This window comes from Rhinolophus ferrumequinum, chromosome 28, assembly GCF_004115265.2.
Source record: "Rhinolophus ferrumequinum isolate MPI-CBG mRhiFer1 chromosome 28, mRhiFer1_v1.p, whole genome shotgun sequence".
NCBI lineage: Eukaryota > Metazoa > Chordata > Mammalia > Chiroptera > Rhinolophidae > Rhinolophus > Rhinolophus ferrumequinum.
Window position 1 is genome coordinate 2,654,101 of NC_046311.1, and position 50,796 is coordinate 2,704,896.

A 50,796-nucleotide genomic window follows, 5' to 3' on the forward strand; every position below is an offset into this window, starting at 1 on the left:
GAAGTTAAAGGACAAGAAAGCAAATACTAAATAACGTGGTACAGAATCCAGAAAGGGAATGATCTCTGAGGAGTGGAAGGAGCCCTTCCTTCCTTCCTTCCTTCCTCCCTCCCTCCCTCCCTCCCTCCCTCCCTTCCTTCCTTCCTTCGCCAGGGACCAGGACATGGAGAAAAGGCAGGGTGTTCCTGACAGGAGAAATGACACAAGCAAAGGTGCTGAGGCAGGAACTAATAAGCCAAGTTCAGAGAACAACGATAGAGGGACATGGCTGGTGCCAGAGTTCACAGGAGTAACAGAAGAGTGAGGCTGGAGAGCCAGGTGGGGCCAGGTGAAGAGGGCCTTGAGTGCGAGGCAGAGGGCTTGTTCAGCAGGCCAAAGAAAAAAGTTCGGGAAGGATTAACTAAGAAGGTAGGAGGGTGACACGATCCAGGTGGTGTTCTAGAAAAATTAATCTGGCATCGGTATGTGGGTGGAAAGAAACTGAAAGCAGGAAGCCAGTTGACTGTAGTAACCCACACATGACTTGATAAGGGCTACGTGAGTCCTCTTCAGCCCCTACCCTCCACACCCTTTCATGGTTAACTTCATTCATTCTTTGGGTTTGGCTTAAAGGCCACTTCCTCCAGGGAGACCTCCCTGACTGATTAGGCAGGGTCTTCCTACTATATGTTCCCATAGAAGCCGACTTGCTTCGTCATAATTACCTTATTGTGGGTTTTTTGGGCGGCAGGAGCTTTAAAATAATATAAAATTTCTAAGTATACAGATCAGTAGTGGTAAGTATATTCACATTTTGGGGCAGCCATCACCACCATCCATCTCCAGAATTCTTTCATCTGACAAAACTGAAACTCTATAGTCATTGAACAATAACTCTCCATTTCCCCCTACCCTATACCCTGGCAACCACCAGTCTACTTTCTGTCTCTATAAATCTGACCACTCTTAGGTACCTCATACAAAAAGTAGAATCCTACAGTATTTGTCTTTCAGCGCCTGGCTATTTCGCTTAGCACACTGTCCTCAAGGGTCATCTATGTGGCAGGGTGTGACAGAGTTTCCATCCCTTTTAAGGTGAAATAATAATCCATTTCTATGTATGTATAATATATATGTAGTATCACATTTTGTGTATGCATTCAACTCCAATATTGAAAGATTAGCAAAATAGGAAACAAGATTTATATCATGTCCCTAGGAGTCAGGAATGTGAAACAAATCCCTTCTCTGTCTTGCATGTAGTACAAGTGTTAAGTAGGGTACTGAGGATTTTATACACCTGACTCGTCTCACTTAAACCACCAAAATGAGTGAATGAAGAGTGTTAAGTGCTATTTCTCCTGGGCACATTTTCCCAGGCATTCTTCATTCTGTGGCATTATCTGTCTCAGAATATGCATGCACAGGCTGGCTCGGGAAGACCAGTCCTCCTGGCTGCATAACCCAGAGGCTCTCACAAAACCAGAACGCAATTCTCTGTTACTCAGCGTCCCTGGCCACTGGGGTCTGGACTTAGCTCCTCATATGAGCCCGCAAGCCCTTTCTTTCCCAATGCCCTTCAGCTCTGGGCTCCTGGCACCTCATGTAAACAGGCTCCTCCTGGACAGGAGCCTTCCTTTAGAGCAGGACCATGGGTATAAGACACCTCTCTGAAAAGTTTTCCCTTGCAGCTACAGGTACATGAATGTGGAGGGGAACACACACACACACACACACACACACACACACACGCAGACACACCCTGGGGCAAGGAAGCAAAGAGGAGAGGTTGCAATTATACCACGGTGGCTGCGTGATGGAGAGGAGAGGTTATGAATGACGGTCACCTCATATCCTGCCCCTAGTCATCAGCAGGGACTTCATCTCCCCTCTCCCCATGTCGTCACTTTGTTCTGGCTAACGCACGGATGTTTGTACAACGTACGTGTGCACACTGAGGCCCAGAGCCGCCCTGGGTGCAGAGGGCCTCAGCGGCCCTATGGCTAGCACACTTGATTGCCTCCAGGCCCCAGCACTGCGCTGAGCTGCAGCAAACTCATCCATAAACATCTCTGCCTGAAAGAAGCAACCAAATCTATATAAACAAAAACTGTGAGCAGGAAATAACTTACACTGGTAATTGTTTAATATCAGGGCCACATCCCTTGAAATATGTCCACAGTGCAAGGATTCATAAGGCATTTACATTTAGACAGAAGCTGTGCTTGGGACGGTCATGTGCAATCTGATTATGCTGATTTTCAAGGCAGGTAATAAAAGAGAAATGCAAAATTAAAGCATCATCTCTAACCCTTGGTTGTTGTAAGTGAACTTTAAAACTGTTTTTCGAAATCAGAACAGTTATTGAGACGGAGAGACACTGAAGATATGAAACAGATACTGAACTTCCAATATAAATCACAGTGAAGCCTTGAACAACACAGGTTTGAACTGCACGGGTCCATTTATATGCAGATTTTTTTTTCAATAAGTAACTGGAACTGTTTTCAATCTAGTCATGAGTCTGCGGATGTGGAGGGCTGACTGTTTGCATTGATCAGCACCATCTTATATAAGGGACTTGAGCCATCTGTGTATTTTGGTATCTCTGGGGAGACCTGGAACCAGTGCCCCAAGGTACCAAGGTACAACTGAGTTTTGGGGGAGTCAAAAGTTATACGTGGATTTTTGACTGCACGGTATCAGTGCCCTGTACTCACACATTGCTCAGGGCCGCGTGTGTGCATTTGGAAGTAGGACTTCGCCAAAACTCAGTTCAGTTCACACTTTGAGCTCCTCTCCTACTCTAATCTACTCTAACAGGACAGTGATAAATAAAATGTAAAAACAGAACACTAGAAATATATAGCCATGCTCCAAAGAAAATAAGCACCTGCATGGACCATAATTTATCAGAAATACAAGCTTATGAGTGGTAAGTAGAGCTGATGGGTTCAAAAGCACCCCCTGAGAGATGGGGAACCAAAACCTGCATCATTGCAGAACAGCCCAATTCCAAACACCAGCGATGAGATGGCTGTTTTCAGGTCCTGAATACAAGCTGAGCATCCTACCACCCCCACAGGTATGTGGCTTTTTAGGTCCAGGTGGCACTTAGTCCTAGCATTAGCTTTTCAGGCTTTTTTTAATGAGTAAGGAAGTCCCACCTTAATCTTCAGTTGTATACAGTAATCCTAGATGGTTCCCACCCTTACATTAAGTTTTAAATCAACAATGAGTAGATAAATTCATCCCAGGTGAAATGACAATAATAGAGCGGTTTGAAAATGAGTTTTAAAGGTCGATTTTAGGATCTTTAAAGAGATACATGAATGAATAAGCATTCATAGAAAACTAGAAAGTTATGAAACAAAATAGGGAGAAATGAAATAAGAACAGAGGAACATGAAAAAGAACTGACAGTAAAACTTAGAATTGAAAAATATATTCATTCATGTAAAAAGGAGTCCCTCTATACTGGACAAAAAGAAAAGTAGCAAGTTGAGAGACAGTACCAGGAATATATCCAGAACCGAGCATAGAAAGATAAACATAAATAAGAAAGAGCAGTTCAGAAACCCAGATAATGCAGAGAGGTTCCAGCGTATGTCTAATTGTAGTCTGAAGTAAGAAGATAGTGAAAATGAGGGAGAGTGATAGTGGAAGAAATGTTGGCTGAGAATTTTTCTTCACACTGAAAGAATGCATCAAATACTGCGTGGGATGACTGCAAATAAATTATTACTAGACACATCGTTATGAAACTGCAGAAAGTCAAGGATAAAGAGAAACAGAAATTAAAGCTATGTGAGAGGCAAGGCAGCTTCCCTGTTACACAATGACGTCCACCAAGAGTGGACCGCTCATCAATAGTATCAGAAACCAAAAGGGTTCTAATAGACTAACTTCATCCATGTGCTGAAGGAAAAAAAAAACACATCAGTTCAGAATTCCTCACATAGCTAGCCTATCGCTCACAAGTGAGAGCGAAATAAGTGCTTTTTTAGATTTACAAACTCTAAGGGATTTTTCCATTCACAGATCCTCACTGAAAAGACTACCAAAGGATTTACTTCAGCAAGAAGTAAAGTGAACCCAAAGGGATGAAATGGGTGCAAAGACAGAATGCCCAAAATAGGGGAAGTATATCGGGAGATTAACTGTGGAGTGTAACTTTGGCCCAGAAGTTACCTGAAGATGCACAAGACAAAGAGGAAACATTGAAACATGGGCAAAACAAGACATAATTCACCTGCATTCATAAGGAAGAATTTGATCTGCTCTAGATTCTCTTTGTTCAGCCATTCAGCAGAGGAGGGATGAGTGACCTGCATCTATTGATTGATTTATAGTCATCTTATTTCAAGAAAGCTAACCTGCAGCTAGCTATTCCTGGTCCATTCTTCATTTTCAGATCCAGGAACTTCCTAAGGGAGTTGTTGGCAGGCTTTTGATCGAACCTTTGGCACTAGTCCCAGGGAGAGCTCTCCATGTTCAAATGAATCATGGGATGTGGGTTTTTTAAGCAATCTAGTCCCTCAAGTCTTCCAGACAAACACAGTAAAGACTTTCAGAAAAACTTAAACTCAGAGGAAAAAGAAACACGGGACTTATGAAAAATATCTGCAGCACTAAAGAATATGTAAGATCCCAAATGAACATTCTCCATCTCAAGCAGGTTAACTTAAAGATAAAGCTGCCTTACATTTCCAATGACATAAAGGAATTCATTACGTCACTCAATGAACAGGTCAGCATTAAAAGAGAATGCAACAAAATTATACCTATAATAGCTTCATTAAAAGCAATAAAAGCGGAATAAAACCTACATAGAACCTATTTATCCAAACAGATGATAATGTCAAGGACGATATACCAAATGCAGAATAAACCAATATAAAATACTTTAAATGACGCAAAAGAAGATTGTAGTTTGAAGAATAGGATGCTGACGTGACAGCCAAACTGTGACTAAAACATTCCCGATAAAGAAGGAACAACTGGTTAAGAACTAATTATCAAAGTTTTAGAATTTGGGAGGAAAAAACCTGACATTGAAATCAAGAGGGCTTACCTTATCCCAGATAAGATCAATAAAAAGGAAATAATATTAATACATATTCTGGCATATTTTTAGTGTAGCTATTCTTATTCAAGGGGAAAATATTCTTACAATCTGACCATCAGTTGGAGAGGGAGGCAAGAGTCATGTTCAAAGGGGTTAATACCAAGTTTGCCTCATACACCTCTTTTGAAATAATGTTGAAAGAGAAAGAAGAAACATCTACAGTCCATTAAAATGTAGCCATGACACACAGGGATTTCATTTCTAGCCACTGGTTGTTCATATATAAGGAAACCAGAAAGATATTCTAAGATTTGCAGGGACTCAAAAACATTAATAAGTTCAGTGCTATTTATGCAGATCTTCAAGAGTATTCAAATCTTCGTCGTCAGAATTAGTGAAAGAACCATTAATTGTGAAGTTATGATTGACAATAAATAGTGATTGCTATTGATATTAAGTTATGAAGATAGGTGTAAAAATCTCCATTGGGTTTTTACCAGTAACAGGGAAACAGTGTTATTGGTGTCTAAATAATTGATACAGATATTGCAACAAAAGGAAAAACCATTTTGCAAGAATGAAAAGAGGAAGTTTTCTATTGTGGCAGGCAGCTTCTAAGAGGGCTCCCGTAGATGTGAAATCTCCTACCCTGCTATGTGAGTTTTACATAGTGACACTCTTCTAACCACGTACAGCAGAAGTGATGGGATGTCACCTCCGAGATTAGGGTACAAAAAGATTCTGGCTTCCACCTTGCTCACCATCTCTTGTTGTCTTTTGCTTTCTCCCTTGCTTGCTCTGAAGGAAGTACTGCCATGTTGTGAGCTGCCCTATGGAAAGACCCATGTGGCAAGAAACTGATAACTCTGGCAAACAGCCAGCCAGGATCTGACACCTGCCAACAGCCTCATGAGTGAGCTTGGAAGCAAATTCTCCCCCAGTTAAGCCTTGCGATGACTACACCCCAGCCTACATCTTGACTGCAGTCTTATTAGAGACCCTGAGCCAGAGCCCAGCTAGGCCACGGCCTGCAAGATAATAAATGTTTTTTGTGTGAAGCCACTCGATTTTAGAACAATTTTGTTACATGGAAATATATAATTAATATACCTATTGTCTGATTATATTTCAGATTTTAGAAGAATGGGAAAAGAAAGAGAATGAAGAGGGAAGCTCGGAAGAGCATAGTATTTCTTTTTTCCATGAAAGGGAGTAAAAAATACCAGTTTTGATTTAAGTGCAGAACAAAAATATTTATAAAATGTTTTAAGAAATTATTACTAGGATTAACTATAGGGTGATTGGCTTCAAAACATCCAAAAGTCAGTGTAACATATTTCCTATGTCTGCACGAAAATAGAAAAGAAACACTAAGAAAGCATGTAATGAAATCTCTCAAGTCAGAGCAAGTGTAGCAATTACATCAGGCACCCTTTTAGAGAACAGGGAACCTTAGGTTGGTTTAAAACAAGAAGCCAACAATCTTTACTTATTTGGGAAACAAATATCTATGGAGCACCTATTGGGATACCTGGTGAACAATGTTGAGGCTTGAATACAAAGAAGGAATTACAGCCCTGGATAGCAAGTGCAACAAATAACGGAAGCGCAGGAGATCAGAAAAGTTGGTCAATGTAACTTTTTCTACCTTAGTATTTTTAACCACTTTTGTTTTGAGCTATCCACATGTCAGCACCCCCTCCAAGCAGCCTTCCAGTATTCCCAAACCCTAACCCTAAAACACACACACACACACACACAACTGCAGTGAAAATATTTAATGCACTGTTATTAGGTTGTGACAGATTAGAGTATGCACTAAAAAAGAATTAGAGAATGTGAACAATATAATCTAAAGGTGGAATGAGTACATTTTATTTTATAAGCATAAATACAAATTATTTTTATATAAGACCCTCTCAATAAATTCAAACAAGTACAAATTATATTAGCTATAATCTCTAATAGTGTACTAATGGGAGGAATCATGTAGTTGAAGACCAAAAAAGTCATTAATAAATGGGAAAGCATTAGATAACATCTGGCGCAAAGCAAAATAATCGTACAATGAGATGATTTAGAAAATGTTTATGGAAATATTACATAACAGAAAACATGGCTAATGATGTACTCATAATTGAAGTTATAGCATGAAGTGATTTTAAAAAAAGAATTTAGTATTCAACTTAAATGTCTAGAAATAGAACTCAAAAGAAATCCTAAGGAAAGTAAAAGTAAGGAACTAATAAAGGTAAAAGAAGCTGACTCATTAAAGGAACAAATAAAATAGACAATAGAGTGGCAAATCTAATTAAGAGAAAAAATAAAGCAAAATTAGAATTGAGAAAATTGACATAATAGTAGCTATATTTTTAAATTATACAACTGCACACAATTACGTGTTACTGAATAAAATGGTAATTAGATGGACATTTCTCCCTAAAAATAAATAAAATAGAAAGTAGAAGAAACAGAAAAACTTGGAAAGGGTAATAGAAGACAAAAAAAATTTTTAAATTATAAAAATGAAACTTCTACTCCTACCAGGGATTAGAAAAAAGTGAACATAGAGGTGAAAGCTGTCAAATCTTAGAGGAACAAATCATTTCCTTGTTAGAAAATTTTTTCCATAGCATTGCGGAAAATGGGAAGCTACCCATTATTTTACAAAATAAACATGCCCATGGACTCTCAACTTCTTTGACTTACATACACACAATTACAGGCCAAGTTCCCTTATAAATATAGATATGGAAACCTCAAATGGAATGCGATTCCATAGGACACTGAGTACAATTCTTTCCTTTAACAATCCTTACTGAACACCTATTACTGGGCACAGATGATACACCAAACACTGTGCAAACTCTGAGAGATGCTAAATTAGGAGAGATGGTCCTTGCTGTCAAGGAGCTCAGAGTCTAAGTGGGAGGGGACACATAAAAGAACAATTAAAATGTGGTAAATTCAATGAAATATTCTCAGAGTACAGCAAGGAGTGGGGACATCAGGCCCAGCACGAAACGAGAAAACAGGGCTCTCAGCAAAGATTTCTTGGAGGACAGTGTATTGGAATGAAATATAAAGGAAGAGTAGGGATTAGCCAGGAGGGAGGTGTAGGAAGCAGAGTCCCACGGCAGTGGGCGAGGCTGTCCACGGAGCCGGGCGCGGAGGCCTGGAGGCGGCCATGCTATGCACCTCAGTGGTCTCCAGACCTAGGACTACGCATACTGTTGTTCATGTTGCATCCATAGGGTCTAAAGCAAATAGGGTGACGTGTGACATGTAACAGAAAGCAGGTGGGTGAGGACAGAACCTGAGGAACACGAAAAGGGCAGCTGGAGGAAGAGCAGTCCATGAACGACATGCAATATGTCTGGCGAGAGAGGAATGTGGAGAACCAGGAAAAGAGATGTCGTGGAAATGGGTCCACAGGGATGAACACAGGAGAGAGGGGTAGTGCCAACGACTGAAGAGTGCCCATTAGATCAGAAACCGAGGAATTGAGACCACAAGTGTAGACAACTTTGAAAAGCTTGGACAAGCATAGAACGGGTGGAGAAGGTGGGAGATGAAGGGAACGTGCTGGTTTTTGTGTTCAGGGTTGTTTCAGGTATGTTTGTTGCATACCAAACCACTCTAAAACTTGGGACTTAGCACAAGCATTTGTTATTTCTCAAGACTCTATCAACTAACAGAGTAGTTCTACTGTTCTCTCCATTGTTCACTCTCAGGGCTACAGTCTGCTCGTGGGTCATGTGGCTGGGCCAGTTGGGACACTAGGCTTCTCTCTCCATGTGGTCGCAGAACCTCTCCCCCAAGTAGTCTCTCATGTTCCAGGGCCTCTGCCATGGCCATTCTCTCCGCAGGACAGTCAGGATTTCCTCATGATGTGGTAGCTGAGCTCCAAACAGGAGTGATCCAAGAGAGAGAGGCTCAGCGTGCAAGCACTTCCCAAGCCTCTACTTGCATCACATCTGCTAATGACGTTTTAGCCAAAGCAGATTACATGGTCAAGCCTAGAGTTCACGTGGGAGGGGACTGCACAGCAGTGTGACTCCTGGGAAAACCAGGAGGAAGAATCTATCAATGGAAGAGCCCACTATAAGTGGAGAGAGTTAAAAATGTTTATAGGCTCAGCCCAAAAGAACTAGATCAAAGGGAGACTTTGAAGATACCATAAAGAGAGATTGTTACTAACAGGGTCCCAGAAGATATTCTCGGTGGGGGCAGGGGAAGAATACCATCCTCTCCGACTGGAGGAAGAGAGTGCATGTAAAAATGAGTGTGCATGTATTTTGGTTAAATCACTGAGGGAGACAAAAGGGGGAGATGTCCATGGAAATGTGTCACTGGGGGAGAGACTTGGCATTTGTGGTCACACCAACTCCCTCATCGTTTTGCTTCTCCGTCAACACTCCATCTGCGTGTTGAAGCTGAGGAGGCTGGTGATAGATAGTATTGATCCAGGTTTAGAATCTGCTCATTGGATGCTGCAGAGGGATCAGGGTGCCGGGGAATTATGGATTACTGGGGAGAGTAACTGGAACAATAGAAATGGGGTTCTGACTCCATAGGTAAGAAACGGAGGCCAGGAGGGGACGGATAGAGGAACAAGAGAAGTCAGGAAACCAGATGTCTCTATAGGTTCAAAATACACTGACGTGTGAGTAAAGATGTGAGAAAGGGAAGAGAAGTGGAAACTCGAGGAGGTCCAAGCATTGTAGGGCTAGATAACAAAATGGGCAGACCACATGGATATTGAAACCCAGGAATTACAAAGGTCTAGGTGAGGTGGAAAGTTCTAAGCCAATCCCCACTGTCAGCAATGAATGAAGAGAAATGACCAGGAAGTAACAGTCCTGCTGAGGGACAGACACTGGGTCTGTTGTGTCCACGGGCAGCAGTACAGTGTCCGGCGCCTAGAAGCCTCTTGGTATTAATAATCATTTGTGGAGTAAACAAATGACTTGAATCTCTCTCTTATTTTATAGGTGAGAAAACTGAGGCTCCAAAAGGTGAACTGTATTACTCAAAGCTACAGTCAGTGTTCAGCTAGCCAAGCTTCCTACCTCCTTACAAAACCACACTGAATGTGGATTTCTTTCCCAACCTTCCCGGAGGCGACTCATGATTTTACTATTTTATTATCTCAAAATGATTTAACTGGTATTTGTCATTCCTTGGGTGCTGGAATGGAATATCCCAAAGTTAAATTAATAAAACGAGTGGTTGAGAATCTTCTTTGCAGCCTAGAGGGGTTTATTCACTCATTGGAAATGTATCACATATATTTCTGAGGCATATCCACAGAAGCTGGTCCTGTAACCATACCCTCACCAGTCTGCCAACATTTCATTGTTCTCTCCTCTTCTGGTGCTGTGATCTCATCTTCTCTGTTAAGGATCAGAGAATCAGGAAGATACACACACACACACACACACACACACACACACCTATAGCTGTCTACCCATAGTCACCATAGATTTTTCCACAGACTCTACAGGATTAAAGAAATTAATTAGCCTTCAGCTAAGTAGGTCTGAGGCTGTTAAAGCCTTCTGACTATTATCCTGAAAGAAAAATGAAAACGTCTCTCCTAAAGGCTATTGTCCGCTATGGAATCCAACTTAAGAAGGAGGGTGGTGACATGCTCCTCTTTCCCACTGGACCAAAATTTCAAAGCTTCAAATGTGTGGTAAATCTAACCAAAGATAAAGATTTGCAGGTGTTTTTTGCATAAAAGCAAGAAGGGCAGATGTATCTGAAACGTGCTTCTAACCAAATGGGACATCTGCAATCCATTAGGGGTGTCCTGAAGAGAGAAAGTGAGAGGGGAGGTTCAGGCAGAAAGCCTGCTCTGCAGAAATGCAAGTGTGAGGATGTGTGCGGACCCTTCTGTCAGGATCTGAGGACACCGAGGTTCTAAAAAAGATTACCTTTCCAGAGGTAAACTTACATCTCTGCCAAATAACCCAGTTCCTTTTTTTTCTTTCCTTCGGTCAAGTTATCTTTGAAATGTCAGTGCCTTCACTTTACTCAAGTACACCTACATGTTTTACTATTTAAGACTTGGCAGCCACCTCAGATAAAGAGAACATTCTCCTCTTTGAATGTACGGACCTTGCTTTCCCAACACTCATGGAGAGCCATCCGCGTCCTGACTCTGCCTCTCACACTCCCACAGAACAAAGCGAAATTGTCACCACGGGCATGACTCGCAGGTTACTCACCGGCTGTTAAGCACCCTGTTTCAGACTCCCAAGAAAACCACTAACTTTTATGAACGCATGTGTAGCAAAGGCTTTTGCAAAATACCCAGGGCTGTGAAAATGATTCGGAGGTGTGTGATCCTAGAGTGGACATTAAGAAGGTCACTGGATTTTATTTATAGGATGTATGCCCCGGGCTTGCTTTTGGCCTGCCTTTGGCAGTCTTAGTTTGAACTTCAGTAACTGGGTCCAAATTAAGCATAACACGTAACCAGGGTGCTTCCTTAAATGAGTTCCTTCAACAAGCAATCCAAGGCTGTTTCCTGTATAAAATCTCTTACCTGCTTACTGGCCTTTTGATAAACCATTAGTGCTGGGGCATTTTGTTAATTACTAAAGTCCTGGTGACAGACAAACCTGGCTTGTTAAAACTTGTGTTGTAATTTGAGGATGAAAAGCCACACCTCTGGGAAATGTTGGTATCAAAACTGATTTGGTGTTGGAGACAAGGTGTTAGAAGCCACAGTTTGACAAAGTGGATTTCCAAGTGCAGTTAGCAATCACATTATTAGAAGTCTTCAATTAGGCCATTTACAAGAAGGTACTTTTAAGCTACAAATCTTTTCATTTATACATCTATAGGTAAGTCTCTATTTTCTGTGTACAGAAGAGCACTGCACTAAATACAGTAAAAATCAACAGTCCTTTCCTTCCAAAATCTCAAAAGGCAATGAAGAAATGTCTTCAAAAATTAAAGTGTAGTCAGTGCATTACTAGAAAATATTTTACTTAAGATCAAGGAGAAAATCATGACTACAGCATCAACGTGCTTTAATTCAAAGAATCTCCTCACTCCACCCAGGGTTTGTGGATTGAGGGCCTATGTTAGGAGATTCTCTCCTAATCCTCTATCCCCAATGTCACCTAACAGTGAATGAATGAACACAGACTGTTATGACTGAGGACATGTGGTATTTCGTTTTTCCTTCAACCCAAAATAATTTCCAGTCAAACTGAATGTAAGTTTCTATTATCAGTTGGCATGCTTTCTATTGAAAATAAATGGGCGTGGGGGATCTCAAATTGGTTTAAATGATAAAAGTGATTTAATTGTTCACAAACAAAGACTTCAGGCATGATTTTCAGAGCTTCAGCTGAATTTCCCTACAATTTTCTCCACTCTACTCACCCTTGTGTATCATTTCTATATCATTTCCTTCATTATTTCCAAATGGTTGCCAGCAATAACAGGGATTACATGTTTCCTTCTTCACAACTATGAGAAAAGAACTTGACTTTTCATAACCATTGTTTTAAGAAGTCAAAAATGTCAAACTATCAAACAACAGTCCTGATCTTTGAGCTGACTGGACCACCCTGGAAGCAACCAATCCCTGTAGCCAGGAAAATACCTTGGGGCCAATTGGTTTAAGCACGGGTTACCTGAACCAATCACCTCTGGGATTGGTGTTGGGTACCTACCCAGAGGACATGGCTGCTATGTGTTAGGGAAGGACTCAAATGGAACTTGCAGAGGCAGTTACAGCATAGTGTCTGCTACAATCCTTCTTGATGCATAGACTCTGGATTACTAAGTAATTTTTATTCAGTATCAGAGATAAGCTTTGCAAAGAGGAATCTATTTCCTCTAAATTTGCTAAGTGAGACATTTACAGATGGTTTTACTTTTTCAAAAACATAACAAAATGGGTAACTTTAAATTTGTTTTTTCATAGCTCTTTCCCTTAAGAATTCACTGAACCGCCCCCCAAGAAATGTTTTCAAAGTTTGATATCAGTTATTGAGAATGATTTAAAATCCATTCTATATCCCATTTTCCCTAATATTTTCCTCCCAATTTCCAAAACCAATCTGATCTCATTTGGAATTTTCGGTTCTAATAACCCAAACATTTTCTCCTTCAACTTGGATAATGGATCATTACATTTGCAGCAGACACCATGTTCCAAGGTATAATGAGCCTTAAAAGTTTTCTTCAGATGCATGTTCACCAGCCTTCCAAAGCTTATCCAAGTAATGCCTGTCCTGTCCTCATAAAACCCACCCAAAATTCATCAACCCAATATGCAAAGTGCCAGTCTGGGAGATTTTCAACAACTAAATATTTCTTCAGTGCTGTAATTAGAAATATAGCTCCTTGAGTTCAGAAATGTAATTGTAGTGCTAAATATAGTGGCCAAGGAGGAGTTTACGTGTAATATTTTCCTCCCACTGCCTTGGTGATGAGAGAATGAGCTGTTAGGAAGACAGGCCTCAGCCTACTTTGAACAACCACAGTCATTGATTGTTTAAAGCCATAGAGGACAGGCTAAAGGAGAAGCTAACGTCACACAAAACAATGGTTTCCAAACTTGCAATGTTTTCTCCAAGCAAACGTCTGAAAGAGCCATCCTAAGCTTTCAACATGGGCATGTCAAAAATGAGTATCCTTTCCTGATTGTGGAGGTTGCATCACTGGCAGATGCATTCAGGGAAGGAGTTTAGAATCAGGCCTGATTTATTTTCAGTTTGGAATTTACAATTGTATTGATCACTCTTCCTCACTGACATCCCCTCCTTGATTTTGGCAATCTTGGCTGCCAAAACCCAAAAGGCAAGGAAGGCACAGTGCATTCTCCTCTGTGGAGCAGGATCTACAGGCATTTTGGTGCCTTGAACCCCTAGCCTCGTAGGAGAGGAGAAGGAACAGAAACAGTTTTCTGCCACCAAAACCATGGGCCACCTTTGGAATGGCCTCATCTCCTCTCTCTCTATAGGGAGCAGCCCTGGGGCTGCAGGGAAGAAGTTGCGACACCTGGGCCAGGCCTGTGGCAGGCCGGCTGCCCCCCAGCAGGCAGCTGTGTGTGGGGTGGGAGGCAGCTTGGCCCAAATGCTGCTTAGTCAGGCTCCAATGCCTCGTCAAGCTGCAGATGTGCCCAGACCTGCCGCCACCAGGTATCTGTGTCTGGGCTGGGAGGTGACAGAGCAAATGTGACTCTTGCTTCCTGGTGTTTCCCGACAGTGTCCTCAGAGGAATGTGGAGGACTCGGGCCACCTCAGAAGGCCTCTGACAGACCCACTGCTCTCTACCCACCCTGGCATGGCAAAAGCCCTGCCCCTTTGGCCCTCACTCAGTCTTCCTGCCAACAGCCCCAGGGCTGGCTCCTCCGCCAGGCTACTGACGGGCTCAGGTGGGAGGGAACTACCCACCTGTCCTGCTGTAATATGTTGTTCCTTCCCATCATCAGTGCCCAAACCTCCATAGCTATAGGTGTGCTTTTTTTTTTCTTTTTCATACAATGATTCCATGACTTAAAATACTTTTTTTTAATTAAAACAATTTTTTTTCAAGTTCATTTGTCCCCACTGGGGAATAATTTCTCGTGAGAATTAGTTTCCCAAGGAAAGACTTTTCTGTATTTAACAAAATTATTAACTTGAGGGAGTCTTATCAGGGTATAAATATTGGAAAATTTACCCAGCCCATTAGTGGACTCTGAGTCCAACACAAAAAGATTGTTACTGATCTCTGTGTGGGTTTCGAGAATTCCATTTAAAGCTCGGGAGGGCTGTGAACCGTTCTCCATTAGGAGTGATATTCACTCTGCAAATATTTATTGCATACCTACTATGTGCTACAAGCCCAGGCCTCAAGAAGACATCACTATATATATTGCAGAGGGTGCAAATGAATAGCACGTTGGCCAGATATAGCCCACAAACATATTTTGTTCAACTCACACCATATTGATCAAAAATTTGAACTAGCTACCAACTTTTAAGTATCAGAATATTTCCAGCTTCTCTTGAAAACTCAGGAATTCCAGCAAAACGGAGCCCACATTCCTGCTGATGATAAGCAGAGTAACAACTGACCACTTTAGACAGGCACTGGCTCTGGGTTCACACTGCCCCCACCTGCCCAGACTCTGGGTATACGCTGGTGGTTCTGCTGGCGGCACTCCTGTCCCAAAAGGCCTCACTCAGGGACAGGCAACCCAAGGAAGTCTCTCATCTCAGAAGGGTTGCTTCTTGCTTCCAGAAGAACAAGTCACAGGGACTTTCTTATTTTGTGTCTTCTCAACTTTTCCCGTTTAATAAAGATTTTTTTTAATTCTTGGAATTGTAAAGTGAGAGAAAACATTCTGTTTCTAGTGCTTGTTAAGATGAGGAACTTGACACAAAAGGAACGTGGCAAGACTGTGGCACTCAGGGATGTCCCCATTGGCCAGATGAAGAAGCTGAGGCCTAAACAAGAGAAAAGCCCGGATCCCATTACTAACCAGTAGAACAGAAGTGTGTTCTGGATGGTCTTTAGCCAGCTGGTGCCTCATTCTTCGCTATACGCAGGGGTGGTTTCTCTGTCCCAGGTTCTGCTTACGTGTTTTCAAGGAGTGGCACAGAATTTGGGAATAAATGAGAGGACTGACTTCAGAAGTCACGTGGTAATAACAGGTACCTGATTCTAAATGAAACTGCTGAAGATTAATTAGTCATTTTCATGGAGCCATACTGATTCCCTACATGTGAGTCAAAATTGTCATATTTGAAGAAATGTGTCTATTGATCCCAATGGAGCGTGTTGGGTGAGGTGGCCTGTTTCCACGTTTTCAAATTAAGTATTGCCAAAATTTTCCTTGTACTTGTAAGCAGAAATAGTTAAACAGGTTGATCCTGATATTGTTGCTAGTTTTACTAAAACAAATATAATTCAGTTGCAACAAACACAAAGATAAGTGACAAAAACCTTCAAGAGGACAGAGTAAAGGTGTTCACATGGGCCATCGCCTGGGACTTAAGAATGTATAAAAAGCAAATACGGTCATTCAATAACAATGCTATCAGGGACTCCTCTGGTAACAAATTTAAGTTCATCCAAAAATCAGTTTTATGTTCAGCAGAAAGAAAGGGGAGGAGTTTGCAGGACAGAGACCGTCTTATTTAGCCCTAACAATCTGTCCAGGGACAGGATTTCATACCTACTTTTAAAAATGAGGTCAGTGAGGTCAAGAAAGCTGACTTCTGGGAACTGGCTACACTGGGGTCGTTCTGACTCTCAAAACTGAGCTTTGTCTGTTACAAGGCATAGCACAGAAGCTACTAAAATGAGTGGTGACCAAAGAAGTTAAGACAAAGACAACTAGGCTAGAGAACTCAATAAGCACGATGACAGAGGTACATAGTAATACAAGTGCTTCCAGGGTTCGGGGGTCGGGTCAGAAGAGGACATAAGGGAGAGTTTGGTGGTGATTTCAGGGAAGCAGGGACGTTTGAGAAAGACCTTGAAGGATGCATTGTGTTACAACAGGCAGAGAAGAGAGGAGGAGCAAAGCAGCAGTTGGCACCAGAAGAATGGAAGCCGTTTAGGTTTGGAATTCACAAAGCAGAGCTTCATAACTAATTTAACCATGTGAAAAAATAATTTCCCAGCACCTGTAAGGCAGGGCCGAGACCATCACATGAAACCAGGCAACCATATGTCTTGCCAGCAAGGGCACCGCGCTGCAGACCCAGGACAGTCACCTGGCCAGAATGTCCTATATGTGTGTCCCACCTGTTGAGCGGGATCAGCGTCCTCTGGACCCCATGAACCCCCCCAGAAACCCACACTCTTCCACATGCATCCTCTTCTGTCCTTTCGCTCCTCTCCCCCTCAGAGGCCTGCACCTTTCAGAACCAGAACCAGACACTTTCTATCTGACCGATTGCAACTCACTTCTTTTTCTTTTCATCACCCATCGTTTCCACAATCTCAGATTGTAGGAGCCTTGTGTTTCAGGGTGAAGGATCTCCACCAGCAGCAAGGTGGGGGGAATAAATCAGGAGGAGGCAGCAGGAACCCCCAAGTCCTGCCTTCAGAGAATCTCTTTAGGGAACTTCAAAGGGAGAGAAGCCCTGATTCTCCCGAGGTTCTGTGTCTGCCGTGCCCAGGGACCTGCTTCGACAGCTGTGGACCATCTCTGGCAGCTCCCAGGGGTCACGGATGCTCCTGTGCTCAGGCCCCGGGAAGCCGCTTTTCAGGGCAGGCCCTCCTCCCCACGTGCTCACTGGGGGCCCAGCCCGGTTGGTGTGTTAGGACATTTAATTGTATTTTATCCTTGGCACCCAATAAGGGAGGTGAAAATCTGATTCCATTTACAACTAAAGCAAGGGAGGCTCAGAGAGCAAAGTCCCTGGTCCTGGGAACGCAGCACAGCTGGGACTGTAATTCAGGCGACCTCACAGCAGGGAAGGGAGCTTGTTTGGGTTCTTTGTAAAGCCTCCCCGCGACCCCCTTGTCCACATCAGGGACGTGTCCCTCCACCGCGTCTGGAAAGAAGCTTCTGGTGGCGAGCGTGGCGCGGCGGGACCCCGAGGGCGCCCCGGGGGAGGAAGGCGGCGGAATCGGCCCGAGACAAGAGCCAGCGAACTTCAGAGCGTTTGGCCTCCCCGGAGAGGCAGACGCGGACACGTCTGTGTCTCGCCGACAAGTGCCTTCAAGCCCGGCGGGGCAGACACCTCCGCGCCGGCCGCCGGCGAGGTCTCTGCGGGCTGCGGGCCCGGCCTCGCCTCAGCTGCGCGGACTTAGTGCGTTCGCCAGCGGCCCAGAGGGGGCGGCTTCCCTGGCGGGCGGCGCGGCTGCCCGAGCCTCGGGCGGGGGACTGTGTGACTGGGCGGCCGGGCGGAGGGGGAGGGGAGAGGAGGAGGGCGCCCCCCTCCGGGGCGCAGGGGGCGGGCGTGCGGGCACACGCGGTGCGCGGCGGCCGGGCGCCCGGGGAGCCGCCCACTTCGCCGCGTCGCCCCGACGGCCGGAGCTTGGATGCGGCGCCGCCCGCCGAGCTGGGGCGGACGCGGGCCGGGGACACGCGCCGGAAGCCGGGCACCGCGGCGGCCGCAGGATGGCCGAGGTAAGCAGGGCCCTCCACGGAGCGGGACCCCGGCGCGGGGCGGCCGCGGCGCCGCTCGGGCCCGGGCACGTCGGGACCGGGACGCGTCCTCCCCACCTCCCGAGGCCACCTGCGCGCGGCGCGGCCCGAGGGAGCGTCTCGTCTCTCCAGCGGGGAGGGCCCGCGGGGGTCCGAGTCGGGGCGCACCGGGGTCCCCGGGGTCCCCGGTCAGCTTCGCGCGTCGGAAGTGCGGTTCGGGCGACGCGCGTCAGTCCGCCCCCCGCCCTCGGCGCCGCTCAACCCCGGCGCGTTCGCCTCAGAATTACCTCAGCCAGCCGCTCGTGCTGGGAACTGGCCGCTTCTACCTGGGTTTTGTTTCTGTGGAGAACGCAGCTGGCGGTGGCCGTCGGTCGCTGTGGGGACTGCGGGGACAGGCGGGCGGCGGTGACGGGGCTCCTGGCCGCGGGTGGGGGGACATGGCTTTTGTGGAAAGCTGCCGAGCAAGGTGCAGGCGGGCGGCTCAGAAGCGTCCAGCGCCGAGTGGCGTGGACGGCGCCGGGCAGGGTTTATAAACGCTCCGCTGACCGGCGTGCGGGGCTGGGAGCGGCGTGCGGCGCGGCGCCCCCTCAGTCCGAGCGCTGGGACAGGACTGCGGGGCTCCACGGAAAAGACGCACGCGCATCTCTGGCCGCTTTAGGACGGGGCACCTGCAGTGACAGAGGGCACTTGGGCGGCTGGGCTGTGCCTGGGAGCGCGGGGACCGCCAGCGCCGCGTCCCCCTTTTGACTCCGCTGGCGCGCGTCCCCCTTCGGTTCCCTGTGGCCCGCGGGGCAGGGGCGCCGGCGGCGGAGGAGGCCGCTGCGTGTCCCCGCTGCCCCCCGACCCCCCGCCGCCTGGCTTTGCCTGAGCTGTTCGGGATTTGTCAGCCAGATGTGACAAGATCGCGGAGAGGCGAGGGAAGGAGGAGATCTGATATTAATCAGTGCATAGCTCGGAGCCAAACTTTCTCAAATGCGGTGTAGGAACATGTTCTTCTCATTTAAGGCATCTCTTTGTGGCTCTGCGGCTGCCACCGGCCTGACTTTGACAGTTCAATGGAATGCCAAGGAGCAGCCTTAATTGTAGGAGTGAAATTGTGTGTGTTGGGGGGGAACAGACACTCTAAGGTTCAGTAATGTCCCCGGGTTTTATGGCCATGCTCACCGCAGCCCTCTGAAGACAGGGCATTTAAATCGGGCCAGATGCCTGGTCGCAGCCAGGCCTCTGCTGTTAACACTTAAGGGGCCTAAAAGAGGCCCCACTGGTGTCTTGGGAATCCCTGTCAGGGTGTGTGTGTGTGTGTGTGTGTGTGTGCAGGGGAAAACGTGTTACTACAGCTTTCAGTCGGTACACAGAGCAGATCTAGCAACACTTTTTAAAAAATTGATTTCTCCTCATCAAAGCGACCAAGATTCTGGCTTGACCCTAAGTGAATTGAAAAACAGCCTTTGGCAGATCTTTTTTTTTTCCGGTTTCCTTTCATTCCTCATTTATTGTTTTAATTTGCTATTGGATTTCATGGGATCTTTTCATAAAATTTCTTGGACTCTTAGTTTGCAAATACGTGCGAATGTGTTACAATTTTTATTCAGTGATAAATACACTGGCTTCTCAATTACCCCTGCCCGAATATGTTAATATGTTATTAAAATATCATTAAAATTGGATATGTCAGAATAAAATTTTTGTACATCATGTAAAAGAGCATTACTTCAGGCGTTATAAATGTCCAGGATTTGATTTTTACTTTAAATAGGTGTGAAAAGATGGCCACCACTTTTGCTATGATGAATTTTGATAAATGTCTTTATCTTTTTGGGCCTACCTGAAAGAATAAGATGTGAGTCGTCATTTGATTTCTCATCTAATAAGTTTGCCAAGTTTAATTTCACCAAAAAAGTATTGCTATTTAACTCAACTTTTGGTTGAACATGTTCCTGTTACAGTTAAATGATGAGTAGAGGTGGTGAGATCTTCAATTAGCACAAGTGCTGCTCATACTTTGGGAACTCATAATGACGTTCAGACATCTGTGTAATTTAATTTGGAATATCATCTGTACCCATAGATTCTTCAGGACTTAGCAACATGTTCCTCCTTCACTTAGAAAGAAAGTAGTTGGCTTGAAGTGGTTATGTGGCCGTTCTTATCTACCAGGATGTGAAATAATGGTCTGTTTGCTCTGGTTATAATTCACATTAGAAATATTAACCAACATGGAGTAATTGGCATGGAAGCGTAAGGCTTGCCTAGAGGGTATTTTTACATCTGTCCCATGCAGCAGTTAGAACCACCCCAGGCCCATGCCCACATTCGTGCCTCAGAATCATCAGCATGGAAAGAAGGGCCATAGAGCCCATTGAGTGAGAAAAGCCATATCGATTTCCCTGTGGGAAAAATAACTGTCCTGTAAGCATACACTTATCCTTTATGAATGCTTAGGGACAAATATAAACGGGAAAACAACTTAAATGTACAGTTTGTCAGTAAAATTAAACTGCAGTATATGGGTGAGAGGCAGGAGTGTCTTTTAGCTTTTGTATATGGCTTTAGAAGTTATTTTGACAGTGGCCATTAAAGAGTTGCCCTGAAGGTTCCACAAGGTAAATTACTTGCAGGAGGAACAGGCTTTACCCCAGGGTGAATTTTCACCTCTACAGATGTCATTTAGAGTGAGTTACTTGCGTCAGAAATAGCCCTAGCTAAGGCTATTTTAAAAGAACTAGAAATACCCTAGCTAAGGTGAAAACTCGATGCTGAGCCACTCATCTTTTTGGTATCTAAGATCAAGACTTAGGGAGTCAATAAAAATTTTGAATTACCTTGTTCCGAGTAGTCTACTACACATTTTAAATTTTATTTATTTAGATATTCAATTTTTCATGACATATCTGAGAGACGGTAAAGATAACTGGGTTCTACAAAAAAGGGGCATCTGGAAAGTTGTTTTTTTCCCTTCTTTTCCTTTTAAATCAGTTTCCACCTGAAAACCTGATTTCCTCTTATCTTGTCATTCTTTGAAGCCCTCTTTTCTAACTCTGGCAATTCCAAGATTGTCCTGTGGCCCATTTCTCTACCCAGACACATGCCTTTTTATCCAAAAAGGGTGGTTTTAAACAGAGAGCAGACTTGTCTCGCCACGGTCCTGGTTGGGGCCTTCTCAAATTCGTTTAGTTAGAAGCAAACGGGCTATCGCTGTTGGCATCCACACAAGGAATCATTACTATATACCAGCCTAATGTATCACAGGGGGACTCTGCCTTGTGGGGATGATAATTTCACCCAGCTAATGTGAGAGAAAAGAGACATGGAGAAATAAAATGCTGTGAAGGCCAGATCCACGCAGCCTGTGTGTAGGGAAATGGTTGTCTCAGGTAAACTAATTCAGGCTACTAACTTTTTTGTTATATTAGTTTGTCTCCTATCACAGATGATTTGTATCACCCTTCCGTATACTCTAACAAACATCAAAATTATTTTCCAGCTCTACACCAGCTGCCAGAAGCATTGGCCTTGTTCTGTAGCCCTCTGATTGTTTCTTGCATTGCTTGTTATGAAGGTAAAATTTTTATACGGACAACTCTAATGTTTCATGATACACCATGCTGAATTTTAAGACAGTGATCGGGGTGGCATGATTAACTGATCTTTTCTTTCTAAAAACTTTATTTTGAAAATCTAAGGGTTTTCTTACACTTAGTTTTTAAAATCTAGCTCTCAATAAGTCCCTAAAAGAAATGTTTACAAATTTTTACTTAGAAATATTCACAATTTCGTTATTTTGCATTAGCAGCAATAGTGCAGTTGCATTGCTTGTGTAACTGGCTACATTAGTTAAAATTATCCTAAAGTGTAAATGTGTTTTTTTGTTTGTTTGTTTGTTTTTTCCCCAGGCTGACTGTTGTGTTCACAAGTTCCCTACATGTGCAGTTAACTTTAAGTTCCTTCTGTTTTTTGTTAGCAAAGTTTTCTGGAGATTACCACTGAGGTCTCCCAAACTTCGGTTATAAAGGGAAAAAAATGTAGTTGTATCATTTATATTTCTCTATAGTTTTGTTGTTGTTAGTTTTTTTTAAAGAAATATTTGGTTTGGTTTCTAACATTTGCATGTTTTTCTACTTTTTATATTTTTTGTTTTTAGAACCAATAATTTTAAGAAAAAAGGCACAGCTGTTAAATTATTTTGGCACAGAGTTTATACTTTGATTTATAGAGATCAAAGAACAAGTATTTTCCCCATCATCATCTTTGAACTAAAGAGCAGAGAACACTACAAGTGTGTCACGCATACTTTCTACTCACAGGTAGACTTGGCCCGACATCTGTCCCCTGAGTTCTACCTCCCACCTGCCCCTACTCTGCCAGACCCTTCTCCATGTGTTCAGTCTTCTTTGACTGGTCTCCCTTTTTATCCCCTTACTTACAGTGAGAAACCAGCTTCTGTCAGTTCTCTTCCAGTATCATTTTTATATTGCAAATGCTGCCTCCCTGGTTTCTGAGGCTTCCCAACTGCAGTCGTTCAACCGTGCTCATGGCAAGCAGTGTCTCCCCATTGTTCAGAATCCTGATGGCTTCATGAACTCAGCAAAGAGACTCCTGGCTATCCATCTGTACAGCCCACCCCCACCCTGCATTGCCTGGCTAAGTCCGCTCACTGCCCATGACAAATCTGCTCTGTGGCCCAGCCCCCTGGGCCTGACTTTTGTACAGGGTGGGCCTCCTTTATGCCTCAGACTGTGGTCTTTCCCGCATGCACTGTTCAGGGCATGCCTGCTGCCTCCTGGAGGAAGCCTCTCTCCATAACATTGCTCTCTCCCTCTGTGTGCTCTCTCACTCAAAAATGTTGGAAGGGGAAATTGTCATTTACTTTTTTTATTTTTTATTATAGAGAATTTCAAACAAAATTAGAATAGTGTAGCAAAGCTTAGTTATATGTGCTGGGGAATTAAAGAGCGATCAACGTTGGGTCAGCCCCATTTCATCTATATTCCCTACCCATTCGCCCACCATTACCAACACTGGATTACATTGAAGCAAATCCAGGCATCATATAATTTCATAAATATTTTAAAATGTAGCTCTAAAAGAAAAGGCTTTTTAAAAGAAAAAAAAAGACAAAAGTAATATACCATATAGCACCTAAAAAATTAACAGTAACTCTTTAATGTTATTAAATTTTCAGTAATCAAATGCCCTTCATTGTCTTGTAAACTTTATATTACCATTACTTTGTTCAAATCAGGATCCAAATGAGGTTCACATGTTGTCTTTCTTAATCTATAGGATTACACTTTGATCCTTGTAATTTATCTGTTGAAAAAGCTAGATCCTTAGAAATTGTGAATATTTCTAAGTAAAAGCTAGATCCTGTAGAGTGGCCGTCATGTTCTTGTTCCAAGGAAGAAGAAGGAGGAAAATACACAAAAGTCCATCAGCTGAGCCACCTCCCATTTATAAGGCGCATTCTGTAAAGCTCCACCCAGCAACTTCCGCTTGTTACGATTGGCCAGTACTTAATTACCTGGCCACCAAAGGAGACATGGAAATTAAGCTTCTTTTACTAAGGCAGATCAAGCAAAAGGAAATGGGGTGGGCATCTGTAATTAGTAAGTAGGGTACAGCTCTCTCCTTGATTCATTCATTATTCTCTGTACCTTTCGAAGGCATACCAAGCGCAGGGCCAGCCACTGGGTGTTGGTTTGGAATTTCAGTTGTGTTGTTGCCCCTTTCAGAAATGATTCATTGTGGAGCAACTTTTATGGAGGTTTTTATCATAGGTATTGTTAGCTCTGTGCAGAGTCAGACCACCAGAGCCCAGAGGGCCTACCGTGTTTCCCCGAAAATAAGACCTAGCCGGACCATCACTTTAATGCGTCTTTTGGAGCAAAAATTAATATAAGACCCGGTCTTATTGTACTATGAGACCGGGTCTTATATAATATATAATATAATACAATACAACGTAATACCGGGTAAGAACCTACTCGTAGACTTTAGCAGTAACAACAGTCTCACTGTGCTAATTGGTCTGTCCAACTCTCCATCTGTATATTCTCATTAATACAGCTAATAGGCCTCTGAGATAGGCAGGAGCAGATATCCAGCCCGTTTTATAGTCAGAGGCTCCAAGTGCTGGAGCTGAAGGTTATAAGGCTGAAGCTTAATAGGAAGTAAGATGTAAGTTGCCTGAAGACAATTGTAGATTTTATTACCTCCCAGTGAAAGAAGCTCTGGGTGCTGAAGGGGATGGAGCTCAGGCTCCCCAGTTACGCATCCAGAGGTGTCATTTTAATAGGCAAATCATATTAATGTCATACCTTTTGCAAAGGCTCATTGCTAAACTTAGAGCAAAATCCATTATCCTTGGTCTATCCCACAAGATCCTATGCAGAGTGGTCTCGGTCACCTCTCTGACCCCCATTTTCTACCATTAACCCTATTAATTCCCCTCTAGGTATACTGGCCCCATTGCTGTTCCCTGAACATTCCAGCCTCTTTTATGCCTGAGGGCCTTTGCACTTGCTATGTCTGCTGCCTAAAAACTTCTTCTGCCCCCAGTTCTTCACTGGCTCCTTGACATCCCTCAGGACTCAATTCAAATGTCACCTCCTCAAAAGCCTTTGATGATGACCCTGTCTAAAAAGCACTTACTCATACTCATGCTAGCGATTAAAATTGCTAGCAAAACTTTCTGCTTCGTTCTTTCACAGCACTTGCTTTATTCTGAAAAGGTTTGTCTACTTGTTTATTTTCTCTCTCCTCTAGAATATAAGCTTCTTGAGGTCAGGGATCTCGTCGGTTTTGTTCAACACTTTAACCTGCAGAGCACGGAAGGTCTGGCTCATAAATATTTATTTATGCTCAGTAAATATTTATTCAATGAATGAAGTTTCTTTACCATGTGGAACTTTAATGTCCTTATCTCCAGGATGATAATCCTTAACTCTCAAAGTTGCTGTAGTGATTAAATGAACCCATAAATGTAAGTGCAGTTAGCACCAAATATTGACATTTTGAGATGTAATCTACCCACAGTATCCATATGTGAGACCACCCTGACAGTATGTTAGTTCCTCAGTTTCCTCATCTGTAAAATGGGGATAGTAATACCTATCTCCTGGGTGGGTGTAACAAATGAGGTAACATGTGGGTGCTTCACTGCAGTCACTGCAGGATTAATAGATGCTCATTAAAGCTGACCAACCATGTGACATTGGGCAAATTACAAATCTTTCATACATTGAAGTTTCTTGAGAGACTAATTCCAGCCATGTAGTGAGGATTCAATGAGATCACTTATTAAACATGAATGCCGCCGTGTGGAAGGGCAGATGCCAGAAGAGTCGCTAGCCTCACCGTTGGACTCAGAACTGTCCAGTAGACTGGAAATGTGGCGAGTGTGACCAAACAACTGAATTTTTAATTTTATTTGATATTAATTTTAATAGCCACGTGTGATTAGTGGTTACTGTATTGCACAGGGCAGAGTAAGTAACTTGAACCTACAGAACTGCCCGGCTGGTACACAGTTTGATTTTGTTGCTGAGCCAAATCACAGATTATTCCCCTCAAAGGGTCAATACCATGAATCTGGAAACCCCAAAGTTCTTCTATAATTTCTCTCCCCCCCTTCCATCTAGTCCCCCAAGAATATCCTTCTGAATCTATCTTCAGTGATACGAAAATATTTGTATGTACTACAGATGAAAACAGCTTTGAAGTAGACAGTTTTTATTCTCAAGCTCAATAATTCAGATCCCATCAAAGACCTGCATTGTCCAACAGTGGATATCTGTGTATCTACCAGACTGTGTAGATACTGGCCCGGCCACTGCTAGGAATTCAGTTCAGCATCTCCTGGCAGGAGGCCCGTGGCAACACTCCCCAAGCTGAAGGTAGAGTGGGGCCATCTGAGAGAGGAAGTGGGACCCTGAAACCTACCTAAAAACGAGGTCATAACTTTCCATCTCCAAACTGCAAATAACTGAAGCATCCACCATATCCTAGGTGTGTCAGTAATTTCCAGATGAATGAATGAGCAAATGAATGACCAATGAATGAGCAAATAAATGACAAAAAAAAAAAAGCAAGCCAAAATTTTGAACGTTGATTTGTAACACATCAAAGTGACTAATAACAATTCGGAAATAGTCTGATCAAAATAAGTGCGCAAAAAGCCATCATCATGTCTTGATGAGTTGGGAATGTCGTACACAGCCGCTTTATGTTTCTGAAGAATGGAACCTCTATCACGAGTCCAAAGGAAAGGATGTGAGTTTTCAAGAGTTTTGCATTTTGATTTACATGAGTACTTTTTGTCCTATAATTAGAAATGTTTTGGTTTGATTTCATTTTAGAAGTTTTAATTTGTCTTTGGATAATGGTGCTATAATTTTACTATGTTATGGTTGTCTGAGATGGGTGGAAAAACTTAAGGACATTATATTAGAAGTTTTGTTAGACCCTGTGATTAGCTTTTTTTAGTTTATAAATAATTCCCCGGAGATTTATTTCCATAGATGTCTAATGAGCTTTGTTAAGCCTTATTCACGTGGGTTCATATAGAACCACATGAATGTTTCTTAAAAAGCAGCATTCATACATAGGAATTGTAGATAACAGCTGCTTAAAATTCTGTCCCATAACTAGAAGCCGCTAAAACTGAATCGTCAGGGTAGGTCAGTGGGTCTCAACTGGGGGCATTTTTGCCACCAGGGACATTTGACAATGTCTGGAGATATTTTGGTTTTCACAACGGGGGGGAGGGAGGTGTTTCTGTGTGGCATCTGGTGCATAGAAGCCAGGGAGGTCACTAGACATGACAATGCACAGGACAGGCCTCCACCACAAAGAATTCTCCAACTTGAAATATCTGCAATGCTGAAGTGCAGAAACCCTGAGTCAAGAGATGCAGAAAAAAGGAGTGTCAACCTTGGGCAATGGAATGTGCTCGGAATTGTTCCGTGTGTAGTGTTGCTGTGCTAGGCCTGAGAAAGTCACCTGGAGGGTCCCTGGGCTTTGCAAGCGTAACAGCCTTTTGAGCAGAATCCCCAGGGAGTGGAGAGGTCTGTTGTGCTCAAGAATACCTCTTTCTCTGATTAAAGCACGTCCTATGTTCTGAATAAATGAAACGTGAATTTACTTTGTTCCCACCTCTTGTTTTTAAAGAGGGAGTGGCATTTTCAGGAACGTCATCCAAACTAAGAACTTTCCTCCTTTTTAAAATTTTCTTTAAAACAGTGTTGGTTGTGAAATATTTCTGAGGCTTAGTACTGAGTGTGCTGGTAGCTATTGCGAGTACAGGTGATTGGTTTGTCTGAGCCCGTGTTCGGAGAGGTGCAGGGGAGTTTGAAAAACTGGACATCAGGTGTGCCACAAACTAATAAAGGTATCCTTTAAAAAAGTTTTTTGACAGTGCGTAATAAAAATTAAACTATTACTCATTTCTCTCCTTTAACTTCCAGTCAAGATAACTATATAATTATCTGTATAGGTATATAGATGTGTGTATTCATGTATTTAACACATTAGTATATGTACGTACAAGTAGAAACTATATAACCAAAAAGTAAAATAATTTCTGGCATTAGAGCAGTGTGTCTCAATCTTTTTTCATTTCTTCCCCCACCCCCACATTTAAGGAGACTACATACTTATTGCCTAATTGTGCCTCCCCCAGTGAAATTTTATGATCATACCATATCCTATATATCTGTTTATATATGTAAGCCTGTGCTTTATACATAAAAAGGAATAATATTTTTGCATGCCCCCCCCAAGAACAAACACCACTCTTTTGGAATGATACCACCCCCAAATGGGAATGCAGGCATTATTAGAGTGAAAGAGTGTTGTGATCATCTGAGGTTCTTTGGATTATACCAAATGACTTGACAAAGAGCAAAAACCTTTTCTCCCCGTTTCCTGTTTTGTGATGGCCTCTTGAAGGGATTAGATAATATTGTTGCTATCTGCTGCGCCACCTCCCTTAGAAACAGCCCTATTCCTTCACCTGAAAAATCTGTCTAGTTGCTCTGTTCTCATTGTAGTCCCAAAGGAATTGTAGATAACAGTCGAATCATGTAAATTTTAACGTGTATTTAAGCAAGATGACTGATTTTTTATTTAGAACACTTTTAGGGAAGCACAGAGATTTCCCACATGTCCCCTGCCTCCGTACATGCGTAGTCGCCTCCATTATCACCATCCCTCACTAGAGGGTACGTTTGTTAAAATCGATGAAACTCCATTAACTCATAATAATCACCGAAATTCCATCGTTTACCTTAGAGTTCACTGTTTGTGTTTGTCGTCTGTCGTATGGGTCTGGACAAATGTATAATGACATGTTTCCATCATTATGGTATCATCCGGAGTATTTTCACTGCCGTAAAATTCATCTGGGTTCCGCCTATTCATCAAGTGTTGGTGAAAATATGGGGAGATTGGAACCCTCATACACTGCTGGTGGGAGTGTTAAATGGTGCAGCCGCTTTGGACAATAGTCTGGCGGTTTTTCAAAAAGTGAAACATAGAGTTACTCTATGATCCAGCAATTCCACTCCTAGGATCATGCCCCCAAAAATGAGAACGTATGTTCACCATAAACTTGTACACAAGGGCGCCTTTGGGGAATGATGAAAAGTAGTTTGTGACGATGGTTGCTCAACTCTGAAAATACTAAAACTCATTGAATTGTGTCATTTAAGTGGGTAAGTTGTATATGTGAATTATATCTCACTTTAATGCTGTTTCAAAAAAGATGAAAACAGAAAAAGAAGACCACTGTCCCCCCACGACCACCCGTTAGCAGTCAGCCTTCCTCCCGCCCCATTCGCCGCAACCCCCAGTCACCACTGCTGGTCTGCTTTCTGCCTCTATGGATGAAACGGTTCTTGACATTCCGTGTGAATAGAATCATACAACCTCTGACTTTTTATCCTTCTGTCAGTTTTTGTACTTCTTTCTTTAGCATGCCATTTTCCGCGTTTCTCCATGTTGTATGTAACATGTATCAGTACGTCATTTTTTTCTTATTGCCTAATAGTATTCCATTGTGTGGATAGACCACATTTTATTTATCCATTCATCAATGAAAGGATATTGGGGTTGCTTTCACTTTGGGGCTATTAGAAATAATGCTGCTGTGAACATTCAAATTCAAGTTTCTGTGTGGGCATATGGTTTTCAGCTCCCTTGGGCACATACCTAGGAGTGAAGTTACTGGGTCATGTGGTACCTCTGTGTTTGTCAAGATCTGCCTGTTTTCCAAACTGGCTGCCCTACGTTACAATCTCACCCGCAATTAATTTTCACTGAAGACTAGTTATATTTCCTTAAAGTCAGTTTCCCAAGTCCCAGGCCAGATTCTTCCCTTCCTGTCCCCACACAAAGCCATATGGTCCCTTAATTGGTAGATGGAAGTTTAACCTCATCATTGGAGGGCTTTTTCATTGCCCGCGCCCCCAAACACACACACACACGCCCCAGTTTCAAGGCTGTCTTGAATCATATGGATTCCACCCAGCGGCTCTTCCCCGGAATCTCACTGTCAGAACTCCCGTGAGAGGCTTTTCTCTTTAATAATAGATGACATTCTGCAGGCCTGTATCCCCTTTTGAGAAATTCATCGTAAAAATATACGTGAAGCTTTGTTGTGGGTACTAGAACTTTGCTGACATGTACATCTCTATTTTCCCTTTCAGCTGTATGCTTGCACACTCCACGGCCCCACCCCACACACGGCGCTTGAATATGCAGCTGGGTGTCCCCCAGGGTTTGTCCAGCCCATGTGTGTCTGCGTCAGTCACACAGTCTAGTGAGAGGGGTCGGGGAACCATCCTCAATGCGGCCAGCCAGTACATGACCTCAAATCTCTTTTGATATTCAGCCTCTACCATGTCTTGGGCAGTAACGGATTCCACATGTGGATTACTCTCCGTTCCTATTGATTCTCATTTACTTCTTCCAAGGCAGGTTCTGTAAACCTTTCAGCTGCCGCTCTGATCAATTTAGAGATTTGTTTAAAATGTGACTCTTCCCCCTTTCTATAGCCTTAGTAACAAGCAAGATATTTCCTTCCAACCTGTAATGTTTTCTTAGAAAAAGTTCTGGTGTTCGGAGCCCATGCTTGCGTGCAGGATATCTGTGTAATGTGTTCGCCGTCTCCAGGTAGTGGGCCAGCTGCTCCTCTTTCCAGGGTCGAATATACATGTCTGGGTCTGGTGCAGAGTGGGTACACATTGCTCCATGAGTGTTGCTGAATGAAGGTTTTGTTATGTAAACGCCATGGGTGTCCCACACATCACTAACATGCTAGGGCACACCTGTGTTCTCTTTTGCAGGCTATCGGCTGTACTCTGAACTGCAGTTGCCAAAGTTTCAAACCAGGGAAAATAAACCACCGTCAGTGTGAACAGTGCAGGCATGGATGGGTGGCCCATGGTAACTATGTTTTTCCCCTTCTCTCGGCAGGTCATGTTCCTGCTAAATAACTTACAGGAATGGATATAATACCTAAGAATGACAGCTAGCATTTATAAGTTACTACTACTGTGTGCCAGGTAACAGTCTAAGAACTTGATAGGTGCCATCTCTTAGAATCTCTGCAGGATAAGGGTTTTGTTAGCCCTATTCTAGAGATGGAGACACTGGTGCTTCAGTGCTGTTATTTTGCAAACAGAATTGTTCTGTGCTGTCTAATATACAGTAGCCTCTAGGCAAGATACAATGCAGAATGCTCAGTGACATTTGAATTTCAGGTAAGCAATAATTTTTTAGCCTAAGTATATCCCCATGAAGATTTTTAGTATAACCGTATCTCACTTATTCATTATTTATCTGGAATTTATATTCAGCTTTACCTGGGCATCCTGTAATTTTATTTGCTATACCTGACTCTATACTCGCTGGCTACCAAGTACATGAAATGTGACTCGTGTGACTGCAGAACTGAATTTCTAATGTTATTAAATGTTAATGAATTTAAATGTAGCTTTGAATAGCCATATGTGGCTGATGACCATTGCATTAGACCACATTGATTTCGGTGGTTTAATTGGCCAAGCCCGACAACTAGAAAGTGGCAGACCAGGGCCCAAACCCAGGTCTGCAGGATTCCCAAGCCCAGCTTTTTCTCTTGGTGCTTCCAGATTTTCCATCCTCTTCATTAGGCACCTGTCACCTTTGTTTTGACCCCTTTTTGTTGCACCTTTCCCATGTGTGGTTATTTTACTCCTCAGAGATGCCACGGGAAAGGGAGAAAAGAAGAGTCTCAGCCCAGTCTGTTTTATTTCAGACGTTCTTGCGATTGCTATTGCAATTATTAATTATTTGCATAGTCACGTTTTTTTTTTTTTGTTGGAACAGGTAACTGAGAGTGAGTGCTCCCTTACTTCCTGGACAGTTTTCTCTTGAAACTGTCTATTTTCTCTTGAAAATAGAATCTTTAAAAACGGTATTCTTCCACTTGGCTTTTCAGCTCTAAGTAAGCTGAGAATCCCCACCGTGTATCCGACAAGCCCGGTGGAGATCGTCCAGTCCAATGTGGTGTTTGACATCAGCAGCCTCATGCTGTACGGGACCCAGGCCATCCCCGTTCGCCTGAAAATCCTCCTGGACCGGCTCTTCAGTGTGTTGAAGCAAGATGAGGTCCTGCAGATCCTCCATGCCTTGGACTGGACGCTTCAGGACTACATCCGTGGATACGTGCTGCAGGTATGGTGACCATAGCCACCCTTCTAGAACGTCTGCTTAAATCCACGTCCACGTAGCTAACGTAACCCAGTTGCCTGCTAGTGTTGGCAGCCATTGCTGCTCATCCTTCCTTTGAATATTGTTTTCTAACGGGTCAGGCCCTGCCCTACCTCATGTTCTGGGTGGAATCCAATGCTTTCCTCAAGATATCTAGGAAACTTCAGGATGTAGGAGCTTTGCATATTCTCTGATTTGGGTTGCACTATGCCAGCTCTCCCACAGTAAACCATTTGCCCCATCTTGGGTGCTGCTTCCACTTCTTTTGTTATCTGCAAAATACCTACTGACACAGATGTTGTCTGTATCAGATTTTACTGAGGGTTTGGGGCTGAGAAAGGGAACTTAGTTTACAGAACCACACAGCAAACAATTACAATTTCTGTTCTTTAAAGCCGTCTGCCACCCCACTGCTGATTTTTCTTCCTAGAATCCAGTATCTTATGATAGTTTTGTGTTTGTGTTCTTGTTTAATCTCTTTCGCCAATTGTCTTTCGGCTTCCTCACGTTTTCTCTTCATTTCTCCATGAAGGAGAAATGCAAGGCGTCTCTCTGTGCCTTTCATGCCTTCTATCCTCTCTTTACTTTGCAGAATAGTTTTACCTCTCTTTCTAGAGCAAGCTATGGGGGGCAGGGGATAGGCCTTGTGTTTCATATCCAGAGACCATCAAGGTATTTTCACAAGCAAAGAACCTATTTCCTGATATGCATTATATCATGTCTCTAACATATGAAACAGATACAGCCTTTTTTCCCTTTCAGTTACACTAGAAACTGTCAGCTAACTTTGGTAAAAATTTCAGTGAAATGGGGGAATTAATATATTTCCAAGACTAACATATACTTCAGTCTTACTCAGGGGACATATCATTACAGCAAACACTAATAACCATTTCTTGACCTAAATGCTCTTCCAGTAATCTTATGAGGTAGGTAGATCATTCCCATTTTCCAGTTGAAAAACCAGAGGCTCAGGGTGCTTTTAAGTCTTGCTGAAGTCACTCAACTCGTATGTGGCAGACCCAGAATTTGAACCCACTTCTTTGTAACGCTAAAACCCGTAATCTTCCTGTGGAAACACATTTGCTCACCTCGAATGCAGGACCCCCAGCAAGCTAGAAACAACCTTTTATGTAGAGGAGCATTATGATCTTACATTATGACATAGATCAATATTTAATGATCTTAATAATCTTGCTTTCTAGTGTTAGGATTAAAAATATGGAATCAATTACCTTGAACCTCTAGTGCATGAAAAATTTATGATGTTACATTCCTCATCATCTTCAAAACTCTTACATGCACTGTGAAAAATCTCAGTAGGCCATCAAATACATGTTCTGTGATAAAATATTTATTGTAGTTTTGGGAAAAGTTAGGCCTTGCTAGAGTTTGAAAGATCTCCAACACTCCAGTGTAATTACAGCTCTGGTTTGTGAACCCGGGCAATAGATCAATACAGGTTCATTTGTTTTCTGATGGTACTTGCTTGGGAAGATTATTAAAATGCCGTAATAAATACTCAAGCTATATCTAGGTCTGATTGCTCCATCTATACTCTTTAGATAAAGAAGTTACTGTTGTTCAAAAGATACATATCTTATTTTTTGTGGGGAAGATTATTAGCCTAACGCAAGACAACCAATTGGTTTGAAATAAGATGGACAATAATCACCAAATTTCTCTTAGGCTTGAGTAATATAATTTTATGTCTCTCTTTTGGACCACTACTTACATCTGTGTGGTATATTTTCTGCACAAAGTTTCTGGCCGAGGAGAGGCTTGTGTGGGGGCTGAACTCAACAAGCGCCACGCTCATCCAGAGGGGGTGTCATTTTTCTAGTGTGCCTAGAGGTGCTCTGGGGTGCTAGTGGAGGCCCTGGCTGCGTGGCTCCTTTCTGAGAGCAAAGGGTAAGGAGTAGGAAATTAATGGCGCTTTTCATTCTGGTTTGGATTTAGGATGTGTCGGGAAAGGTGTTGGATCACTGGAGCATCATGACCAGTGAGGAGGAGGTGGCCACCTTGCAGCAGTTCCTTCGTTTTGGGGAGACCAAGTCCATAGTTGAGCTCATGGCGATTCAAGAGAAAGAAGAGCAGTCCATCATCATCCCGCCTTCCACGGCCAACGTGGATATCAGGACTTTCATCGAGAGCTGCGGCCACAGGAGTGGTAGCCTCCCCGCCCCTGGGGACAAAGGGAACCCCAGCAGTGTACACCCCTTTGAGAACCTCATAAACAACATGACTTTCATGCTGCCTTTCCAGTTCTTCAACCCAGTGCCTCCGTCACTGCTCGGGTCGCTTCCCGAACAGTACATGCTGGAGCAGGGCCAGGACCAGAGTCAGGAGCCCAAACAGGAAATCCACGGACCCTTCCCGGACAGCAGCTTCTTAACGGCTAATTCGGCGCCGTTTCAGGTTGAAAAAGAGCAGTGTCTAAACTGTCCAGATGCTGAAACGAGCAAGGAAGAAAATGCCCATTTAAGCGACTCCAGCTCGTACAACATCATCACTAGGCTGGAGAGGACACAGCTGTCCCCCGAGGGCAAAGTGAAGTCTGAGAGGAACAGCCTGGGCACGAGGAAGGGCCGGGTGTTCTGCACGGCCTGCGAGAAGACCTTCTATGACAAGGGCACCCTGAAGATCCACTACAACGCCGTCCACCTGAAGATCAAGCACAAGTGCACCATCGAAGGCTGTAACATGGTGTTCAGCTCCCTGCGGAGCCGCAACCGCCACAGCGCCAACCCCAACCCGCGGCTGCACATGCCGATGAACAGGAACAACAGGGACAGAGACCTGCGGAGCAGCCTGAGCCTGGTGGCCTCTGACCACTCCAAGCGCCCCGGCTTCACGGGGACTTCTCCAGACTGCAGGCCTCTCCCTGGCTACCCGGGGTCCGGGGACGATTCCCGGGGCCAAGCGGCCTTCCCGAGTGTCGGGTACAACGGGGTGCTTTTTCCCAACCTCAAGACCGTCCAGCCGGTCCTTCCTTTCTACCGCAGCCCGGCCACGCCAGCCGAGCTAGCAAACACGCCCGGCATGCTCCCGTCACTCCCCCTGCTGTCCTCCTCAATCCCGGAGCAGCTGGTTGCTACCACAGTGCCATTCGATGCCCTTCCCAAGAAGAAATCCCGGAAGTCCAGCATGCCTATCAAAATAGAGAAGGAGGCTGTGGAAATAGCGAATGAGAAGAGGCACAGTCTCAGCTCAGAGGAAGACGTGCCCCTGCAGGTGGTCAGTGAAGATGAGCCAGAGGCCTGCAGTCCTCGCTCAGGCAGGGCCCCGGAGGAGCAGCACACACAGTCAGCACGCTTAGGGAGGCCTCTCCCTGAAGGAGAGCGGGCCTGCCGTGTGCAGGCGGTGATCGAGCCCAGCGGAGCCATCGGCCGAACCCCTGAGCAGGCCACACACAACTCGCAGAGAGAGGCCGAGCAGAAGCCAGCGTTGGCCACGGTGCCGAGGGACGCTGAGGATGGCGGCCAGGAGCTGCTCCTCTCACCCGGGATGGAGCCCTGCGTCCCTTTTCCTGACTACGTCAAACTGCAGCAGCGCCTGCTGGCCGGGGGGCTCTTCAGCGCTTTGTCCAACAGAGGCATGGCTTTCCCTTGTTTCGAAGATTCTCAAGAACTGGAGCGCACCGGACAGCATGCGTTAGCGCGGCAGAAGGAAGAAAGTCGCTACCAGTGTGACATCTGCAAGAAGACCTTTAAGAACGCGTGCGGTGTGAAAACGCACCACAAGAACATGCACACCAAAGGCACGCACGTGTGCACGGTGGAGGGCTGTAAGGCCACCTTCCCTTCACGTAGGACCAGGGACAGGTAAGGCACTGCTGGCAGGCATTTCTTCTAGGGCGGTGGTTCTTAAACTTGAACATGCATCTGAATCACCCGGAGGGTTGTGAAAACGTACTTCTGAGCCCTGCCCCTAGAACGTCTCCTTCAATAGGTCAGGGTGAGGCCTTAGAGTTTGCATTTCCAAGTTCCCAGGTGGCAGTGCTGTGCCAGGGACCACATTGGAGAAACACTCTTCTGTAGATCGACCCTCCTGAATTTTGAATTCTAAAATCTAAACTCAGTTGGCCACAAGACCTGACCTGAAATGATGTGAGGCTCTTTGTAATTGTTTTCAAATCTCCCTGTGTGTGTCTTTTTTTAATATCTATTCAGCACAGAAACATTAATGGATTTATTATGGGGGCATTAACATGATATTACAATATATGCATCATTCTGCTTTTACTAAAGTCTGAGAAATTCTGAATTCAGAGACACATCTGGCCCCAAGGGTTTGGCATAAGGAATCGTGAACTAGTTCTCACGTTAGAGGAGGGAGGGGGGAGCTTTCTAAGTTATCACAGTCGCTTCTCAAAACTGGTCTGATTTTCATTCCATGATATGAAGTTCATTGAATGAAACACTTTCTCTGATTTCTAGTTAACCAGCTATATTTGAAAGGAAGAAACACTGCTTGGTTAAAGTTTTTTTTTTAATATTAAGATATCAAAGAATGAAGGTCCTTAGATTATTTCAGAAATGTTGGAATGAAAGATGGAATGGGATATTGGTTGAAAGATGAGAAGTCTGTCAGTGCTGGGTTTTCGTGACACAGAGTCAGGGTATAGAGTATATCTCATCCCTTTGGGGACACAGCACTGCCATTGCCATCTTGCTTGTGCTTTTCTGAATGAACTTGAATCACAGAACAACTTGTCGGGTCACCTTCCCCCCAGCCTATCCCACCAACAGAAGACCCCAGGCTACTTTCAGGAGACGACCAACTCTCTAATGAGATGCAATGTGATAAACACTGAACATAGTTCACTGAATAATTAAGATGTTGCGTTTGCTCAAACAGGCATGATCGAAGCAGTTCAATACCATCACCTTAGTCCAAATGGTGAGGCCTGATTTGGTAAGAGGGTGAAAATGTAGAGACTCCCATGCACATTCCAGGTCAGGGCTCACAAGACCACACTCACAGTCTTGAGCAGAGAACAGAGCACGAGCGATACGAGGTAACATCCTGGGACATTGAACCAAACTACCGGATACCGTAGTGACCCAGTCCTTCCCCTTCCTCCTCCAAGAGGAGCGTCTGTTCTCAAATAAGCTGTTATTGTGAAGAAGAGTCAGGTCTCCCTTGATATTTATGACGCCGCTCTGGCCTACAATGTGCACGAAATTAGAAGCATATTGACTTGAAGATACGATGTCTTTTGATATTTCTTTTCTCCTATATTTAATATGCTTTTACTTTCTGACCTATTTGTAGATACAAGTCTCCTCCCCAGCACAGGAAAACATCTTGCATTCGAAATTTAAAGCACTAAGCCTAGTAGCCTAGGACATGGTATGCGTTTTATCCAGAATCTGTGATTAAAATGGCACCATTTTCAATAAGACTTTGTGGGCAGGCCTGGGCCCGCCACCATTTCTCCCAGTCAAAGATGAGAACTGCATTGCTGTAAGGATAACTGTTTTTCCCTCTTCAAGCCACTGCTGCTGCCAACAGCAAAACCCATCAGAATGGGACTGGATAGCACCCTGAATGCTTCTTTAGCTAACAGATACTTAAGAACAACCCTCTATGTTACGTACTGTGGACGCATCCCTGCCCATCAAGGCCAGTGCAGGGCGGGGGTGGAGGGCAGAGAACAGACCAGTAAACAGGTGATTACAGCTGATTGTGGTGGCTGCTGTAATGGGAGAAACATAGCCTGTTGTGGGCACATGGGAGGGCACTGAACCAGACTCTTTGAGGAGTTTGGAAAGGCTTCCTGGGAGAAGGGGTATGACTAAACCAGTGGCTCTCAAATGTTTTGGTTTCGCAACCCCTTTGCAAATTCTTAAGACCACAGAGTTTTTGTCTGTTTAGGTTTATATCAGTATGTACTGTGTTAGAAATTAAAACTGAAAAAAATTAATTTGTTTTATATCACTTAAAATAAAAAGCCTATTTTATGTTACCATAAATAACATTTTAATGAAAAATAATGACATTTTTCAAAACAAAAACTTATAGTGGCTTTGTTTTATGTTTTCACAAATCTCTTTAATGTCGGGCTTAGTAGAAGATAGCTGGCTTCTGCATTCAACTTGTTTCAATGTCACATGTCAGGTAGCCTCTGGAAAACTCCTCTGCTCGCTCATGAGAGAATGAGAGCAAAAAGGCCAAAAATGTCTTAGTATCTTTATAAAATGAGTTTTTACTTCAGGGACCCCCTCTAAGGGGTGCCCAGACCACACTTTGAGAATCATCGATCTCGACTAATCTTAGTAGTCAGAAACCAGGGGAGGAGAGTTGGAGGGAGAGGTAGAGGACGCAGGGAAGAAATGCAGACCTGGGCAGTGAGCACTGCACTGGCCAAGTCCCGGAAGCAGAAAGCCTGGCATGAGGTGCAGAGGGCTTTTGCAGTTGTAGTCATCACTGGTTTTAGGGGACATGGAACCTTGGGAAATGCATCTCACCCTCTGAGGCTTAACATGAGGGTTAGAGAAGCCACAAGTTAGCTGCTGGTCCTCATGGGACACTCAGGAGTTGAGTGCGAGGCCCAGAGCTTTGCTTTGGCGACCTTTTGCTTAGGGACCTTTCTGTACAAGGTTCCAGTGAATGTGTTTGTCTGGATTTTTTTTTTTTTTAACCACTTGTATGTACTGGAACCTGTATGTCAACCTAATGTCTGGTTTTCTGCTGACACATTCCTGCCCCCTTCAACCCAGAACGCTGACATAATCACAGGTCAGAGTTGCACTTAAGAAGAGCTGCTTGCAAAGTGGGTGATCTGGGGGTATAATTTTGATTGTATCCAGAAAAAGAATGTGTAAGGTGATAGAAATGAGACGTGGAATAGTAAATTTCATACATTTTAGGAAATAGGATTAAACCTTCTCCCTTCCTCATCGGTCTTTTAGAGATTTAGAAGAAAAAACTCCATCCCTAGTTATTTTGGTGAGGGTTTTTTCCCCCCAGTTTGCCCCTGAGCTGTATCGGGGGAGGATTTTCCCTGTTTGGAGTCATTCTCCTCTTTAAGACTGCAGTCCCTGGTTGGGGCTGTGTTTGCTAGTCAAGTCGGGATCTCTGAGCAAGGCCAACATTGATGGGCAAATTCCATCCAAATGATACCGTGTGAGTCAAACGCATGTGTGGTAATGGCTGTTCATTACCTGCCCTTCAGAAGTAATCGGTGGGGAGCAGAGGGGTGGTGCACTCACAGTGCTGTGTTCGCAAAACTCCTGTCTGGTATACATTGAAACGTTGCAAGTATGAACTGAACTGGGTTCCCTCTCTCTCTCGCTCTCGCACTCTCTCCTTACCGAGGACGTTTTAAATTTGCTAGTGGCCACATTAAGCAAGTCAAAAGAAACGGGCAGAGTTAGTTTTAACAACATTTCATTTCATTCGGTCGAGTCTATCCAGAATATCGTCATTTCTATATATGACACAGCTGTAGTTCAGGCACTCAGTAGTCACAAACGAGTGGCTGTCGTTTCGGACAGTGCCACTCTAGAAGGTAATGTTTCCTGGTCTCATTGAAATGAAGTCCTCTGCCTAGTTTCATATCTTTTGTGATCAGTTTTTTCCTGGGAGCCCCTGGTTCTGGTGTCCCAGTTGAATTGGCCTAATTGAAGCAGTCTAGCCATTCTCTTTAGTTGACATCCGGGAACGTACGTGTCGATCAGATGGTAGAAATTGAAGAGCACTGCATATTCCTTTTCCAGATTGTTGGCTTTCCTGGTGAATGCTGACCTCTGACAAGCGGTGAACAGCCGTGGGCCGGTGTCCACGAAACACGCATTGCATCCCACGCCCCTTATCATCCCTTCTCCCACACCCCAAACTTTTGTGGTATCTACCCAGTGTCTCCCCTCAGAATGATGACTTATCTTTAAAACAACAGCCCAACCCATTGCTGACTATCTTTTCACTCTTGCAGACACAGTTCAAACATAAACCTCCACCAAAAGGTACTGACCCAAGAAGCATTGCAGAGCAGTGAAGACCACTTCCGTGCGGCTTACCTTCTGAAAGACGTGGCTAAGGAGGCTTATCAGGATGTGGCTTTCACGCAGCAAGCCTCCCAGACATCTGTCATCTTCAAGGGGACCAGTCGGATGGGCAGTCTGGTTTACCCGATAACCCAAGTGCACAGTGCCGGCCTGGAGAGCTACAACTCTGGTCCCCCCAGTGAGGGCACCGTCCTGGATTTGAGCACTACCTCGAGCATGAAGTCAGAGTGCAGCAGCCATTCTTCTTGGGACTCAGACGGGGCAAGTGAGGAGGGCACCATGCTCATGGAGGACAGTGATGGGACCTGTGAAGGCCCGAGCCTGGTCCCCGGGGAAGATGAGTACCCCATCTGTGTCCTGATGGAGAACGCTGACCAGAACCTTGCCAGCCTTCCCTCGGGGTTGCCCATCACGTGTCACCTCTGCCAAAAGACGTACAGTAATAAAGGGACCTTCAGGGCCCACTACAAAACGGTGCACCTCCGCCAGCTGCATAAATGCAAGGTGCCGGGCTGCAACACCATGTTCTCGTCTGTCCGCAGTCGAAACAGACACAGCCAGAATCCCAACCTGCACAAAAGCCTGGCCTCCTCTCCCAGTCACCTCCAGTAACAAGACTGGATAAGCGTGGGTCATAATTCAGGAATAAGGTAGTCCAAGGAAATGGTTCTAACTTTGTTTAATCCCATTTGGGACAAGCCAAGCAAAAGGTATTTGAGTTGACTTTCTAGTCTTCTGCAGCAGGATGAGCAGAAGACAAGCCTTGTGGGAAGTTGACATGGGGGCAGCCTTTCGTATTATTTTTCTTTGCCCCAGAGGTTTTTTCACTGACTAACGAAAACTTGCAGAAACGCAGTTTTTCCCAGATTTGTTTACACATTCTCTGGGAGAACTCTAAGTCTGCAGATTGACGACAGGAGCCCAGGACCTGGGGGGCAGCAGGATTTAGGGTCAATTGAGTATCCCGGGGAAGCAGGCTGTCACCACGGGTGAGGAGCCGGACCCAAAGATCACACTTTCAGTTCCTGCTTGAATGAGTCTGAAATCCAGACTTCAGTTTGGGAACATGACTTTTTGAGACAGTTCCTCCATGTGGAGTGGAAAATTGCTTTTTTCCCCCCCCTGAAGTTCTCATGTGTTACTTCAGGGGGTTCTCAGAGGAAGCGGGATGGCCTCTAACAAGGGATATTACCAAGGATGTTAGTTCTTGCTCTGGAACACACATTCAAGAAGCTGGGGGCGGGGAACTAGTTTGTGCACTTAAAAATAGTGGTCTTTGATTTAATTTAAAATAAGTTCAGTTCTATTTAATTTGTGTTTGTTATGTGAGTATTTGGGGTGAGTGCAGACATGTCACCGTGTGACCTCTGGGTCTTGCTGGAAAGCAGAATGAGTGACAACGACCTAAACTTTAAAACCACTGCCTGTTTTCATTTGGTAAAGTTCGGATTCTGTTCGTTGTGATCCCTGTGGAATGAATGTGGGCAAGACTCTGGCAGGACCTTTGGTACGTACATGGCCAAAGCGGTTAGCGAGTGTGGTTCGGGCGGTTGTTTGTTGTGCATTTTCAGTATTACTGGATCCCTCCGTCTTCACCCTTTATAAACGTGTAAAATTCGGGTGAACTTCCAAATTTACATGGTAGAAAGAAAAGTAGGACGTTATTGCCATACTGTGTTGTCTTAATATTTAACTTATTCTGAAATATATTCCACACCGTTATACATGTTTGCTGTTGTGGAAAGGAAGCTTACTTAATCAGTTGTGTGGGATGAGACCAGCTCTTAATATTTGGCATTTACAGTACTCTAAAAGTCCCTGGGAGGGAAAAACATTGATTTCATATTAAGACTTCAATTTAACCATCTTTTAACAGTTATGGTTGGTTTAAGTAATGAAAAACATCCTTAAAGAGAATTGGGGGTTATAAGAGGTAGTATTCCTCTGGCATAAGGGTGAAAGAAGCCAACAACCTGTTACTGATTATTTCAACATTTTTAAGAAATAAATGTGACAACTTCAAACTTGTCTGTGCTTAAAGTGAGATGTAACTTTCATCTGTTTTGTTATCCAGCTGTTCAATATTCCAGTTTCCCCAAAGTGGAAAACATTTTGTATACAAATGAGTTTTCTATGATTTAATAAAAATATATGGCATACTTTTTGTTTAAAAAGGCCAACATTTTGTAAAACCGGTTTTGTCATATGGGCTGCCTGTGGCACTGGTGTTTGTGATCAGACACACACACACACACACACAGGCACACAATGAATGTTACAGAGCTGAAGATCCCCTGGGAGGTCTGGAGCCACCTCAGAACAGGAGCTGCGGCAATGCATGAGGTCCAAAGAAATGACAACATGGTTACTTCACTGGGAGGAGGGGCTACGTATTGATTCGTTATCCAAATTAAGTGATTTTTAACAAATACTCTGCTGTCAAAGGTAAGTCTTGCACAGAGGATGCCAAAACAAATGTTTACACATTTTAAGAAAGGAAAAAAACTATTAAAATTGTAATGCTCGATATATACCGATAACAAGAGATGAATACAAGTCACGTGTGACTTCTGCAATGACAAGAGGTGCTCAGAGTGGTTCCCGTCAGCGTCCACACGCTTCTGATTATGGCAAACTACTGCTTGAGCAACGCTGACCATCTTTTAAAATGTGTATACATTTTTTTGGCACCCCCAGTATAACCAATGCTCAAAACAGAATGCAATGAAAGATTTAAGCCTCTTCTTTCATTTGTAAACATGCAGTTTTTTTAAAGTAACTTTTTATAATATCTTTCAACTTTTGTTGTTGTTGTTGTTTTAACTTCTTCACTTCTTTTTTCTACCTTTCCAGTATACAGAGAAAAGCATGATCCCATCTCCTGTCCAGGTCCCCTCTCGGGCTGTCCACATGCCTGCTTCGTATTTCACTGGGAGAAAAGAAGTCACCGGGGGGAACGAGCTTGTCTACCAGCACCTGTCCCATGCCTACTCCACTGTGAGCCACATCATTTCTTGCCTAGATGTCTCCTGTAGCCTCCTGATGGGTCTGTTGCATCCGTTCTTACCTCCTACAGCAGCCAGGATGGTCCTTTCCAGATGTAAATCAGATCACATTGTGCCCCCGCTCAGACCTCCAGTGGCTTCCCTTAACAGGTAGTGGAAACTCCAGAGACCCTCCCAAGGCCCTAACACATCTTCCCACCCCTGCTACTTACTTCTCCATCCTCTTTTCCCACTAGTCCTCCATCACAGCCTTTGTCAGCTCTCTCCCCCTTTCCCCCTAGTCGCCCTTACCTCCTCTTTGCAAGGTCCCATTCATTGTATTCCCAGTAGCTGACCTCACTTGCTGCTCTCAGAGAATTGGGTGGGAACCCCATCAGTTTCTCCCCCATTATACACACACACACACACACCCCATCTGTTTGTCTGTATTCACACCCATCCTCGTGCTCACATGTGCTGGACCTCCTGAGAATCTTCCCTCGTGCCAGGTGGACCATCAATGAGCTGCAGACCTCTAGGAGAAGGTGAGATCCCCCTGTGCTCCCACCCCCCATTTTGCTTTCCCTCTCAGACCTATCACGGTCTCCTTAGTCTCAACACATCTCATTGAGGGGCTCAAGTTTCCTTAGCTCAAACTTGTTGATTTCATTCATCCACTTGTGCCCATGGATGGCTGTGTTAGCCTGGGTCCTCCAAGAAGCAGATGCCAATAGGACTAAATGTGCAAATATTTTGTTAAGAGACACTCCTTGGAGAGAAAATTGGAAGGGAGCTGAGGGAGCCAGCAGACACAATGCAGGTCTGACCCCAAAGGAAGGCGAGAAGGAGGGAAGGTTGGGTGAAAGTATCCAAGACTGCCCTGTGGTCTGGGGAGGTCCGGCAAAGCCACAGGGGTCCTTGAGCCCAGAGAGCAGCCCTGCACCTCCCAGGATGGGTTTCCTGTATCCTCAACACACTCAATCATTGGCTGCAAACAGCCCGTGGGAAGTGTGGCCTTTGCAAACGTGGCAGTGGATTTTGATAGAGCACGGTAGTGGAGCCCATGGCCAAACCTTAGCTTCCTAAAGCCCTGTGTCCTGTTCAAGGTGGATTTATACCTTTATTTTCACTGGACTCAAAAGTATCCCATTCTTTTTCAAGGCTGATGCTCTTACCAGCTGCCTAAAGGAAGTCATTTCATCACTTCTCCCCTCTCCCATTCATTATCAAATTTATCGTTTCTATTGGTTCCATCTCTCTGACTTGTAACATTTACAAATCTCTCTCATCTTAAAGATTAAAGGAAAGAAAAAACAGCTTTCTGGACCCCTGATCCCTTCTTGTGACTCTTCTTTCCTCTTCCTTGTACAGCTGAGGTCCTTAGAATACTAGATTTTTCCCCATGTCCCCTAATCACTGCACTCGTGTTTCTTCCTTTCCCCTAATAAGGACTCCAGTCTCACCGAGGTTCTCGGTGACTCCCAGATGGCTGTCCAAATGATACATGGTTCTTCGGTGTAGCCTGGTCCCTGTTGGGCCTTTTTCTTTCCTCGCTCACAGGCTCTCTCTAGGTTGTCTCTCATTCTCCCCCACGACTTCAACTGCCCCTATAGGCAGGTGCCTCCTAACCTACACCGCCAGCAGGATCCTTCCGGAGCTGCCCTCTTGACTGCTGGATATCACGGAATAATCCACAGCACCTCCAGCTCAACTGGTCCTCAACTCCGTTTGTTGTTTCCTCCTTCCGTGTCCTCAGATTGAGGGAGTGCTGCCATCCGCTGGCCAACCCAAACTAAAAACCTGGGGCCTTAGGGAGTCTGGCTAAGCGCATGGCTCTTCAAGTCTGACTGTCTTTGGCTGCTCCACTTACTAACCAGGTGACTTTGGCCAAGTCACAGTGTCTCTGGGTCTGTTTCCTCGTCCGTATAATCAGGAGAAAAACAGCCTCTGCTTCGGTGGGTCGTGATGAGGATCAAATGACTTGGTGCCTATAAGTCTTTAGCACAGAGCCTTACACGTGGCTCAGCGGATGTTAGCAGCAGCCTTTTCATCACTATCCTAGACTTCTTTTATTTCGCTCCAGCGGCAGCACTCCGTCACCAAACCCCAACAGGTTACCGACCAAAAAAGATGCTCTCAGATCTTCTGCTATTTTTCATGCTCATCACGAATGTCAGTACAGCAAGGGGACCCTCTGCTTCCTTATCGTCCTCCTGAGTGTATTCCGGCAGCCTCCTCCTTTTATTTTTCTCTCCATCCTCCAGATAGCAGTCCGAGTGAGTCCTTCCCTAACCCAGGTCTGATTACAGGCAGACCTCGCTGCACTGGGCTTCACACATCTGGCGTGTTAATTGTCATCGAGGCGAGACCCACCCCAGCAAAAAGATGATGACTCGCTGAAGGCTCAGGTGATGCTTAGCGTTTTTTAGCAAGGAAGCATTTTTTAATTAAGGTATGTGCACTGTTTTTGTAGACATAATGTTGCATACTTAAGAGACTAGCATCGTGTAAACATAACTTTTATATGCACTGGGAAACTGAAAACTTCCTGCGACTCGCTTTCTTGGGATACTTGCTGTACGGCGGTGGTCTGGAACCCAACCTGCAGTACGTCGCAGCTGTGCCTGTATGTCACCCGCTCCCCGGGTTCTTCTCACTGCCATGAGGGTAGAATTCCCACAAGACCAGCCTCAGTCAGGCTGACCCCCTGCCTTTGCCCCACAGCCCTGGGGCTGCCCAGCCCCTGACGCCCTTGTATGTGTTGCTTCCTCCACAGGAACTGCCTTTCCAGCCTCTGACTGATCCAACCCTTGGACCTCTTTGGGGATGCAGCTCAGATGTTACCACTTCCAGGAAGCCCCTCATGACCTCCCGTGTTGCGTGAAGTGAGCCCATTCTGGGAACCCATGTGTTGTCAAGGTTTGCTCACAGATTCACCTTATTCCACCCCTGCCCCTCATTTGGCAGTTCCTCTGTCAGCATTCACCCCTCACGAAGGGTCTTTACTTGTGGCCTCAGCTGTAATCAATAGACACTTACTGAGAACCCATCTACTATGTGCCAAGCACTTTTGAGTATACGGTGGTGGATATAATAGATATGTCCCTGCTGCTCTTGTGGAGTTTAGAGCCCAGCCAGGGAGACAGATACTAAACCAAAACATAAGAATACATCATACAAACTGAATTTCCAGAAGAGAGGTCTATCTTCAACTTCTCTGGCTGCCATCCTTCCTGGCGAGGCCCATCCGATTGAGGGCATGACCTTTCCCCTTCAAGGTTGGGCACTGGCACTGTCAGTCTCCCCTCCCAGCTGTGTGACTGCATAAATGTAACTAAACTGTCAATTGCAGGCACATCCCTAAACCTTCAGAAGGAGGGATCATCCTTCTGTTTTTACATTCACATCAACCTGAGCCTCCATCCCATGCTGTATAAAAACTGATCTCAGCAATCACTTTCTCCATAGCCTTGGAACATAAGAAAATCATGAGCCTCCCAGATTGAGAACATACTCAAATCAGTAGACATTCACCTGACAGATGAAAACTAGCCTTTCTTTTTTTTTTTTTTTTTGCCCCTTAATCATAGGGATCTGATAACATCTACTCCTCTAATCAAGCTCTCAAAAACTGTTTATTCCCTACCCTAACAGGGGGGTCAGAGACCATGGAGGCATATACATGGCCTATTAGTCTATCTTAGGGGGCTGTTTTCTAAGTGAGCTAATCCACTCACATCCAGATTTTGCTTGATTTCTTAAAATCTACCTCTATTACGAAAGTTTATAAGTCACCGGTTCTTTTTTCGTTTCTTTACTGAAAGAAAATGCACATAACATAAAATTTACCCTTTTAACCATTTTGAAAAGTACAATTCAGTGGCGTTTAGTACATTCACAAGGTTGCGCAACCATTACCTCTATCTAGTTCCAATACATTTCCATCACCCCAAAATAAAACCCTGTGCCCGTTAAGCAGTCACTCTCCATTCTCGCCTCTAGCAGCCTCTGGCAACCACAAATGTACTTTCTGCCTCTGGATTTTCTTATTCTAGATATGTCGTATAAATGGAATTGTACAGTATGTGGCCTTTTGCATCGGGTTTGTTTTACTTAGTGTAATGTTTTCAAGGTTCATCCATATTGTAACATATATTATTTCTTCTCATGGCTACGTAGTATTCCATTGTCTGGCTATACCACATCCATTTTAATTTGTTTTTCCATTCATCATTTGATGGGTACTTGGGTTGTTTCCCCTTTTGGCTATTATGAATAATGAAGCCATGAACATTTATGTACAAGTTTTTGTGTGGACATATGTTTTCACTTCACTTGGGTACACACCAAGAAATTTCTAGGTGATAGGGTAACTGCATGTTTTGACTTTTTGAGGAACCACTGAACTGTTTTGTTAGATCACTGATTCTTAAACCTATTTGTGGATTCAGATTTCAGATTGTAAGTGAACGGTACCCTCTGCTGGAATTTCTTGGTTATTGCAATTGGTGGTGAGAATTTCCTTTGAATTGCGTCAGACGTGGGAAATGTGTTTGGAAATTCCCCTCCTGACTCATCCAGGTCCTCCAATTCCAAGGCTAGCTAAAAACAGAACATGTTTCTTGAATGTTCTTAAGCCCACTTCATGCAAGTAATACCTCATAATTAAGTGATGTTGAGCACCTTTTCATATACCTGTTGGCCATCTATATATCTTCTTTGGAAAAATAGCCTTGACAATTTTTTTTACATTGCTTATGTAATCCATTATTTATATAAAACCAAAATGTTTTAATTTTAACTTTAAAATTTATAAAACTTTTTCATGACAGAAGTGTTTGCCATTCAAGCATAAAATGTCCATTTAATGGCAAGGTAAAGAATTGGTATTATATAGTACATGGTACATCTAGACAAAAGTAGATATATACACAATAAGATTAGTTTTAATAGTTTAGCAATGCGAAATGTTCTTCAGCCACCCTGTGCAACTCTTGGGCAATAACTTGCTAATTCATGCCAGAATGATGACCAGCAATACCAAGAAAGGAACAGGAGGAAGCCTAGTCCTATCTGCAAAAGATAATTGGTTGCGTAAAAAATATATTCAGGCTATCAGAGGAGAATTTGACAAGGTAATTGGTCTTTCTTTTATCTGAGCAGGTCGTCCACTCAGCTCTCCAGACTCCCAGCCCGTGTTGTCCACATTGGCAGCCAAACAACCATCACACTGTCACTGTGTTTTGACAGTCACCTTTGGTTCTAAGGTCCTGAGCAGTGTCCGAGATATGCAAGGCCTGGGGCCAGGAGGCCTCTTGCCTGGTTCTGTGACTGATACAGAAAGGAGCACAGGGCAAAAAAAGTTTCAGAGTCAAATAAGTTGGGCAATAAGCTGTTTTGACTGTGGGGATTCATAGAGCCTCTAGTATGTCAGAGGACCTAACAAAAGGGGGACAAACCTAACAAAATTGTTTCCAATCCTTATACTTTTTTTTTCCTTATTTTATTTCACAGTCTAAAACTTAGTACAATCTTGAATAGAAGTAAGAGCAGAATCTTTGCCTTGTTCACAATCCTAGGGGAAGGTTTCACTTACAGATGAAATTTCCTCCTTTAGTAATCCCTAGGACTATTCACATTTCTCCTTGTGTCAATGTGGTAAGATGTGTTTTCCTAGTACATTGTCAGTTTCATCTCAATTTTCAAATACAATGGCATAAAATTGTACACATTGCCCCTTTTTTACTTTAACTATCTGTAGAATTTGAAATGCCTCTTTCAAATTCCCCTCTTTCATCTCCCATATTTATGCTTTTTCTATTTCATTGGCTTGGTCTACACAAAGGCTCATCCATTTTATTAGTCCTTTTAGAAAACCAGGTTTTGGCTCTCTTGATCCTCTGTGATTTATTTTCACAGTTTATTAATTTCCACTCTGTTATTTCCTTTTTTTTCCTTTTCTGGATTTACCTTTCTGTTCTTTTTGTAAGTTCTTGAGATGGATGCATAAATCATTGCTTTTTATCCTTTTCCCCCAAGATATGTATTTAAGACTTTCCAAATAGCTTTAGCTTCATCTCGCAAGTTTAGATCCGTTGCATTTCCAGTATTGTGCCATTCAAAATATATTTTAATTTCCATTGTGATTTCTTCCTTAACTCAGGGGTTATTTAAAAAATCAAGCAATAAAAATATTCCCAAATATTTGGGAATTTCTAGTTTTCTTTTGTTATTGATTATGCAGCTTAATTCCACTATGGTAAGAGAATGTAGTGCCTAATTTTAATTCTTTGGAAGTTGTTGGGACTAACTCTATAAACCAGCATGTGATCAGTTTTGGTAAAGGTTTCATGTATATTTGAAAATAATGTGATGTGTATTCTAAAGATATTTTGTAGTGTCGCAAATATCAGTAAGATTATGTTTGTTGTGTAATTCAGATCACCTATGTTCTTACTGATTTTGTGTTTTTTTCTGTCCACTTGTTCTATCAGTTCATAAGAGAACTATGTTGAAATCTTCTACCATAATTGTAGCTTTGACTCTTTTTTTTAGTCCTGTCAATTTTTCGCTTTATATGTTTTGAGGCAATGTTATCAGTGTATACAAATTAAGCATTTTATTTCTTTCAGGTGAATTGACCCCTCTGTTTTTATGTAACGTCTCTTTATAGCAGTGTTTCTCAACTGCAGCACTACTGACATGCTGGGAAGGATAAATCGGTGTTGGTTGGATGTTGGGGGGTGCTGTCCTGTCGCTGTAGGATGTTCAGCAGTATCCTGTTCTCTACCCACTAGGTGCCCATAGCATCCCCACGCCCAGTCATGACAATCAAAACTATCTCTAGACATTGTCAGATGTCCACTGCAGGGGCAAAATCGCTGCTGGATGAGAGCAACTCATCTATAGTAATGGTTTGTGCCTTCATGTCTATTGTCTGTTATTAGTAAAACCACTTTCTATTGGTATTTGCAAGTTTGCAAGGTGTGGGCTTTTTTTTTTTTAATCATTTTACTTTCAAACTTTTGATACCCTTTTCATACTCAAGGTATATCTCCGGTAAGCATAAGATTGACTCTTTTTAATCTGGTCTGATAATCTTTTCATTGTAATTGGAGTATTTGTTCCTTTTACCTTGAATGTGGTTACTGGTATGTTTTGGTTTAAATCTGCCTTATGACTATTTCATATTTAACCTACTGTTCTATGTTCCTTTTTTCTCTCCTTTCTGACCTTTTGGGGTTATGTATTATTTTACTATTTTGTTGTGCTCGCCATTAGCGGAACATTTTTTGATTATTCTTTTAGTTGCTATCCTAGAGATCAAAACCTGTATATTTGACATATTAAAATGTAATATGTTAGTTCTTTTACCATTTTCTGTATTATCTTAGGAACTTAGACCTTTTTACTCCATTTACCTCAATCTTTCTTTGTGTGAACTTTTATTTCTCCATATATATAACCCAAATAATGCATTATTATTTAATTTTATATAGCCAATGTCTATTTAGATTTACTCAAATATTTATTTGTTCCGTTGTTCATTTCTTCCTGCATCTGCTTCCCTCTTGGATCGTGTTCTTTATTTTAGTATTTCATTTAGTGCAGGTCTGCTGTTGCTGAATGCTCTAGGTTTATGTTTATCTAAAAATTGTCTTTATTTCTTTTATTTGAAAGATAGTTTGCTTGGTTTAGAATTTTGGCTTGCCAATTATTTTCTTTCTGTTGCCATATCAGGTATCAGTTTTTCTGGTGTACCTTTGAAGACAATGTGTTTCTGCCTCTGTCTTCTCTTTGTCTATAGGTTTCAGCAATTTCTTTGTATTTATCATGATTATTATTTCAAAATATGTTTTAATCCATGGTTTGAAAGCTTTCATC

At 43.6% G+C, this 50,796-nt stretch overlaps 1 protein-coding gene across 1 annotated transcript; it reads left to right on the top strand.

The window, feature by feature from the left end:
* The first annotated feature begins 18,043 nt into the window (after positions 1–18,043).
* On the top strand, positions 18,044–41,999 carry BNC1 (basonuclin 1). The gene is made up of 5 exons (XM_033099990.1): positions 18,044–18,146; positions 30,509–30,608; positions 31,645–31,880; positions 33,876–35,740; positions 39,856–41,999. The coding sequence occupies exons 1-5, from the start codon at positions 18,138–18,140 to the stop codon at positions 40,538–40,540; spliced, it is 2,895 nt and encodes a 964-aa protein (XP_032955881.1). The 5' UTR covers positions 18,044–18,137; the 3' UTR covers positions 40,541–41,999.
* The last annotated feature ends 8,797 nt before the right edge of the window (positions 42,000–50,796 follow it).

Bases quoted from the DNA above. Each gene is read 5' to 3' on its own strand.
- BNC1 (XM_033099990.1), top strand. The intron at 30,609-31,644 runs GTAACTATGTTT...TTGGCTTTTCAG, and splicing joins GCATGGATGGGTGGCCCATG to CTCTAAGTAAGCTGAGAATC. The intron at 31,881-33,875 runs GTATGGTGACCA...GTTTGGATTTAG, and splicing joins TCCGTGGATACGTGCTGCAG to GATGTGTCGGGAAAGGTGTT.